Raw genomic sequence first — 72089 nt, forward strand, 5'->3', positions numbered from 1 at the left:
GCAAAGTCGTACAGCATCAACATATGAAAAGGTGGCATTGAACTCTTAATGCAGTATTTAATCCACTCGCACTGTTTCTGTTTGTTTTCGGAATTAGGCTTGTAGATTGCATATCCAATTGTACTAATTTCCCAGGTAGGTATTAGGTTTGATTGCTTTATTTTATGATTCTTCATTTTTGCTGGTTCTTAAGTTTGTTAAGTATGAAAAAAGTCGGTTATTAGTGATATGTACACTGCTGTTTCTGTTTTTTTTTCCTAATCACGGTACAAGGGCAGTCCTGTCAGATACGTGTGCCCAAGTAATGCCTTAATCACTCAGCAAGCTGCTGGAGTAATGCTGTCAAAGCAATGCCTTAATCACTGGGGGAGCTGTTGGATCAATCCTGTCAAGATACGTGTACTCAAGCAATGTATTAATCACGGGAAAAGCTGCTGGAGCAATTTTGCCAGTTACGTGTACCCAAGCTGTGCCTTAATAATGGAGAAAGCTGCTCAAGTAATCCTCTTAGATACGTGCACTTAAGCAATGCCTTAATCACGTCGAAGCTGCTGGAGCGATGCTGTCAGATACGTGTCCAAAAGCAATGCCTTAATCACGGGGGAAGCTGCTCAGGCAATCCTGTCATGCACGTGGGAAACTGGTGGTGAAACCCTATCAGATACGGTTGTTCTAGCAGTGCCCATAACCCGCCAACTCTGACGACAATCCCTCAGGCAATATATTTGGTCCACATTAATCTAATTTGCCATACGGTAGTCGGACGCCATTGCAGACACCGCTTCAATATTAAACATCGTATTTGATTGGCCACCGCAGAGAAGTACAAGTAGATGCCTTTGGAAAAGAGGCTCTTGACTTGGATACAACCAGGGTTATTGAAAGGCGAACCCTTTTTTGGACTTTCCAAGACGTCAGCATCACATCGGGCTATAGACCTACAGGGTGGTTACATGTATGTGTTTTTTTTTGTTCTAGGCACATCGATGGCTGATGATGACAAACACCTATGTGACTTCAACTGTACATCTATAGCTAATGCTTGGGCAACCAATCCAGATAGCCCACTCGAGCCGTTGACAGATGGAGCCGCTTTAAACTGCTCCCGGAAGTGCTGATACCAGAAGTGATAACGAGCCGTGTTACCTTCTTCCAGCACTTTTGTTGTTTAGCTTCAGCCAGGCTTTGGGTATTTAGGCAGGCTTGTCGAGCTAGAAAGAGAGAGTGACAGGATAAAGTTACTCGGTATTGTCTGGCATCAGTTTGGCGCTGCCACACAGCCAGCTGTTGCTCACCACAAGACCATGTTCCGCACAGAGCGAAGAAATCTTTCCAGTGAAGGTAAGTTAAATCGATGTACATTGACTTCATTGACATAGAACATTGGGCGTTAACAAAACCGATATTATAATTAGAGCTAACTGCATGCAGTGGAGTATCAGATAAGCATTCTACAAAGAATGCTCTTTGGTGGTTTTTTTTTTTCATATTTGCTTGAAGATATTTTGGCACATCTAAGGTAGAGCAATATGTACGACTTATTGAACAGCGCATTACAGAGCGATCTTTGGTAAGTGTACACATATTTTTTTTAGAATGTTGGTGATATATTGATCAGGATCACTGGGATAGGCTGGAGTTTCTTTAATCTGAGATCCTTTTATGAAAGGCACACCCTTATATTGACATTTTTCTCACTTCCAGAGTTGTAACTTGAAGCCAAATGAACGTTGTAAACATATCAAAGTGCCAATCCTGCATATTGATTTCGTCTCATTTTCATATGGATCTCAGGTGTTTGTATCCAGGAGATCGTGGCGGTATTATTAACTCAGTGAGAGCCTTGGCTGGCTCGTAGAGTTAAATCGATCGCTGGCTGCGATTATAAATCCCTTGACTAGTGAGGTCGCGTGTTCGAATCCTGCTTCACCTGACTGTGTTTTTACATCAAGATGTTTAACACTTAACTGTGCGAGGTCAGAGGTTTAATGTGGGTATTCCACTTCCCCCACTGATAAACTTGGCCTGGCAGTTTTACATGATGGGGGAAAAAACGTGAGGACGGCGTTGCATTTTTGTCTGTACATGTTACAATAAATCTGATCGCCATGCCATATCCGAAATTTTGATGACAACATTTTGATTTATAACGGCTGGAATTCTTCAATTGTTTGCCTCAACAAGCCTCAACAAGCTTATACGTAATTAATTATATAGGTTATTGATCAATCGGTTCGCCTGGGCTCTTTTTATATTCGCTGTAAATCATATATAACTGTGATATTTGTTTCACTTAGTCGGCAATCAGCTCAATAATTTGTTGCCAGTATCATCCTTTATTCACTTGAGTTGTTGTCTAGATAAGACCCCTTGACATTTAAAATGATTTAAATTGTTGCACATCATGATTCTCATCAGTTGTAAGTGGTTATTGGAGTCGATTTATTTTGTAACAGTCAATATGACAGAGAGACGTAATTTTCAGTTATTAACGGTCAATTTAATCTAACTGGCATTTTATTTATTCATTTTCACATTGGATTTTAGTCGTGTGAAATATGACTCACTGACGTACATTTCAAGAGGTGGAAAAAAAAGCCTACAGCCTTATTTTTAACGACAATTCTTGAATTTATTCTGTTGATAAGCATACATTCTTTGTCTCATCATCATCTAAGTTTAGTCTTACACATGTATATAGACATCAGAACAAACATTCGTATAACAACCGTCAATCAAAACGGACGTCCCAGGTCAATAATCGCAATTCCGAAAACAAAAAGCAGGGCTATCAAGGTAAACTGCAAATGTTTTTGATTTCCAACTTAAAGTTACCAGGGTAAATATGTGGGACTATGTATATATCTATGCTTGGCTTGGGGTTTAACGTCGTACTTAACAGCATTTCAGTCGTCTGACGACGAGGAGTAATTAAGTTTGTGTACATATACTGGGTCTTCTTGTGGCAGGGCGAGTCCATGGCGCCAAAGTGATGCCGCCACCGAAGTATCATGGCGAAGTCACCAGATAGGACACCCCACCCAGTCACATTATACAGGCACAAGGCCAATCACTTTTGCTGTAACTCGTCAATGCTGAGCGCCAAGACAGGCAGCAGCATATACCATTTTTTAAGCCTTTAGTCTGACCCGACCCGGGTTGATCCCGGTGTCTCCCGACATCGTATATACATGGGAATAATTGTTTCTGTTATTTTATATGCCTGTACGGAATGTGTAGCTTGCCATGTAAACCGCATATTCATCTGGAATTCTACAATTTTGTCATAACGCCATTATGCAGGTTCGTTCCTCGGACCGTCATCGACGTCATAAAAAGTACTATAACGGACAATGTTGAAGTGCTAATGACGAGCATCGCCATTGTCGTCACAACAAAGAAATAAACAATGTAATTTTCCCTACAACAATACATAGGCCAAGTATGAAAAAGAAATACATGTGTATTAAAAATTGAGTTAGCGGAACAAATACGTCATGACGTATTTTCAAAAAGAAAACTTTCGCAACCTTACACATTAACAGGAGAAGATTGTTGACACGAATTCTTGCGAAATTTAATAGCCTTGCAGCCTTACGCTTTCAATAAGTGAACAGTGATGTAATTTATAAATTTACATTTTTCAGTCATGCCAAGTTCGCCTCCAATCTGTTGATCACAGTTTAATTTCTTCACGGTGGACAAGCGTTCCCCTCCAGTCTGCTAATCACAGTTTAATATCTTCATGATAGACAAGCATTCCCCTCCAATCTGTTGATCACAGTTTAATTTCTTCACGGTGGACAAGCGTTCTTCTCCCGTCTGCTAATCACAGTTTAATACATTCATGATAGACAAGCATTCCCCTTCAATCTGCTTATCACAGTTCAAATTCTTCACGCTGGACAAGCAATCCCTTCTATATACGTACATCATATACGTATAGCAATATACGTGCGAAATACAGTTGGCGGGAATAAAGGTCATAAGAGCTTGATCTATCCCAAGGAAAGTAGAATAACAGAGTATAAGGGAATAATTGCAAGCGGTGATAATATTACACTGTTATTAAAACATACATGGTAACAAAATAAATTAACACAAACAGGAATTATAAAAGATGTAAGAGATTTTATGGACATTTATGTGTGAATTTTATTTTACTTCTTTTTTTATATTTATATTTGATCATCCAGAATTACCAGATCAAATCCCGGGACGGGATTGAACCCGTATTTCGCGGCTACAAGGCGGAAGCTCTAAGGCAATAGAAGGGATTGCTTGTCCAGCGTGAAGAATTTGAACTGTGATAAGCAGATTGAAGGGGAATGCTTGTCTATCATGAATGTATTAAACTGTGATTAGTAGACGGGAGAAGAACGCTTGTCCACCGTGAAGAAATTAAACTGTGATCAACAGATTGGAGGGGAATGCTTGTCTATCATGAAGATATTAAACTGTGATTAGCAGACTGGAGGGGAACGCTTGTCCACCGTGAAGAAATTAAACTGTGATCAACAGATTGGAGGCGAACTTGGCATGACTGAAAAATGTAAATTTATAAATTTTACTATTCTGTCAGATTTTGTCTGTGTAGGCGCACTTACTGGTGCATTGCCGCCGTGCTGAAGCTTCCAGTGTAACGTTTTAACGTGGTTGTTTACGATTGCATCTGTCTATTATACTCTTGATTAATGGCTAGGATTAAACATGTTATTGCCATAACAGGAAGTTACAGCAAACATTTGATGCCAGACGGAGATAGCTTGCATGAACCCGTAACACAGTGATAATGAAGTACATGTAGCTTCCCTCTAACGTCACTCGCACCGGATATGACTGTCACGAGAATACCACATTTCACCGACCTTCACGGAAGTTTCCCAAACAACAACAATAAATTAGTATGGGACTTACCAAAGTGTTTTCTATACATTTTCATATCCAACGTTAAATCAACCATTGCAAATTCTAAAGCTTTCCTTCTTCAATTACAGTGACCTACGACCGTTTAAACATCGCGCATCATTGTGGATCAGAGGGGAAAGAGAAAAGTAAAGCAGTCCTAAGAATGTTGGAATTTGTGTAAGAGAATAGGAATGATCCAAATATGGTGATAAATGTGTTGTACCTCAATATCTCATAGACCGTATTGGATTGTCCAGAAATAGAAATATAGGAACATATTATTAGTTTAGGCTGAAAAGTTCCTGATCTCCGCTTGACATAATTTTATTTATTAATAATTATATTTTTTATTTTTATTGTTGGTGTTAAATAATCTCTTTATATCATACTGTATAAGTTTGTATACAAGCTTATGTGTGCTATTTTCTAGGTGATCAAAACTACCAGTTTCATGACGGAACGCAAAGTCGAGAACTGGAGATTAGTCAAATTGCACGATTTGTTTAGTTATTCTAGCGCGATTTTTGATAAACTGCGTGAGATTATCAAAATTCTGGTGCGGTTTCACTAATCTGGCATTCTCAAGTTCTCGTATCACGCATCCTGTCATAAATCCCGCTTGTCGAGATTAGCAAAAACGGAAAAATCGCTCAGTTTTATTTTATTAATCTCGACATTCGTGTTTCCGGCGCGTGGGTATTGAAAGAGAGAGCTCGAGAATTCCAGTGGCAGCGTGCGTCTTTTATAAGTATTTGAGCTAAAGGCGTCAAGTCGTTTTGCTATTTGTTGCCATCCTCTCAGATTCCTAAAAAACCAATGTCACATCATGGCGATCAACTTCTTGTCGGTATTCTTAGTATGTTCGGAGACGAACGTGCCAATGGTATGTATGGACCATCCCTGAATGCAAGACCACGTCAGGCCGGAGGTCGAAACTATACCAACTATAATGACGGCGATTATACCAACTGACTACACGCTGATTAGAATGACTGGGTTATCAGATTCCGGCTTTACTTCTAGTAAATATTATTCACTCTTAGCTATTACTGTTATCTCAACAGCGTCGCTGTTTCACTGGGTTAGATCTCATCGTTTGAAATTGTACAACTATTCCTGTAAATACTTTTAGCGAATTTCCCAAACTGCCATCCGTGTTTTCATTGGTCTGTCTTGCTGCATCGGTAGCGGCTTTAAGTCAGGATGTTTATCGGGTAATAAGGCCTAGGGCCGTTATTTACTCTAGGAGTTCCAGCTATCTCCACTCATAAATCTAACCACCGTCGTCTCAGTGGAAAATTTTCCAGCACTACTTTAAACGACAATCAAATTTATTATCTTTCCAGGGGAAGTTCATCTGACAATGGATTCCGACCAGAACCTGACACTATCGTTCATGAAGACACCAAACAACTACTCAGCCCACGACTATATGCCGATTCTACAGGAATACAAGCATCAAGATCGTTGGTTCGATAAGCCGACGGAAGTGACCATCACGATAGCCTATTGCACTATTATTCTTCTTGGTCTTCTGGGAAATGGAATCGTCTGTGTCATTGTTAGCCGGAAGGAAAATCTTCGGTCGGCAAAAAATCTCTTTATTATGAATTTGTCGATATCCGACATCATGATGTGCGTTATAAGTATGCCGTTCACTTTGTTGAAGCTCACCATGAAAAACTGGCCGCTAGGTAAAATCATGTGTAAGATCGTGCCTTTTGTTCATATGACGGACGTTTTTGTCTCCACGGCTACCATTGTAGCCATTGCGGTTTATCGACATCGCTGCATCGTGTACGCCAAGAAAAAGTCCTCGTCCAAACGGACGATCGTATACACGTTAGTGATGTTGTGGGCCATCTCTCTGGCTCTCTCTCTCCCAGTGTTCATCTTCTCAGAGGTTAGACCCATACAGATGATGCACACCTTGGTCCGCTATGATATATGCATGGAAGTCTGGCCCTCCGGTAAGATTCGAGGTCTTTACACCATTTTGCTGGTTGTAGTTCAGTATCTTCTGCCGCTTGTAGTCATCAGCATTTTGCATAGCAGAATTTGTCACTTCCTGCGTCTGCGAATCACGGAAAATCCCATCACACGGCGAAATTTCGAGAGGTCTTTGAGAGCCATCCATCGGCATCGGAAAAACATGACCATTCTCACGTCCATTGCGATGACCTTTGGGATCACGTGGTTGCCGTTAACCGTTCTGAACATTATGGCCGATTACGACTACCGTATTTTTCTAGAAAGCAACTTTAATCTGGCCTACGCTATCTGTCACCTGACCGCCATGTTGTCGGCCTCGCTGAACCCAATCATATATGGAGGACTTAATCCTAACTTCAGAGAGGAGTTTTTGTCGGTGCTTCTTTGTACGAGACTGCGTTCAAGGAAAGGCGAGGATTCAATCGACGAAGGTGTCTTTAATCTGCGTGTAATAGGAATGGATGGATCGACTCCATCCAAATCGTCCAGTGGCACGAACTACAGGAGTATTGTATTCAACAGCGGTTGAGAATCAGCTGGTCAACGTGAGGAAACCTCACAATTGTCATGCTTTGCATGATATTCAGGAAAGACGGCAGACAAGTCATCATCAGTCATCGATCGTGTTGATGTGGCTGGAAGTCAGGGTAACATAACTGTACTGCTGTCAGTGTGTTCTAAGCTGGGGCAGGTGTGGGGCAGGATATTTCTCATGTACACATCAAATACTCCATGTTATTCAGACACGGCTTTAAATTGACCAGCTGTGTACAACACGATACGTTCTCTCTGACCTTTCTCTGTCTACAAAAATAAATTGTTAAGTACGACGTTAAACCTCAAGCACTCACGCACTCACTCTACGAAAATATTTGTATCTTTCAGGGAGCGAGCTATGACCAAATGGTGAAAGGGATACAGAATGGATTGTTGTTAGAGATAAGGATGTCTAGGCTTTGCCTACCCTAAGCTGATTTTTAGGTATGGCAGATTTATTCAAGCGTGACTAAGATTTTATTTTTTGTATGGTTTTACCCAGGAAACCCTATCTCCAGCGTTAGCCAATTAGCGGCGATTCTGTATCCCTTTAAAGTGATAAACCTTTCAATCGCTAACACAAGAAGAGTATGTTCAAACGCATGTTTGGTCAGGAAAATCTATAAATCCTCGTTTGCACAGATCTTGGGGCCCAGGTGATAATAAACCATCGACGACGCTCGTGTGGTTATTTGTGCAGTCTATAACGTTCGTTGAAGAACACTCGTCTTCCACCAGTATAGTGTGCATATTTGTATATTCGCCAGTAACTTGTCAAAGGCCCATAGTTTACTCTGAGCATTCCAGTTTCCTCTTCCTATAAAATTGGCCCGTCATCGTGTATGTGAAAAATTCTAATGTTGCCATAAGGCTGTAAACAACAATCAAGTAAATAACTTTCAATGCTGGAATTTTGACGGTAGTAAAATGATAGCTTTCAAAAATTAAATCCTGATATTGTACATATGCATAAATAATAAAAACGTGTGTTCTCAACACTGTAGCATTCTCACTAGTTACCTGAACACTGCCCTGATTGGCGTTTGAGGTTACCTCTGAATCCAGCCCCCACAGGGTCTGCGTTGGCTTTATGACATGGTCTGTTTGGTTAAAACCGCGACCTCCGCGGGAATCGCCAAGATCGTGGTCTAGATGGCTGGTATCAGTCACCATAGAGTAGAAAAAAATCTGATGAGCTGAACGTTTGTGAACTTAAGTTCCTGAAGATTTATGCCTCTGAAACACATTGAGACAGGTGATCGGCAATTTAATGTTAGCAAAGGTTGCCTACAACCTATGACATGTCTCATGATACAGCATGATTGTTTTACTTTTCGCGACAAAAGAGTACGAAACCCTATTGGCCTCTCACAGGAGTGATTAGCAGCTTGGACCTTAATAACACGGCTGAGAAGGTTTGTACGGCAATGGTGTAACCCAGTTGTAGTTATCTGCCCTACTTTCCTGGTTATTTATCAGTGCTCTTGGCGGATTAAAATTTAAAAATGTGTATGGTACTGGACCTTAAGGACCTTATGCTACAAGAAAGTATTTGACAATGTCGCCGGAAGCGTGACCATTCGTACTGAGAGAGGGGAGTTGAAACAAAACAAAGACAGCCGATCATCGGAGTCCTGTAACTTAACTTGGCGTAAATTTAAATTTCTAACTGGACTACTTTACTGCTGCTGATGAATCATGTGTTCACTGTTGTGATCCGAGCCATACACGTGCTGTATTTTGTGTTTGCTGTAAGTGTCATAACTTTTGTATGGGATAGCCTTAAGCTTATATAATATAAGTTTTCATTGCTAACCTTTTGTATGGGATAACCTCTCAAGTAAGATCCTCCATTTGTGATATACTGCATTCTTATGTTTGTCTTTGGCGAAATTACTGATGTATTACCATTTAGCCTAAATATAAGTTTTCAGTGCTCAAGCTTTTCGGAAAGGTACAGGATGGTAAGGACGCCATTTTGTATAATATATCAATGTTACTATTTATCTTGTACTGAATATTCCTTATATCTGAGAAACAAAATGACAATTGTATAAATGGTTGAACTGTAAGGCTGGCTGAAACCCTGAGACAAATCTGAGACATCTGTGAAATGTGACAAAGTGAAATGGAAAAAGAGTGTACCGGGTATCAGTTTGTATATATAATGAAATTATATTTTGTCTTGATGATTTATTAAGAGATATTTATATTCATGCATTGTTTCTCATTGTTTTCAAAGATGTTGAACGTGTACATCTGTGTAAATATGCAACACTATATTTTATCTTCACGAAAAGGTAATTTTGCAGTAATTATGTTCCATCAAAGAAGGCATTTATATGTCATTTAAAATCTCTTCCGTTCTAGTCATGGAGTGCCTCTTAATCAGAATAAACCATATTGTATAATGCTCACCCACCGACGAAACGGCTGTCGGTCGTTTAAATCCGTAAGCCCTGGACAACTGGAATTAAGTTACAGAGTTTTGTCAAGAGTTTTCCTCAACTATAAGAATGTTTTAGATGCGTCATACCACACTTACCAAATAAGTGAACGTCGTCACATTTAACAAATTGTAACATGAAAAAAGTCTCCAATAGCTTTGCGGAACCAGACATCAACTTAGCATCGCTTCGATCGCTTTGTGAAGTCACCTAAGGTTTTTGGTTTGTTGTTTGAACTGTAAATGGTGCATGTTCATCTCTAAGAATAATGATCTAGAAGGCAGAACATAGCACAGCGGGAATTGTCCTTCGTTGCTGAAGAGTGCCGGTACATAATGAAATCCCCGGATGAAAATATCCCGGGATAAAAATCACGCCTTATACAATCTTGTATTGATCCATCTGGTATACTCCCCAGCTTTTTCCACCGTTGGGCTGAGTGCATTGGAAATTCAGTGTATACATGTAGATAAATAATGGTTATATACGGGCTATTTAGAAACTGGACAATGTGTGTGCAATCAGATGTAAGGTAAAACAAGCTATAACGTGAAAGTGATGAATGCTGGAAGACTGTATCAGTCCAGAACTTATCCCGGAATTAGTACAACAACTCCCTGTTAGAATATACCTGAAAATATCGTAATCGCTAATATCTAAGATGTAAGCATCTCACGTTAATCGAAACCGTGCTAAATTGGTAAGTGCCTTTTTAATGATTTAGCATCTAGAGCATGATCTCTGATTCTAATAAGTAGTTTGACACTTTGTAACTTTTCTCTGTAGGCTGTAGACTAAACCTTTTAATTTTTAGTCAGCGTGTCTTGTCACAGAATAGTGTAGAAAATGTAAGTATTTCTTACAAACTATTTCATGGCCCAGTCTTCAGCTGTCAGGACAGGAATCCATAGTTTCCTCTGTAAGCTATATTTTATACCTTTTACAGGAATAATATTATATGATGTTCAAAGTTTTTCGTGACCAGATGACAAAACCTTCCTTTGTCGAACGGTGCAGCCTTCATACTGCAATACGAAGTAAGATCACAAAATCTCAGATAGTACTATTAACACTGACTGGACCGGTAATTGGCCCATGTCGTTATCTCGCAATATCTCCACTGCATCTTTGAGAAAGGGAGCCATTTAAGGTACATTTTTCATACAAAGATGTTACCACTGATTCCAGTGCTCATTGTTAACAACTACCATGCTGACATGGAAGATACAACTCCATACACGCACACATGAAGGAAAACTCAACTGCCACATATCAAAGATATTCTGGTCCCAAACTGCGGTTGACGGCTTTTTGCGAATAATGGGATTGGTACTTCACTATGTCAAATTTTATGATGGATTGTTGTCAAAGACAGGTTCGATTTTTTCAGTAGAGGAAAGAATATAGCAACTGTTTTGAGCCATTGGTTTGGATGGCGCTAGTATTGATGACAATATTTGTCAGTTATAAGGATACATGATTTTCGAACAGTTATCGTATATATACAGTCATTGTTTGGATAAAGGGTGTCTTGGAATTAGCTTGTGTGATCGGTTGAGTTGTGTTCATGGCTTTGCTACGTGAATGCGAACACGATTTAATTCCTTTTTTGTACTAACAGTGATTGGAAATGCATTTTCACAGTTAACAGTTGGTTAGCATCGTTGTCAGAGAGACTGTCAGACTGTGTACATGGTGGCTGCATGATGGGAGTTCGTGTAATATCTTGTTGATGGCAAATGTTCATTGACAGCGCATGTAGATGCCGTTTTTGTACATGAAACCTGCATTTTCCCGATTTGCATATACTTATTGTGACAATTTTTATGTGCTCATTTTATGTCATTATTGCCATGAAAGAAAATAGAATCCCTTGTAAACAGAACGAAAAAATGTACTGAATAGTTTATTAATAACCCAGGCAAATTCCATGTTTGCTATCATAATGCAATGAGTGCTATTTGCCGACTATCTTCCTCAAACAAACCGCCCACACTCGCCATCAGTCTCTCCTGCCAGAAATGTAGGTTTGTCCATAACACTCTGAACTGATAAAGCTTTGGGGGAGCGGCTTCGATGTAGTATCGACGAGAGTTTTCATGGCAAGCAGAAGATCAACAGCTTAACGAGGAGAATCACCTGGTTACACATTTACCGAGGATCATTTATCACCATTTTTGTGGCTGAGTATGTCATGTGTTACAAGCTCTACTACAACAGCCTATCACCATGCGAGGCACTTTGGGTACCTACCTTTGTGCGCTTTGGGTGAAGTGTTTATTTCAACTATAACAAACCAGGTGACAGAATGAAGGTCGGTGAATGGCTGCTAGTATTTAACGACGAAGACATCACCGTGGCATATTAAGGATCATCTTAACACACATGCGGAAAAACGCTTCATGGTTTGCTCCAACAAATGGATAACCATTAAAGCCTTTCCAGTGATAAAAACCACAAAAATTCACATTAGGGAAATTATTTCTTTCTCAGGATTGTCTAATATTTTCTCCCACGCCTTCAATCACGTGACAATAGGCCCATGAACATGGTTACATATAATAGTCACGTAACCCGCTCTTTGCTGACAAGAAATTGAGCGTCACATTTAAGGTAACCGGACATTTTTTAAATATTCGTTGATAACAAAACATGTGAGATAAAGGCCATTACCTAAATCTTCATCGGTAACAAACAGGACAGATATAGGCCATTTTCTTTATCTTCATAGGTAACAAATATGCCCGACACTGACCATTACCTAGACCTTGATTGGTGACAACCATGCCAGATACCGGTCATTATTTAGATCTACGCTGATAAGAAATTAAACGTGACATTTGAGGGAACCATTCATTATTAATATATTTGTTGATAATAAATTAAACAGTCCGGTTATCGGCGATTATCAGATAAATGAGTGAGTGGGTGCGTGCTTGGGGTTAAACGTCGTACTTATTTCAGTCATATGACGATGAAGGAGTCCTTAGAGAGCATGTAATGTACCTCCTTGTTGCAGGACGGATTTCCGCGGCTCTTTCATCTAGTGCTGCTTCACTGATACGACGTAGGTGAGTAAGCTGACCCGTCCGAGCCATTATACGGATACGGGTCAACCAGTGTTGCACTATCTCCATTATGCTGAACACCAAACGAGGAAGTCACAACTTCCTCTTTTAAGGTTGCCCCTGGATCTACCACATCCCGAAGCGGACGCTTTACCAACTGTGTTTTTGGGACAGGCATATCCGTAAAGAAGAACTGCTATTTAGAAGCACCAAGCCTTTTATAAAGATAGCAAGGCTTTTAAAACAACTCTGTAAGACATAGCAGTATGGTGCCCAGGACTGACCATCAGCACATAAATAACCAACAACCACCTGAGAACCAAGCTCCCACTTGCCTGACTGCCACTTTACACCCAGATATTCATCAAGTGCACAATTATTTGCACACCTCATAACCACATTGTCTTCAAACAAGGGTGAAACATACGTAAGTCGTGGGTAGGGTGTGAAGCACCGACCAAATGAATGTAGAGAATAAAACTCTTGTATATTTTCAATTTCAAATAGTATTTTACCATTTCATTGCAGAAAGATTGTTTTCAATAAAACACATCTTATTTTTTCCTTTACTGGGCTAAGGTTGCATTGTATTTCAACAAAAAAGGTGATTGTTTATTGCAAAATGAAAACTATCAATTTATTTTCCTTAGCTTGCTCTGGACACCATATAGGTGAAAAAAAGTTTTAGCACGTAGTTAAACGCAAATCAAATAAATGAAATTCTGAAAAATATGTTTTAACACACTAGGTGTCAAATATTAGGTCACTGGTAACTTACATATTCAAAATGAGCTCTACAATAAAACTTTTTGCGCCTTCAGTTACTTCATAAAAAGAAAAGAAACGCAGTATGCTTATTTATTGCTAAATTACTTCCTTTCGTAAATGAGGCCAAGATTTAGTGTTAGGATGGGGAGACTACTTTTTGTGTCGTATTACCTTCATGGTGTCCATTTCGAGACTCAAGGCCTCCGTTGTCGAATGGTTAGCGTGCTAGGGTAGCACAATGTCTGGGGCGCCGCTCACCAAAGCGGTCGTTGTGAGTGCAAGTCGAACCCCTGCTGGCTTCCTTCCCGGTCCTTCCCCGTGAACTCCCCTGTGGTTTCCCCCGATCATAATGCCCATCACCGTCATGTACGGCGTAAAACACCCATCAAACAAATAAATTCCAAGTCCAGAGGAGATTCCTTGAGCTCTATTAACATCTCGGAGCTCAACATTGAACTTGCCTTCCATGACTTCTTCACAATGAATAATACATTTAATACATCAAGTAATTTTCCTCTTTCTGAGATCTTTCGAATCAATTTCCATCAAGTTAGGATGAATTCATGAAAACAAGACGGAAGAATGCTTGCCAGGTCTCGCCTTAATTCAAAAGAAACTACAGAATAAATGAACACAGGGACACAAAAATTAAGCGCTTCCTATGTTCGTCTTATTCAACGAATTGTTCTTGATAATCGGCCTGTTGATTATGGTGGGCGTGCATTTGTAGAATGAATAGATACATCCTAAGTGCTGACGTAGAAAGATCAAGTACAACAGATGTGCTGGAGTAGCACAGCAGATGTGCTTGAGTAGAATGAAGAGTTACAACTAGTGTGCTCGTGTTGAATAATTAGGTACAACTAGAGTGCTCGTGTTGAATGATTAGATACAACGGGAGTGTTCGTGTTGAATGATTAGGTACAACGAGAGTGCTCGTGCAGAATTAACGTGCACAACTGTTATGCTCGTTTTAAATGAACAGGTACCTCTAATCTGCTGGTGTAGAATGAACAGGTACTACTAGTGTGCTTGTGTAGATTGAACAGGTACAGCTAGTCTGCTGGTGTAGAATGAACAGGTACAACTAGTCTGCTGGTGTAGAATGAACAGTCACAACTAGTCTGCCGGTGTAGAATGGACAGGTACAACTACTTTGCTGGGGTAGAATGAACAGTTACAACTAGTCTGCTGGTGTAGAATGGACAGGAACAACTAGTGCGCTGGTGTAGAATGAATGGGTACACTTAAGATACGCTTTTAGAATGAGTAGGTACAACTATTGTGCTGGTGTAGAATGAACAGTTTCAACTGGAATTCTCGTGCTGAACTAAAATGTAAAACTAATGTGTTCGCTCGGAATGAACAGGTACAGCTGTTGTACTTGTGTAAAATAAACAGGTTCAACCTGTGGGCTCGTGTTGCTTGAACAAGTACTAGAATGCGTTTATTCCCGTTCCACATACTCGCAGTAAATTATTACCATGCAGGCTGTAAACTATTTATCCAGTATCTTATCATCCAAAACAAAGAAATGTCTGAATGGCACGAGGAAAACATTCACACCTGCATAGCCAGGTTATTATCTCCTGACGATATCAACTCTCTCTGCATACTGCCGGGTTGGTTAATACCTAAGACTTTAAAAATGATGCTTGTTCCTGCCTGGTTTGGCACTCAGTACAGAGAAATTAGACCAAGGAAACACAAGCTGTTGGCTAGGTGTCAGTGTAATGACTGGATGGGGTGTTACGTCTGGTGTCTTCGGCATGATACTGCATATACACATATCCTGAGTATCGAGATTACAATGGCTACAAATGCTGCAATCAAAAACAAAATCTCTTAAACATTCTCTCATAAAATCTTATGACAACCATATCTGAGTGCTCAGTGACGATTGTGGCCTAAGCGGTGTGGCGCACTGCTATTTGTGAATTCGTGATGAAACGTTTTTGATTAAGTCGCTTGTAATTCAGCGGATTACTGGTTCTGAGAAATTCCTCTTTCACCTATTACGTCGACCCAGTCGAGAAAATGAAGACTCAGCGACAGGAATACATGGCTACGGAGGCCTTTCTTCCGTAACATTTCGGCGCCTCTTCTACCATCCACACGTGATCAAAACATTTCAAGATTGAACAATCAAGAAGACACAGACAGTGATTGTATAGGAAACTGAATATATCCAGGCATAAGCATTCTGGTAACTCTGTTACAGAACCAAATGTAATTTCAAGGGAGGCCACTCTTTAGAGCGGAGCTCCTTAGGTCCTATGTGCATGAATATTGCAACAGCCATATGCAAACGGCGAGAATGCACTTTGTTATATATTGTTTATCGCTGCGTGCATTTTTGCATACAAATAATTGCGGACTATTTCGAATATGAAGGCTGTGAAAATTAAAAAAAAAAACAAACAAAACAATTTCTCCCATTTTAGAAACATTAAACTCGTGTAACATCAAAAGATTTTTTCTTTAAAAAAATGGCGCATAAGCAGTGTGAATATAGACAAATCGGTTATGATGATCCAGGATGTGATGCTCAGATATTGGTTTTTGATTCAAATTTGTCCTTTTTGGTTGTTTGGATATGTTGATTGAATAGAGTGGGAACACACTCAGTTAACGCTCTCTTCATTCTGTTTGGTGATCCCTAAGAGTGAAAATGAATTTCTACCATGAACTGCTCACTATTAATCAATTTTTTGTGTGTGTCGTAAATAGATTTTGTATTAATCACAGGGACACATACAATTGTAATAAATGGTTTATGGGAAATTGTCGTCTATACCAAGTACATTGTAAGCACATCCAGAAAAGATGTGTCAATCAAGATTTAATGAAGATTCATTTATACTTGTAAAACACTACACAAGACCCGTCCAATTTATCGAGGTGGTTAACGTGCCAGCGCGGCGCAATGACCCAGGAGCCTCTCACCAATGCGGTCGCTGTAAGTTCAGCTCATGTTGGCTAGATCACCGGCCGTGCGTGCGAAGGTCGCCCAGTAACCTGCGACTGGCCGTGGGTTTTCCCCCTTGCTGTGCCGGCTTTACTCCCACCGTAATGCTGACCACCATCGTATAAGTGAAATATTCTTGGTAGATACATTCAGAAAAAATCGCTGGCTTTTGACACCATACCCGTAATCTAAGATTGTTTACATACTACTGTTGTCATGGGTAAAGGAAACCGGAATAAACCATCAAACTTTTGATTGCTTACTGATGAACTTTCCCACGTGTTACGTACATGTGACTATATGTTCACCATACTGAAAGAAAAAACGTCAACAGCTGAAAGAACAGCCACGGAATGACTGGAACTACCGGAAATAACACCGGGAACACCTGAGTTGTTTAGAGTAGTGAAAACAGACCTAAGCGCTCAGACATTTTTTCCACCGTGCTTGGCAACTCCATCAACTTCTAATAAAGAACTCTTACGAGGTTAGAGCAACCAGAAACATGGTGTCGCGTCACTCATAGCGCATGCGCATATGGTTACAAGGGAAAACACGGGTGTTGTGAGCTGAAACAGACGCGTTCTTGGATTATACAAAATATAAACTGGCGCCGCTTTCGCTTGTCTCCATTTTCTGAATGTGCTTACTTTGAGCTGCGATATCTCGGTTGTGCAACATCACAAAAATAAAAAGCTATGCTTTATAAACTTACTGTCAGATACTTTATCGGTATATACATTTGGTCCAGTGTTGCCATTTCTTTTAAAACATTATCATTCAGAATAAAGAATTTAAAATATATTTTCCCTAGCCACCGTGGAAAAAAGGTTTACATCACGGAGAAAACGTTTTTCATTGTTATAGATGAATTTATCATCCGCCGTGTCCAAACACTTTTGGATATTTTTTAAAGTAATAGCAAAACCTATGAATCATTGTAACTGAGTAGAATATGTCAACTTAGAAACAGGCCATCTACATCCTTCCTTTTCCCTTCATTGTATCCTGATAACTCTGCAAATAAACTCAATGTCATTATTATTATTATGTAACAATTTCTTTGTGCCGATGTTATTTGGTGCAAATGTGTATATTTGAAATGTTTGGGGGGGGGGGGGGGGCAAGGGTGGCGGAATGCTGTACATGTGAAAGTTACTCCCCTCCTAAATGTTACAAACTACACTAGTTATTCCCTTTTCGCCTAAATATTTGTCCATTTATGCAAACGGAATACTGCACCAGCTATATAAAATCAACTATATTTCCAAAGGTTGATTTTCATTTTCCAAATATATATTCAATATACCTGATACATTTGTTTAATATGATCGAAAATGCTTTACAACAAATGACAAAGTAAAATGACCCGATATGGGAAAACAATGACTATATAAGAAATACAGATGAAACCAAAAAAAAAATAATAAAGCTGAATAAAAGGTTGTTTCACATACACTGAGCATCGTCTAATATCAAGGCTCTAAATAAAACACATCATTGTAATTAAAATGTGATTGTTAGAACTGTCAAATAGTTCTTAAAACAACAACAACGTACATATGCTGTCAACACACTGTGCTCGTGTAATATATGCCTGTGCTCGTGCAACATACGCCTTTGCTCGTGCAATAAGTGCCTGCGCTCGTGTAATATGTGCCTGTGCTCGTGCAACATACGCCTTTGCTCGTGCAATATGTGCCTGTGCTCGTGCAATTAGTGCCTGCGCTCGTGTAATATGTGCCTGTGCTCGTGTAATATATGCGTGTTCTCGTGCAATATATGCCTGTTCTCGTGTAATATATGCCTGTGCATATAGGTCACCATACAATCCAAACATTTTAATGCATTTAATTCAGTGAAAACAAAATCTAAAAATAATAAGTAAACATATTTTCAGATACAGTTTTCAATAGTATTTCCTCTGATGCTCACTCTATTTTTTCAGTCACCATTTTTAGACTATTCTGACGAGACCCTTGCTTATCCAGTAGCTTTCTACTGCTGTTTCTATACACCGTTTCCAGTGCTCATGGGCAAGGCGGATGTCCAGCTTTGACACAAAGGCTTCCATAACGCGGGGGAGTATGTTGAGGGTGACTGCAGTAATGACCTGGGCTGGAATTGCCAAATTTTGCTTGATGTTGTAGCTGGCCAGAAGTGTAGTGATGGACACGACAACGAGACAGAATACGGCCAGGCGAAGCAGGAACCAGAACACGTGCTTGTGCAGTGGACAATAGCGGTTCATCACGTGTATGAACAGCTCGTACGGAATACCGGGTTGGTTGTCCCGCCATTTCACCAGCTTTCGGAGGCTTCCATGAAGGCCGCAATGCTTGAGATTCGACTTTTGATTGTCTGATAGAGAAATTTCCACTTCTCCCTGCACTTTGATCGTTTCAACAACAGTGGCGTCATGAGGAGAGATAACTATTGTATTCTCTGTGACCTTACATACACCTTTGTTCCGCTGACTTTCCAAATTCATACTGGCGTTAACGGTCAAGTCCAGGAGCTCTGAGAAAATGTCGTTGAATTTCCTGATGTTTCCGATTAGATAATATGCCAGTGTCCCTGCAGCAATGATATAGCCGGTCGTGTATTCCGGGTAGATGATGAGGCCTATGTAAGTAAAGTCTATGGCAGAGGTTATGTATATTCCACTGCAGATGAAGAGAATGGCAAAGGCAATGAGATTGTGGATGACTAAGACACTGATAATGAAATGAAGGATAGCTCTCAATCCGAGGTGAGGCACAACATCTTTCAACCATACATTGTAACCTCTCAGGATTGTGACGGCAAGATAAACCGACGGTAGACCATAGTACACGAATGCACAGAGTAACTCCAGCACACAGAATACCGCATACCACACGAACAACACAAACTGTGCGACGGGAAGGGAACATTTTACGGCACACTCATCGGAGAAAAGTCTCTTGAGTCGATCGTTCACGAGGATAAATCTTTTCACGAAGAGGTCCTTCGTAAACCGCCAAAATTTTCTGTTCATTAGCATGTAAAAGTTAGCGGTGACCTTGTCGTGGATAAAGTGGTAACCGGTGAGATGAGAAAAGGTAGTCGAGCTCCATTTTTCCATTGTAAGCACGTCAATGGACAGGAGGGTATACATCACTTCTGATTTACATTTTAGGTACTTTGTCATAATTTTAGAAAAGTCCCTAGGCAAAAGCAGCATGACAAGTCCCAAGGAGAAGTACAAGGAATACATCACGTAAGGTCCACCAAACAGGTAGCCCCAGTTCTTCAAGTTCCACTTAAACCCGAATGGAATGGCCATAAATCCAACAGGGATGTCGTAATCCAGTCTGTAACGGACCCAACGCTCCTGGGTGCCATCCTTGACTTTCATAAAGATCATGAAACAGATCACAGACGGCGTGAGAAGAATGGCGACTAACCTCTGAAGACGTGATGCCAGAACAGGACTTGTGCGAAATGGACGGAATAGTTTGCAAAACACTTTTAAAAGCGTGATTGGCTTGTCAACGCCGAGGAATATCCACTTTTGCTCCAGAACTTCATTTTGGTTGCTGTCCTCTTGGATATCCTCAGATGACAAAGGTTGATAGTTTTGGAGAGAAGGTAAGTTCGTGTCCCCGTCTGGAACAGCCAGTCGATGAGCTACCCATGACACCACGACAGGGCAGAAGAAAAACCCCAAGAAGACCAATGTATACAAAACACAATACCACTTTGTCATCGGCTGTATCTTGTCACTGCAATTAGATACTGTTTTATTTTTGTTAGAAGGATCTTGCCTCTGGTAGCAACATTTGTATCCTGTGTAACCTTTCTCGATACCGAGGAGGTGGGTTACGTAGTACAAGAAAGGCCCGTAACTTTTATATCTCACCGAGTAGCAGAACACGCTTCGCTTATTCTTGGGTGTTTTCCCATACGAGGTTTCCATCACTGCGTTAAAAGCATTAGCTATGATCTGCGTCGAGTTTCCACCTACCTGTACCATACAAGGTGTCGGGCTGTCGGTGGTGAGATTGAGCCTGAGGTAATGGTCCGTGTACTTGTCCAGAATACCAAACGACAACGAATAAAAGTCAAGTGAATACCAGAGATAAGGAAAAGCACCGCCTTCCCCGAGCAATGTCCACACCCATACCGTACGAAACAGGACATCGGGAGTTTTCGTGAAGGATAACTCAGATTTATTTTCAGGATAAACGTGGATGAATCCAAAGTTAACATGTCTGTAATGCAAACGATTCAGGAAAACCTCTGCAGACGACTTTGTGACAGTGACATTACGGCAGAGTTTTCTGGATATATGCCAAGGCTTGAGGGCAACGCCAGTGGTGCTCTGTTCCCAAACTGCAACATCACCAATGCCTTTTTCTTCACCCGCGTTGTGAATCCCATGGCCGTTTGACGTGTAAGCTAGAGAAAATAGTAGCAGAAACATGATAACCAGCCCATTTAGGGGAAATTTCTTCTTATCGCACATAGTCCTCGGTAAGTTCCATATTGTGGGCATTGTGTGACAGCAAACTTTCACCTGTCCTGTCTGTATATAGCCTCCAGGTTTTCGTGTTGATGATCTCTTTACCTCTTGAACTGAATGCGTTAGTCAAGTACAGTTATAGCCCCACTTCCTCCCCGTCCCTTGATGCGAGTCCTATTAACTGCACGTTTTCAGTGTTGTACTATCAATACTCCTAAAAATAGCGCCCAATCAGAGAGCCAGAGCGCACCATGGAATGGAGTTCACAACGGGAAGTACCGAAAACGGTTGAAATGTGATTACCTGATCAGTATGTTAAACTTGGATGAAAACAAAACCAGAGGGAAAAGGAAAAAAAACAGTACATACTCCGTCCTCATACTTTGACAGTGTACTTGTATATGATAGCTGTTTATTAGCTCTTCGCACTTGGGAAGGTCTACCAGCAACCTATGGCTGGTCGTGTGTTCCCTCCTGGGCTCTATTGGTTTCTCCCCACTATATGCTGGCCGACGTCATATGTAAGTGAAATGTTCTTGAGTACGGCGTAAAAAACTGAAATAAATAAATGTTAGCTCCTTGTGATGGGGCTTACAAAGCAAAGCCTCGTTTAGGAAGTTTGTGAGAGGTGTGTAATTATATACAGGTGTACAGGCATATGTCTGCAGCAGTCCCAAGTAGTCACGCGTGACGAAAGGCAGCAGACTTATTAGGTGAATGTAACAGAGAATGATCTTTCTGCGAAATAGGTGAAATAAGTGCATTGCAAAAGCCACATAACATAAATTATATGTCACATGAAAATCCATAAAACGAGTCGAATTCTGATAGATTTTTCTTTAACATACTGGATTCTACGGTGGCCATTTCTGAACATATAGTGAAAAATGACATCACATCGATCAAGCCACATGGCACACAGAGACCCCTAGACTTCTGCACACAAAATACACTTATACCGCTAGGAATATAGTCCCAGAATGGACTGTAAAACGAGCTATTACAGCAAAAATACGAATGTGACGTCTTTGACACCCAACAGACCACAAAGGAATACGCAGTTTTGCAAGCATTTTACTCGGTAGGAAGGTTTATAAAAAAAAAAATAAAAGAAAAACCCAGAAAAAAAATAAAATAAAAAACAAAAACAACAATAATAATAATCTAACCGTTTTTCCATAATAACAATAATAATAATAATCTAACAGTTTTTCCAGGACATCGTTTAATATAGTCTTTCGGGATTGATCTCACGTCTTAAGACAGTAAAGTTTTGCAGGTTAGAAAATAACGAACTGGACATTTGTGTAGCATCCCGACGAAACAACCCGCAGAAAAATCGGCTTGCCGCTTCTCAGCCATGCTCGCCAATAACTATATATTTGTTCCGAGATAGGTCCACCAAGGGTAAACTCAATTTGCAGTTCCTGATAAAAAGCAGGTCCTTTTGTCACTGGCCAAGTTTATTTTACACTATGAGATCATTGATTCGAGGTACCAGATAATTCTCGGGTTTATTTCTTTCTGACTGGCAAAGAAACAAAATAAACTCGAGATTTTATGTAGTAGCACATAACTATCTACCGGTACGAGATAAATCGTAACATTATTTCTTTTTGAATGGGTGCAAAGACTTTTTGGCATGTACGTTTTACTGCTCTGTATAAATTTATTTATTTATTTGATTGGTGTTTTACGCCGTACTCAAGAATATTTCACTTATACGACGGCGGCCAGCATTATGGTGGGTGGAAACCGGGCACAGCCCGGGGAAACCCACAACCATCCGCAGGTTGGTGAAAGACCTTCCCACTTACCGGCCCTCAGTCGGTTAGCGCGCTAGCGCAGCGTAGTGACCCAGAAGCCTCTCATGCGGTCACTGTGAGTTCAAGACCAGCTTATGTTGGCTTCCTCTCCGGCCGAACGTGGGAAGGTCTGCCAGCAACCTGCGGATGGTCGTGGGTTTCCCCCGGGCTCCGCCCGGTTTCCACCCACCATAATGCTGGCCGCCGTCGTATAAGTGAAATATTCTTGAGTACGGCGTAAAACACCAATCAAAAAAAAAAAAAAAAAAAATCACTTACGGGCCTCTGTATAAATAAATTGGACTGAATTTGGGCCATCTGTTTCCTCGTGTTACAAAGTTCAGTCACGAGCTAATACACTTCCTGTTTATTACAAACGCTTATAGTGAGTTTTAAATCCGGTGGGTTAATACCCCATCCAACCCCAGGGCTGTGCAGTACTACACCCCCCCCCCCCCCTTAGACACTTCAAATCACAGCGTATCCACCACAAGCAGTTAAGGATACTTGATTAGAAACATGACCTAAATATTTATCGTGTGGACAGGATGCTACACATGTTAATACACATAAACTGTATCCAACATACCCTCTGCTTGTCCCAAAATAACACAAGGAAATTCATCAGCTTATAGTATCGCATGTCAAACACTGGATGCCACTCGGTATAGCATTGTACATAAAATATTCATTTATTCATAGTGTGTCAAACTAAAGACCATTACATTTCACACACATCAGTTAATGAAACTACTATTTCATCTATGATGTTGAAGTGTTTATGAGTGTCTTATTCCCATTTAATGATGTGTGTGAGATATCAAAGTCATACGTTTAAAACATTTTGAAAAATTGCGAATTTAAAAGGGTTGTTGTTTTTTGGTCCTTGGCACATGCACATGTGTAGTGCAAAAAGCACCTTCAAAACAGCGCGATTCAGTGTGAGGAAAAAACATATAATACAGCGCGATTCAATGTCATGAAAAGAGAACCTATCAATACAGTGCGATTCAATACCACGAAAAGAGAACGTATAATACATAGCACTTCCATCGCGTGAAAAGAGTAGATATATTAAATCGTGATAAAAACATCTATATAATACAGCCCGATTCAAATCTGTAAAAAAGAACACGCAACACAGCGTTATTCCATCTCTCTAATTCGACGCTCAGTATGCAGCCTATGCTGACTCTTGACCAGTGAGGTTACAGGATCAACACCAGCTCTCGCTGATGTGTGTCGAATTTCCAGGTTGTGAGTTACCTTTGATGGGCGGTGGTTTTCTCCGATATATGCAAGGTTTTACTTTACGTAACCTTTGTCTACAGCACATTAGACATTCATGAGGATTTCTTGGTATACACATTAGACATTCATGTTGATTTGTATTTATACACGTTAGCCATTCATGATGATTTGCTGATATGAACAATGTTCCTGAACTTTATTTTGGACAAGGACCTGTGTCGTTCATGGTTGCTTGTTGCTGTCCTAAAAATATGATCATGATCATGTATTGGTATGCACAGTAGTCATTCATGGTGATCTGCCGGTATGCACAGTAGTCATCCATGGTGATCTCCCGGTATGCACAGTAGTCATCCATGGTGATCTGCCGGTATGCACAGTAGTCATTTATTGTGATCTGCCGGTATGCACAGTAATCATCCATGGTGATCTGTAGGTATGCACAGTAGTCATTTATGGTGATCTGCCGGTATGCATAGTAGTCATCCATGGTGATCTGCCGGTATGCACAGTAATCATCCATGGTGATCTGCCGGTATGCACAGTAGTCATTTATGGTGATCTGCCGGTATGCATAGTAGTCATTTATGGTGATCTGCCGGTATGCACAGTAGTCATTTATGGTGATCTGCCGGTATGCATAGTAGTCATCCATGGTGATCTGTCGGTATGCATAGTAGTCATCCATGGTGATCTGTAGGTATGCACAGTAGTCATTTATGGTGATCTGCCGGTATGCACAGTAGTCATTCATGGTGATCTGCCGGTATGCACAGTAGTCATCCATGGTGATTTGCCGGTATGCACAGTAGTCATCCATGGTGATCTGCCGGTATGCACAGTAGTCATTTATGGTGATCTGCCGGTATGCACAGTAGTCATCCATGGTGATCTGTAGGTATGCACAGTAGTCATTTATGGTGATCTGCCGGTATGCATAGTAGTCATCCATGGTGATCTGCCGGTATGCACAGTAATCATCCATGGTGATCTGTAGGTATGCATAGTTGTCATCCATGGTGATCTGTAGGTATGCACAGTAGTCATCCATGGTGATCTGCCGGTATGCACAGTAGTCATTCATGGTGATCTGCCGGTATGCACAGTAGTCATCCATGGTGATCTGCCGGTATGCGCTACAAGTGGTTGTGTTGATAAGTTGACATAAATACTGAATGTAGACTGAATAGTACTTGTCACATGTCACAAGGTCTGTCAGTTACCGGGCAAAGGCCTGTCGTTTACGGCACACATGTAAACCACTACGATCACAGGCCCTATAGAAATGAAATGTACCTGAGACGGGGATTAAACATTCAGCAAAATATCTTACTTATACCTAATTTATTTCAAATTGTAAGGCAGTGCGACCATAGCTTATCGGCGATTGCTTGATTGATCGATAGTTTTTTAACGATGAAGATGAAGAGTGAAGAAGTCTGTTTATTTGTTGCTTTTTTGCAGCCTGGAGTGAGAGACAGCAACAAATTAGCTGTCAGGGCAGTACATTTACGCGTGGGGTCAACATGACGAAGAAAACTTCCCTCAGAGTGAAATGAGGTGGGGAAAAGTCCAGGGAGATTATGTTAGCCACAGCGCGAATTCATCATCACCAACAAAGTGACGTGAAATGTAAAACTGCACATGCCTACATCAAGCATAACAAAGGACAAAGTTATTAGAGTGACATTCACAGATTATTGTAACATGTGATTCTAATTAGACCTATCAGCAGCAACATTAACATTCTATAATCCTTTTTGTGTTCAGCAGAGATTAGCAGCAATTTAGATGATAAGGATAGTGCGAATTCTTCCTTAGCCTAACTTCATGTTGTGTATAGGCCTATGTCACATACTTTATTTACTAACCTGCGGATGGTCGAGGATTTCCCCCGGGCTCTGTCCGGTTTCCTCCCACCACAATGCTAGCCGCTATAGTATAGGTCTTAGTGAAATATTGTTGAATACGACACAATACACCAATCAAATAAAAAAATAAATAAATATTTTGTCTATTTCAATATTTCTATATTCTAAAAAATTCCTTTTCCCGCAAGTCTCTAGATATAGGTTACTCCACTTTCAGGTTTCTGTAGATATATCTTTGAAGAGAGGATTTTCACCACATTAAGTACGTGTGTATGCACGTGCATATTGGACATATCAGACATAGTGCCCAGGTCTGTATGTATCTACGCATACATATCTACTACGCAAGATCTATCTATGTATATATGTCATATTGGCGAAAGGCAGTAATCTGCAGTCGACACCTTTCCACTTAAAAAAAAATTATAGAGAATATTTCATTAATGAGACGGTGGTCAGCTTTATGAGAGGTGGAAAAACAAATCCCCGTAGTAAAGGTACCGGAAGAACGTTCCCTCATGCGACATATAGGCTTTCATGCACATCAAGGCGAGTTCAGCATTCGTGATCTCCAACAGATTACCACCCTAAAACAGGGTTGACTGCCATAATTTAGTACGCGATCTCAACATTTTACACGGCCATTGTGGTTCTCCATACATACGCCATGAGTCCCGAGAATGTCAGAAACATACATACAAATATATACAAAATTTGCAGACTGTCGCTCCCAACCCTTTATGGCCGAAGGCCCAGGGAACATGGATGTAGAGGAATATACGAGCGTGAAGGCTAGTCTCGCCCTTAATGATAGTTTTGCATTTTAATTTCCTCGTAGTGTACGTGAGTGTAAAGGCAATTCAGCTTAGTATGATGACGACTGCCTAGGCGTTCAGTTGTAATTCCGCGAAGGCATGAAAAATGCACTTCTTCTTGCCTCGCTTGGCGCTCAGCATTAAGAGGTTAGAACAAGGAAACATGATGACTGGTTGGCCCGGTGTCAGCGGTGTCTTCGGCATGATACTTCAGTGGCGACAGCACGTTGGCGGCACGGACTCGCTCTGCTACAAGAAGACACAGTATATGTACACACACCTAATAACTTCTTGTTGTCAAATAACTGAATATATCTATCTATCTACCTATCTATCTGGCTGGTTGGCTGGCTGGCTATGACGGGCGGAGGTTGCGCTCTCAGAAGCCTCCATAGTTTTGGTATTAGGTGGGACAATGAATTTTGTCTCCTGCATGGAAACACAGTGGACTACAACTCATGTGTCATGGTTCAGTATAAATTGCAATCTGTGTGAAGAATTCTCCGCCCATCCTACATTGTTCGTCTTAATAAACAAAAATTCACTTCCTGTGCTACAGACCGAGAAAATATTGTTATTTATTTATTTATTTGATTGGTGTTTTACGCCGTACTCAAGAATATTTCACTTATACGACTGCGGCCAGCATTATGGTGGGTGGAAACCGGGCACAGCCCGGGGAAACCCACGATCATCCGCAGGTTGCTGAAAGACCTTCCCACTTACGGCCGGAGAGGAAGCCAGCATAAGCTGGACTTGAACTCACAGCGACCGCATTGGTGAGAGGCTCCTGGGTCATTACGCTGCGCTAGCGCGCTAACCGACTGAGCCACGGAGGCCCCCAGAAAATATTGTTGTATGATGTTCAAGAAAATGAAGACACTGCGTATGCAGATTGTAGATACGTGATATACGTATATATATATATATATATATATATATATATATATATATATATATATATATATATATATATATATGGGGGGGGGGGGCATATGTGGAAATACCAAGAGACAAATCACTGACTTAATAAATCTCCAGAGTGACCTTAACAATACACCTTTAAGTGAGTGCAAATAAAATTATCCATGGAAAATCACGCACGCTTTTCCTTGGAAAATAAGCAGTGCCAAGTATGTCAACAAACTGTAAGACAGGAAAGGTAATTACAGTGCACAGGTAATTCCACAATATAGCGTTTGTGAATGGCCCCGCCAGAAGTAGATCTATACATTGCTGTAGAGATACAACCAGGCAGTTTGCACGGCTGCGCACAACAGTTATGACTTGCTTCCAACCCACGAGAAACGCGATGTATATAGGCTAAAGTACATGAGCAAGACGTTAACAATCAGTCAAAGAATTAAATAGGCTAGAACTATATATACCTACTAAAATAGACAAGCGGGAAAGTTTGTGTATAATGCATCCGATATGTCAGGACTGTGAATTTATAATAAATGTAAAATATAAATTAATTCTTATTAAATTAAACCCTATGAGCTCACGAGTTCTCATTTTAGTAAAAGTGTTGCAGGTGCATGGTGGTTGGACATGCACGCATATTTGAGGGAGAGTATAGGCCTATAGATCGTGAAAATCCTATACATAACACAAGAAACTAATTGACAACTCCATGACACGTCTTTGTGTGTATATTCACCTTCCTTTTCCCTATATATTTAGTCCAGGTGTTTTGTGACGTCAAGAGGGGGAGGCTATGCACAGTCCGCTCCTGGTCAGTTTTCTCGGTCTAAGGTATATGTATCAAGGGTGGGCGAGGCGACGATGTAAATCGTAGTTTGTCAGAAGACAAACCTCAAGTCCTAGCAATATTACGGGCCAAACAATGATCTTGATAACAAGGAGAACAATTGGGGTGTTGAAAACAAACACTGTCCTACAGTAACCCGTATCTGTGTAAAGTACACTGAAAAATGAATCAGGAGTTCACCTTTCATAATAATTATTAGTAAATATTATATCTGAATGTTAGTGGAAATTATTCCTTCAACTTTAGTGGCGGTAAAAATCGCGGTTCCATATAAAAATTCTGACACAATGTATTGAAAAGCTGCCTAGAAAGTGAGAAACCAAAAAAAAAGAACAAAAAATCCAAAAAATTCACAGACCAAATTACTACACACAATTATGAATTTACATAAAGTACTCTCCCATGATATGTATGCAATGTTGCTAAAGCCGCGTTAAAACATAATCATTCAAGGTACAAAAGTAAGTCACATTTCTATGCTAGATTCCTATATAAAGACAAAAATTGAGATGTAGCTTATCTAAAGTCCAGGTGTATTTAGAAAATACATTCTGCGGTGTTTTCTCATTACCATATACATAATCATGTTATCGAGGTGGAGGATTTTTTCTCCGAATAACCCAATATACATACAGTGAGTAAGTGCTTTGGTTTTAATGTCTCGTTAATTTTTCAGTCGTATGACGACGAAGGAATCCTTAGAGTGCATGCAATATGCCTCCTTGTTGAAGGGCGGATTTCCACCACTCTTTTATCTAGTGCTGCTTCACTGAGACGCCTTATCGAAGGCAAGTAAGCCACACTGCCCGAGCCATTATACTGATATGGGTCAACCAGTTGTTGCACTATCCCCTTCATGCTGAACGCCAAGCGAGGAAGTAACAACTTCCTCTTTTAAGATCAGGTGTGACTCGACCCAGGATTGACCCTGATCGACTCACTTTTCTTCGCTTAACAAAACAAGAAAAGGTCAGCTTATTCTGTCCCGGTTTTTGACAAATTTACCGCACGAAATCAGCAACAAGATCACGAGAGTCCAGATTAGCTTTTAGCGAGAAGTTTTTGTTACATGCTCTCGTGTTTTCTTTTTTTTTGTTGACACATTTGAACGACTCCGCCCAAGTTTAAATTGGAAGTACCTCATCACCATATATGCACCAGCATATAAACTATACATTTGGAATCCCGGAATCCATGGCGAAGACACCAGATCTGACACCCCACCCATGCATGCAGTCACATTATACTGACACCAACCAGTCCTGGCATAGAAAAGGAGCAGCACTAAATTTTTTATCAATAAGCTAGAAAGTTTTCTGTAAATGCGCATCACTGTTGTTGTTGTAAACCAGTTGAGATTTACAAATACTGTAAACAATTACGTATAAGCATATACCTGCAGCTATACCTCAGGTGCACCTCAGGTATCTTATTCTTTACCTTATTCTTCCCGGGTAGGCTTCCACTGAGTTGTGCTTTCGGTGTACGAGGAATATTAATTTGTATAATTGGCAGCACCTCAGATATAACTCCAGTACACCTCAGATATAACTCCAGTACACCTCATATACACCTGAAGTATGTCTCAGGCACACATCAGATCAGATATGTACCTCAAGTATACCACTATTACACCTTATAGGGTAACGGTGGGGGGGGGGGGGACCTGAGATTCGGTCTTTTCGAGTGTTCTGTCATGTCAAAACTATACACTACACAAACAGATTTCATTTAATCCTATTTTAAATTATATGACATTGCTATTTGTGAATAATAAAGACTTTAACGTCATGGTTAACTCGAGTGTGACTTCTTGGAGAACCGAAAGCCAGCCGAACTTGGCTAAGCGCCATTTTTGAATCGCAGCGTGTATCACCGGAAAAAAATAAATTCATGGAACTTGTTCATGGATTACAACCAATATGGAGTTTACCACTGAACGGGCGATGTACAAGGTGTTTTGGGGGTCTTAACATTAAATATTGTTTTAATCATGAACAACAACCACTACAAACAATTGTGGCGAAAAAAGAAGGTATTGATGATTGTAAGTTTTGGGAAGAGCAGCCAAGTTCACCCTATAGTTACGTAGCCATGTGTTTCTAAAATGTCGTTTTAAGACGTTTAGACTGGATGAATGGGTTGTATTTGTAGTATTTTCGACAGTGGGGTATTTATTATTCAAATATATTGAGATGATATGAACTCAGAATAACTTGACGATCACTGGAAACCTGTCGATTAGAGCACTGATATTTTGGGACAGCGCAGACGACAAGGCCTAGTTCGAGGACAGGGAAAGTAACGATTTAGAGCGGTTAATGTGAACGCTAAGCTGGAAACATGGCCAACCGATCTCAGAGCTAGCTAAACAGGAAAATGTACATGCATCGTTTACACGAATAGCTGCGTGTACGCCATTAAAGTTACTCAATCCCTATAGCTGAACATGCGAAGTGTGTTGTTTCTACGCCTTTTTCTAGCTATTTTCTTTCACCTATAAACTTGCATGGATACTGTTGTACAAGTGAACAGATCTTCAATTCTACGTGACACACCAATCAAATATGTAAAATATGCTAATTTAGTTCTAAAATGGTGTTAACATTACCATATGAACTACGCAGTTAAAATATGAAACCCTAAATCTTATGGAAACAAATATATTCTGCGACACTGTCAATCTCCGCACGACAACTTGTTCTTGATAGCTTCACTCAGTAAATCTTTCGCTGAAAAGTCAACTTAGTGGGCGAAGCGTGGGGCTGATTAGAGCATTGTATAGTTTCGTCCAACCAGTTTCGACATCATATATTTCCTGATTTACTCACTGCAAGCAGTTGTAGCCCATAAAGTTTAATCTACCAGATTTTTATGGTGCTAAAAGACCATGGTCCCTCTAGCTTCACCGTCCCGCCAGCCCCATGCTCCAAGCAACTCACTTCGCCATAGAACATGGCGCAGTCTCCCCTGACAATCGCATATCTTATTTGACTAGATTTATTGACCAATCTAAGACAGCTGTTAATAAAACTAACTAATGAAACATTTCCTTTATGGGAGAAACATGAAATTAACTATTTGTAAAATGATTTATTTGGGGGTAAATTAGTAAACACTATACGTACTCCGTCAATTTAAAATTACAGGTACATTGCAATAATACTCCGACTGTCTTTAGACCCGTACAAATGGAAATAAATGTGACTGGTTAAACATGAAGATAAAATTTAATAATGTAATTTGTTGAAACAAATGAAAACTCACAATAATAAACTACATTCAAATGTCAAGATCTTGGTTATCCTATTCAAACACATTGTATTATGTTGTTATCCGGTGCCTCCTAAAATTGGAAAATTATAGGTTTTCGTTGTAAGTTTGAAGAGAATTTCCACAGGATATGAAATACCCGTAATACAAACCACTCTGAATGGTCAAAGAAAACAATTTGTGAAACTTAGCATGATATGTCATCTGAGTTAAATCCAGTCTGTTAGCTGCTCTGGCCTTCGCTCGAACTACCCAGAACTCGAATAATGGCTTCTGTTTATTTATTTATTTGTTGGTGTTTTACGCCGTACTCAAGATTGTTTCACTTTTATAACGGCGACCAGCAGTACGGTAGGAAGAAACCGGGCAGAACTCTGGGGAACCCAGCACGATCACGACAAAGCCGGACTCACAGCCACCGTATTCATGCTTCTGTATATTTTGCCAACTATTTGACGACGATGCCTCATGGTATAGACATCCCGGAATTATGCCGCCGACAGACAAGTGTGACAAACAAATTATGCTACAATCAGCCCAGCATTCACCTTAGTTGTTCAGGTGTATTTTTCTAAGGTTTCCAACTAAATCTATGATCGAGTTCGTGTAAAGTTTCGGGTGTGACAAAGATTTACATAAAACGCACGAAATCTGCCAAATTGTGTGTGAATATACCAATGGTTACAACACTTTCCAGATTAACATGAACCTGGCTTTGTGTGTTTCGCAAAAGCCCATGCAGTTATGTCCATTAGATACAGTCTCGCTTCGCCATCGATAGAAAGGTTTGTCAGTGATGCGTTGACAAAGCTGTAACACGGTACACTTATTTTGCTAATTACCATACTCGGTAAACTGGTGAGCATAAAGTAAATGTGAACTTAACTTTCGCCACTTTCTACACAAAGTAAGCAAACAAGCTGGGATTGAGTAAAAAAAACCCTCTTTTGTTATGCTGCAACTCATATTGTCACCAAATACCAAACCAGTTTACATGAATTTGTTCTTAGAGTTTTGGATCGTTAATTTCCCAAGTGGCGCCTTGAGCAAATCCTATTTCGCATTACGTAGGTCTGCAATGTGGGATATTCCCCATTGAACCAATCAGCAATCAGCAATTTTCAAGAGACCTTCGTGAAATCTCAGAACAAGAACTGGAGTAAAATATCTGGTAATATCCCTGGGCTATTTCTTCGCCTTTTTCAACAACGCGGAAAACAAATGAAGAAGACTGATAATAAAATACAATGTGGGTTCGTTCTCGTGTGCGGGAGTCGCTTGAATGTCCCGCAGGAGATTTTAGATGTAGAGGACTGTTTGCTGATGTCTGGGTACACCCTTGCATTATGCCTAATGGAATATCTTATATAATGTAACACAGACTTTAAAAGTACATATGTGAATGAGTGGGGAATGGTTGGTTTTGTTAATTTATGTCATTGTAAACGGCAATTATCGACTGTTCTTCCATTGTTTTCTTATTTTCTTTCTGTTTCTGGTCAGGTTTCACGAATTTCGGCTTCACATCAATGCAACTGATTGATTTCTACAACTTTCAAAGAACACCATTTACCTGTGCTTTAATACAACTGCTCAGTCAATCGGATTCATTTCAAAACAACTGCCTACTGAAGCTTCCACTCAACAACATTCGGATTCATTTCGTTAAGCGGCGTACACACGATACGATTTGTCGTATCGACTTGTCGAATGGGACAAGTGGCATGGAAATAAAACGAGTCTAGTTTATCGGCAACGTTCAGAAGATGCAATTTTTCGAATGTTACAATCGCGTGATAATGCATGTCTTCTATTAATGCGACTAGTCGAATTAGATGGATCGACAAGACAATCGGACAATTAGTACAGAAATATGAAAATACAATTAGTATGGTGTACAAAGAAACTGGTCTAATGATGTTGAATACGAAAACCACTTTATTTAGGTCGAATATGGTTGGCATTGACTGTATTAAGGATGTGGAAATGTCTCAGTTGCTTTACACTGTATTACAACAGCTCTGTTAATGATTGCAGTGTTCATTCTGGGCTCATGAGGCTGAATTTTTATTTCTACAGATTATGCAATCTGGTTGTGAGGTCTGGATGCCGTGCGAAGTTGATATCTTAATGTGGACAAATTATGGGGTGAGGGGTCATGAGACTTTGAAGCATTATTTTTGCTGGTTATGCCATCTAAATGTGAGATCTTATAACCTTGACGAGGTTGATGTCTTAATGCGCTTAAATTATGAGGTGTTGTGTGATCAGACTTGGAATCATTATTTCTGCTCGTGAAATCATGGGTGTGAGGTCTTTAAGCCGTGCGAGATTGATGTCTTACTTTGCACAGGTTATGAGGTGAGGTTCACGAATGAATATTTCTGCAGATCATAAAGCCATGCGAGGCTGCTGTAACTATGTGTGTGCGATATGAGGCATGGAGGCGTCTCTCTTTGTAATGGGTTTTGAAACTGATGAGAAGATATTACTTTGTGATCTAAAATGGGGTCCGTGGGTCATCTTGATCAGGTTTTCCTGAACCTTCCGGTGCAAATAGAGTGTTACTGTAATATTTGAACAACAAATGAAGATATTCGAACACCTCTGCACAGAAGCCCTGTCACGTTCCATGGAGACCACTGACCTTCCACCAGTATGGGATGGAAGTCTACGCTGAGGAGGACGCCAGCAAACGCAGGGTACATTCATCGTGTTGAGTACGTCTGGTTGGATATATGTACAGCTGCAATCAAATCATTATGAAATACATATTCTGATTAACGGTAACTTATACATTGGCATGGTACACGGTTCGGATGATCATTTAATTTATCCAGCAGGAACTTTCCTTGCATCTTTCCCTCATCAGTGAAAACTGTTGACTTCCTTACTTTATATGCTTTCTTAGTTTATTGGTGGTATGTGTTGAACGTTGTTGTGAACATCCGATTGTTGATCCGGACGGTCCAATGGCAATAAGGCTGACGGCTGGTAGATTCTAGCCTCAAAGGCCAAGGGGAACCCATAGTCGATTTTAATCGCTAGCGATGATCCTCCAGTTAAATGTATCTGGTATACACAGCATAAAATAATAGCCTTGCTTGAAACTGGCACTCCTCTCAGAGATTCCGTTGAATAACAGGGTGTTACCTGTAATTAACTGTGGCTTGTACCGGGTGTTCAAGTCACGTATACTAAGTTAGCAGATTCTGTTTAAAAACTGGCTGCTTCATTCACCAAAATTTGAAATCAGATGTGTTGTCCGAAGTCCAGCTCACTACTTGAGCTATCGGGAAGTTCTCTCTAGTAATCGTTAGGATGAGGACTAGAGGGTTGCTCCAGTTACACCTCTGCTCTCTCCAAGACACTGTCACGTTTACAGTCTCAGCCCCACGCTCCATTCTTGGAACCTGTTCTGTTACGGCACCAGTGTAATGGATGACATATTAAGAGCTTCATATAAAACCATATCAATATTGCAAATGGACATTGTTCATTTCGACAGCTCCAACGCAAAACACACAATAATTAATGGCATTCTTTCCTAGAACTTCTTAGCTTTATTAAAGGTGGGGAAATATATAGTTTTACAAGACTATACGCGTGAACTTTTATATATGTATTATTTAAGGTATATTTTAATATTCAGAAAACACCTTCCAACTTCAAACGCTAAAGCGATGGTTCCAATCAACAAATGATTCTTGCGAAGAATGAAACGTTTCTTTATGTCACTATCGCCTTCGTTTTCCGTGTCAAAGCTGGCGACGTCTGTGACAAAACACGCCCTCTACCAGGTGATCATCTAGCTTGAATACCGAAACCGGTAATTTACATGACTTGGATTTGGAATCTAAATGATCGGGGGTAATGAATGAATAAGTCATAATCATTATCATGGTGTGTTGACCCTTTTGCCACAGTAAGATACCTTATATGAGTTATGGAATCTATGCAGTTTGTGCATCGTTCCAAATAGGCTTTCATCAAACTTTTCACATGCTATATGTGTCCATGGATACAACAGGATCGTTTAGAATTATAGCCTACCCAAATCGGTTCTAAACAACACGTTACCATTTGCCTTAGGATAAGCCTAAGTTGACATTCTCGTCGTCAGCAAAACATTATAAACTATTAGCGACCGCTGTCAGTGAACGCTACAGGTGGGTTGGAATGCACTAAGGGTTACTGATTGTCAGTGTCAGTTTAAGTGACTTGAACAGAGCTATACAGCAAGAATAGACGGACAGTAATAGGCACTGTCGAGCATCTTTCATGGAAATCTTCCCTTTACTGTCACCCCGCCAGTATGAACCCAGGTATGGTGAAATACAAGTTTGAATGAAGCAATTCAGCCAGAGCCCACACTGAACCGTCTGTTTGCAGAGCTATTACCTATCCAATGATTCCGTTTTCGTCCATGACAGGCGTGAATTCTAACCATTTATTTCGACGAGATATAAACCCACGATGCCGTCGGATACATTGAGTGAAAACGAGTTACATCCGTGAACTTGATATGTCTCTTGTGCTGAAATGCTTTAATGCAATATTATAGCCAGCAGAGACACATATCGGTAGACACTGGACTGATGATAGCTTTGTGGAATCTTAGAGCCTAGTAAGTCATTGTACTAAATGATAGATCTAGTTTAGATACTATAATTATTCAGTTCTGAATTACCTATACGCTGCTTGTTGATTTATATCCACCATTCTCTTTTTCATCACTGAAAATAAAAGGTTGGATCAATTGACAACCACATTTTCTACTATATAATATAGAAAATAAGTCCGTACCCGAAAGCTTTTTGTTTCTATATTTATCATACCAAAGTATTTTTATATATCACCGTAACTTTTACATATCATGTGTATAAATATATCTGGCATATGTTCTTTCATACTCCCATACAGCGTATGTGCCGCTCTCTAAGACTCGCTTCACTGCCACCATTGTTTTTTGTACAGAAATCTTGAACAACGCCAAGGTCACTGGGGTCACGGTGATGAGGCAAACAGTTATGTCAGAAAAAACAAGATGCTTCCTAACTCTGTCTTAGCTTTTGTTTCCATTAATTATTGTAGGCATGCGTTCCAACATAATTCCAACGTACATCTGAAACAAATTTATTGCTGAAAAATAGGTCCTGAATAGGTTTTTAATAGTCAGTTGTCTGTAGCTTACAGGTAAAGTTTTGATAACTATTTGTTTCATGTAGCGGAATGATTCTAAGGGGGTACACTTAGCACGGTATAGTTACTACATGTCTTCCTCACATTGGCGCCCAATGTCCAAAGCCACAGTTAATTACCTCATTAGATTTTGTACTTGCCAAAGATGGTAAATAATTACCGTGCATACCGTTGTTTTTCTAGAAGACGTTCTTTAATACTGAGTTATATGTGATATGAAGCTTTTTGAAGACAGGTCGTGATCCCTTTGTATTTTTTTAATGTGATTGTGTGTTAAATGTGATGGCAACACCGCAAGTTGAGTAATTCTAGGCCAGCGACGTCTAATAAATTGCACTGCATTCTTTTTACCTTATTCTGCTATAGCACTATGGCTTAACAGAATTAGAGAGCGTGTAAATTGCTACTATTTGAGGATTAACATGAACAGTTAGAATAACCATAGCTGAGGTAAACTGACAAGAGGCCGTATTTCACCGGTTACGTGTGACCATTAGCCAGCAATCACACTCGTCGCTGCTCTGGTTTTACCCTCTATGCTGTAGGTCTTTACTTGTATGCAAAGTCGTACAGCATCAACATATGAAAAGGTGGCATTGAACTCTTAATGCAGTATTTAATCCACTCGCACTGTTTCTGTTTGTTTTCGGAATTAGGCTTGTAGATTGCATATCCAATTGTACTAATTTCCCAGGTAGGTATTAGGTTTGATTGCTTTATTTTATGATTCTTCATTTTCGCTGGTTCTTAAGTTTGTTAAGTATGAAAAAAGTCGGTTATTAGTGATATGTACACTGGTGTTTCTGTTTTTATTCCTAATCACGGTACAAGGACAGTCCTGTCAGATACGTGTACCCAAGTAATGCCTTAATCACGCAGCAAGCTGCTGGAGTAATGCTGTCAAAGCAATGCCTTAATCACTGGGGGAGCTGTTGGATCAATCCTGTCAAGATACATGTACTCAAGCAATGTATTAATCACGGGAAAAGCTGCTGGAGCAATTTTGCCAGTTACGTGTACCCAAGCTGTGCCTTAATAATGGAGAAAGCTGCTGGAGCAATCCTCTCAGATACGTGTCCAAAAGCAATGCCTTAATCACGGGGGAAGCTGCTCAGGCAATCCTGTCATGCACGTGGGAAACTGGCGGTGAAACCCTATCAGATACGGTTGTTCTAGCAGTGCCCATAGCCCGCCAACTCTGACGACAATCCCTCAGGCAATATATTTGGTCCACATTAATCTAATTTGCCATACGGTAGTCGGACGCCATTGCAGGCACCGCTTCAATATTAAACATCATATTTGATTGGCCACCGCAGAGAAGTACAAGTAGATGCCTTTGGAAAAGAGGCTCTTGGCTTGGATACAACCAGGGTTATTGAAAGGCGAACCCTTTTTTTGACTTTCCAAGACGTCAGCATCACACCGGGCTATAGACCTACAGGGTGGTTACATGTATGTGTTTTTTTTGTTCTAGGTACACCGATGGCTGATGATGACAAACACCTATGTGGACTTCAACTGTACATCTATAGCTAATGCTTGGGCAACCAATCCAGATAGCCCACTCGAGCCGTTGACAGATGGAGCCGCTTTAAACTGCTCCCGGAAGTGCTGATACCAGAAGTGATAACGAGCCGTGTTACCTGCTTGCAGTACTTTTGTTGTTTAGCTTCAGCCAGGCTTTGACGACGTCATTTGTTCTGGCGTGGTCCTCGGGGGGTATTTAGGCAGGCTTGTCGAGCTGGAAAGAGAGAGTGACAGGATAAAGTTACTCGGTATTGTCTAGCATCAGTTTGGCGCTGCCACACAGCCAGCTGTTGCTCACCACAAGACCATGTTCCGCATAGAGCGAAGAAATCTTTCCAGTGAAGGTAAGTTAAATCGATGTACATTGACTTCATTGACATAGAACATTGGGCGTTAACAAAACCGATATTATAATTAGAGCTAACTGCATGCAGTGGAGTATCAGATAAGCATTCTTCAAAGAATGCTCTTTGGTGGGTTTTTTTTTTTTCATATTTGCTTGAAGATATTTTGGCACATCTAAGGTAGAGCAATATGTACGACTAATTGAACAGCGTATTACAGAGCGATCTTTGGTAAATGTACACATATTTTTTTTAGAATGTTGGTGATATATTGATCAGGGTCACTGGGATAGGCTGGAGTTTCTTTAATCTGAGATCCTTTTATGAAAGGCACACCCTTATATTGGCATTTTTCTCACTTCCAGAGTTGTAACTTGAAGCCAAATGAACGTTGTAAACATATCAAAGTGCCAATCCTGCATGTTGATTTCGTCTCATTTTCATATGGATCTCAGGTGTTTGTATCCAGGAGATCGTGGCGGTATTATTAACTCAGTGAGAGCCTTGGCTGGCTCGTAGAGTTAAATCGATCGCTGGCTGCGATTATAAATCCCTTGACTAGTGAGGTCGCGTGTTCGAATCCTGCTTCACCTGACTGTGTTTTTACATCAAGATGTTTAACACTTAACTGTGCGAGGTCAGAGGTTTAATGTGGGTATTCCACTTCCCCCACTGATAAATTTGGCCTGGCAGTTTTACATGATGGGGGAAAAAACGTGAGGACGGCGTTGCATTTTTGTCTGTACCATGTTACAATAAATCTGATCGCCATGCCATATCCGAAATTTTGATGACAACATTTTGATTTATAACGGCTGGAATTCTTCAATTATTTGCCTCAACAAGCCTCAACAAGCTTATACGTAATTAATTATATAGGTTATTGATCAATCGGTTCGCCTGGGCTCTTTTTATAATCGCTGTAAATCATATATAACTGTGATATTTGTTTCACTTAGTCAGCAATCAGCTCAATAATTTGTTGCCAGTATCATTCTTTTTTAACTTGAGTTGTTGTCTAGATAAGACCCCTTGACATTTAAAATGATTTAAATTGTTGCACATCATGATTCTCATCTGTTGTAAGTGGTTGTTGGAGTCGATTTATTTTGTAACAGTCAATATGACAGAGAGACGTAATTTTCAGTTATTAACGGTCAATTTAATCTAACTGGCATTTTATTTATTCATTTTCACATTGGATTTTAGTCGTGTGAAATATGACTCACTGACGTACATTTCAAGAGGTGGAAAAAAAAGCCAACAGTCTTATTTTTAACGACAATTCTTGAATTTATTCTGTTGATAAGCATACATTCTTTGTCTCATCATCATCTAAGTTTAGTCTTACACATGTATATAGACATCAGAACAAATATTCGTATAACAACCGTCAGTCAAAACGGACGTCCCAGGTCAATAATCGCAATTCCGAAAACAAAAGCAGGGCTATCAAGGTAAACTGCAAATGTTTTTGATTTCCAACTTAAAGTTACCAGGGTAAATATGTGGGACTATGTATATATCTATGCTTGGCTTGGGGTTTAACGTAGTACTTAACAACATTTCAGTCGTCTGACGACGAGGAGTAATTAAATTTGTGTACATATACTGGGTCTTCTTGTGGCAGGGCGAGTCCATGGCGCCAAAGTGATACCACCACCGAAGTATCGTGGCGAAGTCACCAGATAGGACACCCCACCCAGTCACATTATACAGGCACAAGGCCAATCACTTTTGCTGTAACTTGTCAATGCTGAGCGCCAAGACAGGCAGCAGCATATACCATTTTTTAAGCCTTTAGTCTGACCCGACCCGGGTTGATCCCGGTGTCTCCCGACATCGTATATACATGGGAATAATTGTTTCTGTTATTTTATATGCCTGTACGGAATGTGTAGCTTGCCATGTAAACCGCATATTCATCTGGAATTCTACAATTTTGTCATAACGCCATTATGCAGACGAGCATCGCCATTGTCGTCACAACAAAGAAATAAACAATGTAATTTTCCCTACAACAATACATAGGCCAATTATGAAAAAGAAATACATGTGTATTAAAAATTGAGTTAGCGGAACAAATACGTCATGACGTATTTTCAAAAAGAAAACTTTCGCAACCTTACACATTAACAGGAGAAGATTGTTGACACGAATTCTTGCGAAATTTAATAGCCTTGCAGCCTTACGCTTTCAATAAGTGAACAGTGATGTAATTAATAAATTTACATTTTTCAGTCATGCCAAGTTCGCCTCCAATCTGTTGATCACAGTTTAATTTCTTCACGGTGGACAAGCGTTCCCCTCCAGTCTGCTAATCACAGTTTAATATCTTCATGATAGACAAGCATTCCCCTTCAATCTGTTGATCACAGTTTAATTTCTTCACGGTGGACAAGCGTTCCCCTCCAGTCTGCTAATCACAGTTTAATATCTTCATGATAGACAAGCATTCCCCTCCAATCTGTTGATCACAGTTTAATTTCTTCACGGTGGACAAGCGTTCCCCTCCAGTCTGCTAATCACAGTTTAATATCTTCATGATAGACAAGCATTCCCCTTCAATCTGCTAATCACAGTTTAATTTCTTCACGGTGGACAAGCGTTCTTCTCCCGTCTGCTAATCACAGTTTAATACATTCATGATAGACAAGCATTCCCCTTCAATCTGCTTATCACAGTTCAAATTCTTCACGCTGGACAAGCAATCCCTTCTATATACGTACAGCATATACGTATAGCAATATACGTGTGAAATACAGTTGGCGGGAATAAATGTCATAAGAGCTTGATCTATCCCAAGGAAAGTAGAATAACAGAGTATAAGGGAATAATTGCAAGCGGTGATAATATTACACTGTTATTAAAACATACATGGTAACAAAATAAATTAACACAAACAGGAATTATAAAAGATGTAAGAGATTTTATGGACATTTATGTGTGAATTTTATTTTACTTCTTTTTTTATATTTATATTTGATCATCCAGAATTACCAGATCAAATCCCGGGACGGGATTGAACCCGTATTTCGCGGCTACAAGGCGGAAGCTCTAAGGCCGGTATCGACCAGTAATTTTACTATTCTGTCAGATTTTGTCTGTGTAGGCGCACTTACTGGTGCATTGCCGCCGTGCTGAAGCTTCCAGTGTAACGTTTTAACGTGGTTGTTTACGATTGCATCTGTCTATTATACTCTTGATTAATGGCTAGGATTAAACATGTTATTGCCATAACAGGAAGTTACAGCAAACATTTGATGCCAGACGGAGATAGCTTGCATGAACCCGTAACACAGTGATAATGAAGTACATGTAGCTTCCCTCTAACGTCACTCGCACCAGATATGACTGTCACGAGAATACCACATTTCACCGACCTTCACGGAAGTTTCCCAAACAACAACAATAAATTAGTATGGGACTTACCAAAGTGTTTTCTATACATTTTCATATCCAACGTTAAATCAACCATTGCAAATTCTAAAGCTTTCCTTCTTCAATTACAGTGACCTACGACCGTTTAAACATCGCGCATCATTGTGGATCAGAGGGGAAAGAGAAAAGTAAAGCAGTCCTGAGAATGTTGGAATTGGTGTAAGAGAATAGGAATGATCCAAATATGGTGATAAATGTGTTGTACCTCAATATCTCATAGACCGTATTGGATTGTCCAGAAATAGAAATATAGGAACATATTATTAGTTTAGGCTGAAAAGTTCCTGATCTCCGCTTGACATACACTGTTACATAATTTTATTTATTAATAATTATATTTTTTATTTTTATTGTTGGTGTTAAATAATCTCTTTATATCATACTGTATAAGTTTGTATACAAGCTTAGGTGTACGTCGTAATTCTGCTATTTTCTAGGTGATCAAAACTACCAGTTTCATGACGGAACGCAAAATCGAGAACTGCAGATTAGTCAAATTGCACGATTTGTTTAGTTATTCTAGCGCGATTTTTGATAAACTGCGTGAGATTATCAAAATTGTGGTGCGGTTTCACTAATCTGGCATTCTCAAGTTCTCGTATCACGCATCCTGTCATAAATCCCGCTTGTCGAGATTAGCAAAAACGGAAAAATCGCTCAGTTTTATTTTATTAATCTCGACATTCGTGTTTTTGGCGCGTGGGTATTGAAAGAGACAGCTCGAGAATTCCAGTGGCAGCGTGTGTCTTTTATAAGTATTTGAGCTAAAGGCGTCAAGTCGTTTTGCTATTTGTTGCCATCCTCTCAGATTCCTAAAAAAAACAATGTCACATCATGGCGATCAACTTCTTGCCGGTATTCTTAGTATGTTCGGAGACGAACGTGCCAATGGTATGTATGGACCATCCCTGAATGCAAGACCACGTCAGGCCGGAGGTCGAAACTACGATTATACCAACTATAATGACGGCGATTATACCAACTGACTACACGCTGATTAGAATGACTGGGTTATCAGATTCCGGCTTTACTTCTAGTAAATATTATTCACTCTTAGCTATTACTGTTATCTCAACAGCGTCGCTGTTTCACTGGGTTAGATCTCATCGTTTGAAATTGTACAACTATTCCTGTAAATACTTTTAGCGAATTTCCCAAACTGCCATCCGTGTTTTCATTGGTCTGTCTTGCTGCATCGGTAGCGGCTTTACGTCAGGATGTTTATCGGGTAATAAGGCCTAGGGCCGTTATTTACTCTAGCTATCCAGCTATCTCCACTCATAAATCTAACCACCGTCGTCTCAGTGGAAAATTTTCCAGCACTACTTTAAACGACAATCAAATTTATTATCTTTCCAGGGGAAGTTCATCTGACAATGGATTCCGACCAGAACCTGACACTATCGTTCATGAAGACACCAAACAACTACTCAGCCCACGACTATATGCCGATTCTACAGGAATACAAGCATCAAGATCGTTGGTTCGATAAGCCGACGGAAGTGACCATCACGATAGCCTATTGCACTATTATTCTTCTTGGTCTTCTGGGAAATGGAATCGTCTGTGTCATTGTTAGCCGGAAGGAAAATCTTCGGTCGGCAAAAAATCTCTTTATTATGAATTTGTCGATATCCGACATCATGATGTGCGTTATAAGTATGCCGTTCACTTTGTTGAAGCTCACCATGAAAAACTGGCCGCTAGGTAAAATCATGTGTAAGATCGTGCCTTTTGTTCATATGACGGACGTTTTTGTCTCCACGGCTACCATTGTAGCCATTGCGGTTTATCGACATCGCTGCATCGTGTACGCCAAGAAAAAGTCCTCGTCCAAACGGACGATCGTATACACGTTAGTGATGTTGTGGGCCATCTCTCTGGCTCTCTCTCTCCGAGTGTTCATCTTCTCAGAGGTTAGACCCATACAGATGATGCACACCTTGGTCCGCTATGATATATGCATGGAAGTCTGGCCCTCCGGTAAGATTCGAGGTCTTTACACCATTTTGCTGGTTGTAGTTCAGTATCTTCTGCCGCTTGTAGTCATCAGCATTTTGCATAGCAGAATTTGCCACTTCCTGCGTCTGCGAATCACGGAAAATCCCATCACACGGCGAAATTTCGAGAGGTCTTTGAGAGCCATCCATCGGCATCGGAAAAACATGACCATTCTCACGTCCATTGCGATGACCTTTGGGATCACGTGGTTGCCGTTAACCGTTCTGAACATTATGGCCGATTACGACTACCGTATTTTTCTAGAAAGCAACTTTAATCTGGCCTACGCTATCTGTCACCTGACCGCCATGTTGTCGGCCTCGCTGAACCCAATCATATATGGAGGACTTAATCCTAACTTCAGAGAGGAGTTTTTGTCGGTGCTTCTTTGTACGAGACTGCGTTCAAGGAAAGGCGAGGATTCAATCGACGAAGGTGTCTTTAATCTGCGTGTAATAGGAATGGATGGATCGACTCCATCCAAATCGTCCAGTGGCACGAACTACAGGAGTATTGTATTCAACAGCGGTTGAGAATCAGCTGGTCAACGTGAGGAAACCTCACAATTGTCATGCTTTGCATGATATTCAGGAAAGACGGCAGACAAGTCATCATCAGTCATCGATCGTGTTGATGTGGCTAGAAGTCAGGGTAACATAACTGTACTGCTGTCAGTGTGTTCTAAGCTGGGGCAGGTGTGGGGCAGGATATTTCTCATGTACACATCAAATACTCCATGTTATTCAGACACGGCTTTAAATTAACCAGCTGTGTACAACACGATACGTTCTCTCTGACCTTTCTCTGTCTACAAAAATAAATTGTTAAGTACGACGTTAAACCTCAAGCACTCACGCACTCACTCTACGAAAATATTTGTATCTTTCAGGGAGCGAGCTATGACCAAATGGTGAAAGGGATACAGAATGGATTGTTGTTAGAGATAAGGATGCCTAGGCTTTGCCTACCCTAAGCTGATTTTTAGGTATGGCAGATTTATTCAAGCGTGACTAAGATTTTATTTTTTGTATGGTTTTACCCAGGAAACCCTATCTCCAGCGTTAGCCAATTAGCGGCGATTCTGTATCCCTTTAAAGTGATAAACCTTTCAATCGCTAACACAAGAAGAGTATGTTCAAACGCATGTTTGGTCAGGAAAATCTATAAATCCTCGTTTGCACAGATCTTGGGGCCCAGGTGATAATAAACCATCGACGACGCTCGTGTGGTTATTTGTGCAGTCTATAACGTTCGTTGAAGAACACTCGTCTTCCACCAGTATAGTGTGCATATTTGTATATTCGCCAGTAACTTGTCAAAGGCTCATAGTTTACTCTGAGCACTCCAGTTTCCTCTTCCTATAAAATTGGCCGTCATCGTGTATGTGAAAAATTCTAATGTTGCCATAAGGCTGTAAACAACAATCAAGTAAATAACTTTCAATGCTGGAATTTTGACGGTAGTAAAATGATAGCTTTCAAAAATTAAATCCTGATATTGTACATATGCATAAATAATAAAAACGTGTGTTCTCAACACTGTAGCATTCTCACTAGTTATCTGAACACTGCCCTGATTGGCGTTTGAGGTTACCTCTGAATCCAGCCCCCACAGGGTCTGCGTTGGCTTTATGACATGGTCTGTTTGGTTAAAACCGCGACCTCCGCGGGAATCGCCGAGATCGTGGTCTAGATGGCCGGTATCAGTCACCATAGAGTAGAAAAAAATCTGATGAGCTGAACGTTTGTGAACTTAAGTTCCTGAAGATTTATGCCTCTGAAACACATTGAGACAGGTGATCGGCAATTTAATGTTAGCAAAGGTTGCCTACAACCTATGACATGTCTCATGATACAGCATGATTGTTTTACTTTTCGCGACAAAAGAGTACGAAACCCTATTGGCCTCTCACAGGAGTGATTAGCAGCTTGGACCTTAATAACACGGCTGAGAAGGTTTGTACGGCAATGGTGTAACCCAGTTGTAGTTATCTGCCCTGCTTTCCTGGTTATTTATCAGTGCTCTTGGCGGATTAAAATTTAAAAATGTGTATGGTACTGGACCTTAAGGACCTTATGCTACAAGAAAGTGTTTGATAATGTCGCCGGAAGCGTGACCATTCGTACTGAGAGAGGGGAGTTGAAACAAAACAAAGACAGCCGATCATCGGAGTCCAGTAACTTAACTTGGCGTAAATTTAAATTTCTAACTGGACTACTTTACTGCTGCTGATGAATCATGTGTTCACTGTTGTGATCCGAGCCATACACGTGCTGTATTTTGTGTTTGCTGTAAGTGTCAGAACTTTTGTATGGGATAGCCTTAAGCTTATATAATATAAGTTTTCATTGCTAACCTTTTGTATGGGATAACCTCTCAAGTAAGATCCTCCATTTGTGATATACTGCATTCTTATGTTTGTCTTTGGCGAAATTACGGATGTATTACCATTTAGCCTAAATATAAGTTTTCAGTGCTCAAGCTTTTCGGAAAGGTACAGGATGGTAAGGACGCCATTTTGTATAATATATCAATGTTACTATTTATCTTGTACTGAATATTCCTTATATCTGAGAAACAAAATGACAATTGTATAAATGGTTGAACTGTAAGGCTGGGTGAAACCCTGAGACAAAATCTGTGGAATGTGACAAAGTGAAATGGAAAAAGAGTGTACCGGGTATCAGTTTGTATATATAATGAAATTATATTTTGTCTTGATGATTTATTAAGAGATATTTATATTCATGCATTGTTTCTCATTGTTTTCAAAGATGTTGAACGTGTACATCTGTGTAAATATGCAACACTATATTTTATCTTCACGAAAAGGTAATTTTGCAGTAATTATGTTCCATCAAAGAAGACATTTATATGTCATTTAAAATCTCTTCCGTTCTAGTCATGGAGTGCCTCTTAATCAGAATAAACCATATTGTATAATGCTCACCCACCGACGAAACAGCTGTCGGTCGTTTAAATCCGTAAGCCCTGGACAACTGGAATTAAATTACAGAGTTTTGTCAAGAGTTTTCCTCAACTATAAGAATGTTTTAGATGCGTCGTACCACACTTACCAAATAAGTGAACGTCGTCACATTTAACAAACTGTAACATGAAAAAAGTCTCCAATAGCTTTGCGGAACCAGACATCAACTTAGCATCGCTTCGATCGCTTTGTGAAGTCACCTAAGGTTTTTGGTTTGTTATTTGAACTGTATATGGTGCATGTTCATCTCTAAGAATAATGATCTAGAAGGCAGAACATAGCACAGCGGGAATTGTCCTTCGTTGCTGAAGAGTGCCGGTACATAATGAAATCCCCGGATGAAAATATCCCGGGATAAAAATCACGCCTTATGCAATCTTGTATTGATCCATCTGGTATACTCCCCAGCTTTTTCCACCGTTGGGCTGAGTGCATTGGAAATGCAGTGTATACATGTAGATAAATAATGGTTATATACGGGCTATTTAGAAACTGGACAATGTGTGTGCAATCAGATGTAAGGTAAAACAAGCTATAACGTGAAAGTGATGAATGCTGGAAGACTGTATCAGTCCAGAACTTATCCCGGAATTAGTACAACAACTCCCTGTTAGAATATACCTGAAAATATCGTAATCGCTAATATCTAAGATGTAAGCATCTCACGTTAATCGAAACCGTGCTAAATTGGTAAGTGCCTTTTTAATGATTTAGCATCTAGAGCATGATCTCTGATTCTAATAAGTAGTTAGACACTTTGTAACTTTTCTCTGTAGGCTGTAGACTAAACCTTTTAATTTTTAGTCAGCGTGTCTTGTCACAGAATAGTGTAGAAAATGTAAGTATTTCTTACAAACTATTTCATGGCCCAGTCTTCAGCTGTCAGGACAGGAATCCATAGTTTCCTCTGTAAGCTATATTTTATACCTTTTACAGGAATAATATTATATGATGTTCAAAGTTTTTCGTGACCAGATGACAAAACCTTCCTTTGTCGAACGGTGCAGCCTTCATACTGCAATACGAAGTAAGATCACAAAATCTCAGATAGTACTATTAACACTGACTGGACCGGTAATTGGCCCATGTCGTTATCTCGCAATATCTCCACTGCATCTTTGAGAAAGGGAGCCATTTAAGGTACAATTTTCATACAAAGATGTTACCACTGATTCCAGTGCTCATTGTTAACAACTACCATATTAGTTGTTAAAAGTTGTTTAGTTGGAAGATACAACTCCATACACGCACACATGAAGGAAAACTCAACTGCCACATATCAAAGATATTCTGGTCCCAAACTGCGGTTGACGGCTTTTTGCGAATAATGGGATTGGTACTTCACTATGTCAAATTTTATGATGGATTGTTGTCAAAGACAGGTTCGATTTTTTCAGTAGAGGAAAGAATATAGCAACTGTTTTGAGCCATTGGTTTGGATGGCGCTAGTATTGATGACAATATTTGTCAGTTATAAGGATACATGATTTTCGAACAGTTATCGTATATATACAGTCATTGTTTGGATAAAGGGTGTCTTGGAATTAGCTTGTGTGATCGGTTGAGTTGTGTTCATGGCTTTGCTACGTGAATGCGAACACGATTTAATTCCTTTTTTGTACTAACAGTGATTGGAAATGCATTTTCACAGTTAACAGTTGGTTAACATCGTTGTCAGAGAGACTGTCAGACTGTGTACATGGTGGCTGCATGATGGGAGTTCGTGTAATATCTTGTTGATGGCAAATGTTCATTGACAGCGCATGTAGATGCCGTTTTTGTACATGAAACCTGCATTTTCCCGATTTGCATATACTTATTGTGACAATTTTTATGTGCTCATTTTATGTCATTATTGCCATGAAAGAAAATAGAATCCCTTGTAAACAGAACGAAAAAATGTACTGAATAGTTTATTAATAACCCAGGCAAATTCCATGTTTGCTATCATGATGCAATGAGTGCTGTTTGCCGACTATCTTCCTCAAACAAACCGCCCACACTCACCATCAGTCTCTCCTGCCAGAAATGTAGGTTTGTCCATAACACTCTGAACTGATAAAGCTTTGGGGGAGCGGCTTCGATGTAGTATCGACGAGAGTTTTCATGGCAAGCAGAAGATCAACAGCTTAACGAGGAGAATCACCTGGTTACACATTTACCGAGGATCATTTATCACCATTTTTGTGGCTGAGTATGTCATGTGTTACAAGCTCTACTACAACAGCCTATCACCATGCGAGGCACTTTGGGTACCTACCTTTGTGCGCTTTGGGTGAAGTGTTTATTTCAACTATAACAAACCAGGTGACAGAATGAAGGTCGGTGAATGGCTGCTAGTATTTAACGACGAAGACATCACCGTGGCATATTAAGGATCATCTTAACACACATGCGGAAAAACGCTTCATGGTTTGCTCCAACAAATGGATAACCATTAAAGCCTTTCCAGTGATAAAAACCACAAAAATTCACATTAGGGAAATTATTTCTTTCTCAGGACTGTCTAATATTTTCTCCCACGCCTTCAATCACGTGACAATAGGCCCATGAACATGGTTACATATAATAGTCACGTAACCCGCTCTTTGCTGACAAGAAATTGAGCGTCACATTTAAGGTAACCGGACATTTTTTAAATATTCGTTGATTCGGACAGATATAGGCCATTTTCTTTATCTTCATCGGTAACAAATATGCCCGACACTGACCATTACCTAGACCTTGATTGGTGATAACCATGCCAGATACCGGTCATTATTTAGATCTACGCTGATAAGAAATTAAACGTGACATTTGAGGGAACCATTCATTATTAATATATTTGTTGATAATAAATTAAACAGTCCGGTTATCGGCGATTATCAGATAAATGAGTGAGTGGGTGCGTGCTTGGGGTTAAACGTCGTACTTATTTCAGTCATATGACGATGAAGGAGTCCTTAGAGAGCATGTAATGTACCTCCTTGTTGCAGGACGGATTTCCGCGGCTCTTTCATCTAGTGCTGCTTCACTGATACGACGTAGGTGAGTAAGCTGACCCGTCCGAGCCATTATACGGATACGGGTCAACCAGTGTTGCACTATTTCCATTATGCTGAACACCAAACGAGGAAGTCACAACTTCCTCTTTTAAGGTTGCCCCTGGATCTACCACATCCCGAAGCGGACGCTTTACCAACTGTGTTTTTGGGACAGGCATATCCGTAAAGAAGAACTGCTATTTAGAAGCACCAAGCCTTTTATAAAGATAGCAAGGCTTTTAAAACAACTCTGTAAGACATAGCAGTATGGTGCCCAGGACTGACCATCAGCACATAAATAACCAACAACCACCTGAGAACCAAGCTCCCACTTGCCTGACTGCCACTTTACACCCAGATGTTCATCAAGTCCACAATTATTTGCACACCTCATAACCACATTGTCTTCAAACAAGGGTGAAACATACGTAAGTCGTGGGTAGGGTGTGAAGCACCGACCAAATGAATGTAGACAATAAAACTCTTGTATATTTTCAATTTCGAATAGTATTTTACCATTTCATTGCATAAAGATTGTTTTCAATAAAACACATCTTATTTTTTCCCTTTACTGGCCTAAGGTTGCATTGTATTTCAACAAAAAAGGTGATTGTTTATTGCAAAATGAAAACTATCAATTTATTTTCCTTAGCTTGCTCTGGACATCATATAGGTGAAAAAAAGTTTTAGCACGTAGTTAAACGCAAATCAAATAAATGAAATTCTGAAAAATATGTTTTAACACACTAGGTGTCAAATATTAGGTCACTGGTAACTTACATATTCAAAATGAGCTCTACAATAAAACTTTTTGAGCCTTCAGTTACTTCATAAAAAGAAAAAGAAACGCAGTATGCTTATTTACTGCTAAATTACTTCCTTTCGTAAATGAGGCCAAGATTTAGTGTTAGGATGGGGAGACTACTTTTTGTGTCGTATTACCTTCATGGTGTCCATTTCGAGACTCAAGGCCTCCGTTGTCGAATGGTTAGCGTGCTAGGGTAGCACAATGTCTGGGGCGCCGCTCACCAAAGCGGTCGTTGTGAGTGCAAGTCGAACCCCTGCTGGCTTCCTTCCCGGTCCTTCCCCGTGAACTCCCCTGTGGTTTCCCCCGATCATAATGCCTATCACCGTCATGTACGGCGTAAAACACCCATCAAACAAATAAATTCCAAGTCCGGAGGAGATTCCTTGAGCTCTATTAACATCTCGGAGCTCAACATTGAACTTGCCATCCATGACTTCTTCACAATGAATAATACATTTAATACATCAAGTAATTTTCCTCTTTCTGAGATCTTTCGAATCAATTTCCATCAAGTTAGGATGAATTCATGAAAACAAGACGGAAGAATGCTTGCCAGGTCTCGCCTTAATTCAAAAGAAACTACAGAATAAATGAACACAGGGACACAAAAATTAAGCGCTTCCTATGTTCGTCTTTTTCAACGAATTGTTCTTGATAATCGGCCTGTTGATTATGGTGGGCGTGCATTTGTAGAATGAATAGATACATCCTAAGTGCTCACGTAGAAAGATCAAGTACAACAGATGTGCTGGAGTAGCACAGCAGATGTGCTTGAGTAGAATGAAGAGTTACAACTAGTGTGCTCGTGTTGAATAATTAGGTACAACTAGAGTGCTCGTGTTGAATGATTAGATACAACGAGAGTGTTCGTGTTGAATGATTAGGTACAACGAGAGTGCTCGTGCAGAATTAACGTGCACAACTGTTATGCTCGTTTTAAATGAACAGGTACCACTAATCTGCTGGTGTAGAATGAACAGTTACTAGTGTGCTTGTGTAGATTGAACAGTTACAACTAGTCTGCTGGTGTAGAATGAACAGGTACAACTAGTCTGCTGGTGTAGAATGAACAGTTACAACTAGTCTGCTGGTGTAGGATGAACAGGTACAACTAGTGTGCTGGTGTAGAATGAACAGTTACAACTAGTCTGCTGGTGTAGAATGGACAGGTACAACTAGTGTGCTGGTGTAGAATGGACAGGTACAACTAGTCTGCTGGTGTAGATTGAACAGGTACAACTGGTCTGCTGGTTTAGAATGCACAGTTACAACTAGTCTGCCGGTGTAGAATGAACAGGTACAACTAGTCTGCTGGTGTAGGATGAACAGGTACAACTAGTGTGCTGTGTAGAATGAACATTTACAACTAGTGTGCTGGTGTAGAATGAACAGTTACAACTGGTATTCTCGTCCTGAACGAAAATGTAAAACTAATGTGTTCGCTTGGAATGAACAGTTTGCTCGTTTAGAATAAATATACCAGCTAATGCACTCATTTAGGCTGAACGGGTACAATTAAGGTTCTCTTGTAGAACGAATGGGAAAACTTAGTATGCTCGTGTAGAATGAACAGCTTATGTGCTCATGCAAATTGAACAAGCACTATTAGTGCGCTGGTGTAGAATGAATGGGTACAATCAAGATACGCTTTTAGAATGAGTAGGTACAACTAGTGTGCTGGTGTAGAATGAACAGTTTCAACTGGAATTCTCGTGCTGAACTAAAATGTAAAACTAATGTGTTCGCTCGGAATGAACAGGTACAGCTGTTGTACTTGTGTAAAATAAACAGGTTCAACCTGTGGGCTCGTGTTGCTTGAACAAGTACTAGAATGCGTTTATTCCCGTTCCACATACTCGTAGTAAATTATTACCATGCAGGATGTAAACTATTTATCCAGTATCTTATCATCCAAAACAAAGAAATGTCTGAATGGCACGAGGAAAACATTCACACCTGCATAGCCAGGTTATTATCTCCTGACGATATCAACTCTCTCTACATACTGCCGGGTTGGTTAATACCTAAGACTTTAAAAATGATGCTTGTTCCTGCCTGGTTTGGCACTCAGTACAGATAAATTAGAGCAAGGAAACACAAGTTGTTGGCTAGGTGTCAGTGTAATGACTGGATGGGGTGTTACGTCTGGTGTCTTCGGCATGATACTGCATATACACATATCCCGAGTATCGAGATTACAATGGTTACAAATGCTGCAATCAAAATCAAAATCTCTTAAACATTCTCTCATAAAATCTTATGACAACCATATCTGAGTGCTCAGTGACGGTTGTGGCCTAAGCGGTGTGGCGCACTGCTATTTGCGAATTCGTGATGAAACGTTTTTGATTAAGTCGCTTGTAATTCAGCGGATTACTGGTTCTGAGAAATTCCTCTTTCACCTATTACGTCGACCCAGTCGAGAAAATGAAGACTCAGCGACAGGAATACATGGCTACGGAGGCCTTTCTTCCGTAACATTTCGGCGCCTCTTCTACCATCCACATGTGATCAAAACATTTCAAGATTGAACAATCAAGACACAGACACAGACAGTGATTGTATAGGAAACTGAATATATCCAGGCATAAGCATTCTGGTAACTCTGTTACAGAACCAAATGTAATTTCAAGGGAGGCCACTCTTTAGAGCGGAGCTCCTTAGGTCCTATGTGCATGAATATTGCAACAGCCATATGCAAACGGCGAGAATGCACTTTGTTATATATTGTTTATCGCTACGTGTATTTTTGCACACAAATAATTGCGGACTATTTCGAATATGAAGGCTGTGAAAAAAAAACAAAACAAACAAAACAATTTCTCCCATTTTAGAAACATTAAACTCGTGTAACATCAAAAGATTTGTTCTTTAAAAAAATGGCGCATAAGCAGTGTGAATATAGACAAATCGGTTATGATGATCCAGGATGCGATGCTCAGATATTGGTTTTTGATTCAAATTTGTCCTTTTTGGTTGTTTGGATATGTTGATTGAATAGAGTGGGAACACACTCAGTTAACGCTCTCTTCATTCTGTTTGGTGATCCCTAAGAGTGAAAATGAATTTCTACCATGAACTGCTCACTATTAATCAATTTTTTGTGTGTGTCGTAAATAGATTTTGTATTAATCACAGGGACACATACAATTGTAATAAATGGTTTATGGGAAATTGTCGTCTATACCAAGTACATTGTAAGCACATCCAGAAAAAATGTGTCAATCAAGATTTAATGAAGATTCATTTATACTTGTAAAACACTACACAAGACCCGTCCAATTTATCGAGGTGGTTAACGTGCCAGCGCGGTGCAATGACCCAGGAGCCTCTCACCAATGCGGTCGCTGTAAGTTCAGCTCATGTTGGCTAGATCACCGGCCATGCGTGCGAAGGTCGCCCAGTAACCTGCGACTGGCCGTGGGTTTTCCCCCTTGCTTTGCCGGCTTTACTCCCACCGTAATGCTGACCACCATCGTATAAGTGAAATATTCTTGAGTAGATACATTCAGAAAAAATCGCTGGCTTTTGACACCATACACGTAATCTAAGATTGTGTACATACTACTGTTGTCATGGGTAAAGGAAACCGGAATAAACCATCAAACTTTAAATTGCTTACTGATGAACTTTCCCACGTGTTACGTACATGTGACTATATGTTCACCATACTGAAAAAACGTCAACAGCCATATATATATATATATATATATATATATATATATATATATATATATATATATATATATATATATATTCATTCACAAACAAATACAGTCGAATAAATGCTTTTTATTGTGATAAGACAAAAACAGGTTTTAAAATTGCAGCTGGGTTATAAAGGAAGCCTTTGCTGAAAGAACAGCAAATGGAATGACTGGAACTACCGGAAATAACACCGGGAACACCTGAGTTGTTTAGAGTAGTGAAAACAGACCTAAGCGCTCAGACATTTTTTCCACCGTGCTTGGCAACTCCATCAACTTCTAATAAAGAACTCTTACGAGGTTAGAGCAACCAGAAACATGGTGTCGCGTCACTCATAGCGCATGCGCATATGGTTACAAGGGAAAACACGGGTGTTGTGAGCTGAAACAGACGCGTTCTTGGATTATACAAAATATAAACTGGCACCGCTTTCGATTGTCTCCATTTTCTGAATGTGCTTACTTTGAGCTGCGATATCTCGGTTGTGCAACATCACAAAAATAAAAAGCTATGCTTTATAAACTTACTGTCAGATACTTTATCGTTATATACATTTGGTCCAGTGTTGCCATTTCTTTTAAAACATTATCATTCAGAATAAAGAATTCAAAATATATCTTCCCTAGTCACCGTGGAAAAAAGGTTTACATCACGGAGAAAACGTTTTTCATTGTTATAGATGAATTTATCATCCGCCGTGTCCAAACACTTTTGGATATTTTTTAAAGTAATAGCAAAACCTATGAATCATTGTAACTGAGTAGAATATGTCAACTTAGAAACAGGCCATCTACATCCTTCCTTTTCCCTTCATTGTATCCTGATAACTCTGCAAATAAACTCAATGTCATTATTATTATTATTTAACAATTTCTTTGTGCCGATGTTATTTGGTGCAAATATATATATTTGAAATGTTTAGGGGGGGGGGGGGGGCAAGGGTGGCGGAATGCTGTACATGTGAAAGTTACTCCCCTCCTGAATGTTACAAACTACACTAGTTATTCCCTTTTCGCCTAAATATTTGTCCATTTATGCAAACGGAATACTGCACCAGCTATATAAAATCAACTATATTTCCAAAGGTTGATTTTCATTTTCCAAATATATATTCAATATACCTGATACATTTGTTTAATATGATCGAAAATGCTTTACAACAAATGACAAAGTAAAATGACCCGATATGGGAAAACAATGACTATATAAGAAATACAGATGAAACCAAAAAAAAAAAATAATAAAGCTGAATAAAAGGTTGTTTCGCATACACTGAGCATCGTCTAATATCAAGGCTCTAAATAAAACACATCATTGTAATTAAAATGTGATTGTTAGAACTGTCAAATAGTTCTTAAAACAACAACAACGTACATATGCTGTCAACACACTGTGCTCGTGTAATATATGCCTGTGCTCGTGCAACATACGACTTTGCTTGTGCAATATGTGCCTGTGCTCGTGCAATTAGTGCCTGCGCTCGTGTAATATGTGCCTGTGCTCGTGTAATATATGCGTGTTCTCGTGCAATATATGCCTGTTCTCGTGTAATATATGCCTGTGCATATAGGTCACCATACAATCCAAACATTTCAATGCATTTAATTCAGTGGAAACAAAATCTAAAAATAATAAGTAAACATATTTTCAGATACAATTTTCAATAGTATTTCCTCTGATGCTCACTCTATTTTTTCAGTCACCATTTTTAGACTATTCTGACGAGACCCTTGCTTATCCAGTAGCTTTCTACTGCTGTTTCTATACACCGTTTCCAGTGCTCATGGGCAAGACGGATGTCCAGCTTTGACACAAAGGCTTCCATAACGCGGGGGAGTATGTTGAGGGTGACTGCAGTAATGACCTGGGCTGGAATTGCCAAATTTTGCTTGATGTTGTAGCTGGCCAGAAGTGTAGTGATGGACACGACAACGAGACAGAATACGGCCAGGCGAAGCAGGAACCAGAACACGTGCTTGTGCAGTGGACAATAGCGGTTCATCACGTGTATGAACAGCTCGTACGGAATACCGGGTTGGTTGTCCCGCCATTTCACCAGCTTTCGGAGGCTTCCATGAAGGCCGCAATGCTTGAGATTCGACTTTTGATTGTCTGATAGAGAAATTTCCACTTCTCCCTGCACTTTGATCGTTTCAACAACAGTGGCGTCATGAGGAGAGATAACTATTGTATTCCCTGTGACCTTACATACACCTTTGTTCCGCTGACTTTCCAAATTCATACTGGCGTTAACGGTCAAGTCCAGGAGCTCTGAGAAAATGTCGTTGAATTTCCTGATGTTTCCGATTAGATAATATGCCAGTGTCCCTGCAGCAATGATATAGCCGGTCGTGTATTCCGGGTAGATGATGAGGCCTATGTAAGTAAAGTCTATGGCAGACGTTATGTATATTCCACTGCAGATGAAGAGAATGGCAAAGGCAATGAGATTGTGGATGACTAAGACACTGATAATGAAATGAAGGATAGCTCTCAATCCGAGGTGAGGCACAACATCTTTCAACCATACATTGTAACCTCTCAGGATTGTGACGGCAAGATAAACCGACGGTAGACCATAGTACACGAATGCACAGAGTAACTCCAGCACACAGAATACCGCATACCACACGAACAACACAAACTGTGCGACGGGAAGGGAACATTTTACGGCACACTCATCGGAGAAAAGTCTCTTGAGGCGATCGTTCACGAGGATAAATCTTTTCACGAAGAGGTCCTTCGTAAACCGCCAAAATTTTCTGTTCATTAGCATGTAAAAGTTAGCGGTGACCTTGTCGTGGATAAAGTGGTAACCGGTGAGATGAGAAAAGGTAGTCGAGCTCCATTTTTCCATTGTAAGCACGTCAATGGACAGGAGGGTATACATCACTTCTGATTTACATTTTAGGTACTTTGTCATAATTTTAGAAAAGTCCCTAGGCAAAAGCAGCATGACAAGTCCCAAGGAGAAGTACAAGGAATACATCACGTAAGGTCCACCAAACAGGTAGCCCCAGTTCTTCAAGTTCCACTTAAACCCGAATGGAATGGCCATAAATCCAACAGGGATGTCGTATTCCAGTCTGTAACGGACCCAACGCTCCTGGGCGCCATCCTTGACTTTCATAAAGATCATGAAACAGATCACAGACGGCGTGAGAAGAATGGCGACTAACCTCTGAAGACGTGATGCCAGAACAGGACTTGTGCGAAATGGACGGAATAGTTTGCAAAACACTTTTAAAAGCGTGATTGGCTTGTCAACGCCGAGGAATATCCACTTTTCCTCCAGAACTTCATTTTGGTTGCCGTCCTCTTGGATATCCTCAGATGACAAAGGTTGATAGTTTTGGAGAGAAGGTAAGTTCGTGTCCCCGTCTGGAACAGACAGTCGATGAGCTACCCATGACACCACGACAGGGCAGAAGAAAAACCCCAAGAAGACCAATGTATACAAAACACAATACCACTTTGTCATCGACTGTATCTTGTCACTGCAATTAGATACTGTTTTATTTTTGTTAGAAGGATCTTGCCTCTGGTAGCAACATTTGTATCCTGTGTAACCTTTCTCGATACCGAGGAGGTGGGTTACGTAGTACAAGAAAGGCCCGTAACTTTTATATCTCACCGAGTAGCAGAACACGCTTCGCTTATTCTTGGGTGTTTTCCCATACGAGGTTTCCATCATTGCGTTAAAAGCATTAGCTATGATCTGCGTCGAGTTTCCACCTACCTGTACCATACAAGGTGTCGGGCTGTCGGTGGTGAGATTGAGTCTGAGGTAATGGTCCGTGTACTTGTCCAGAATACCAAACGACAACGAATAAAAGTCAAGTGAATACCAGAGATAAGGAAAAGCACCGCCTTCCCCGAGCAATGTCCACACCCATACCGTACGAAACAGGGCATCGGGAGTTTTCGTGAAGGATAACTCAGATTTATTTTCAGGATAAACGTGGATGAATCCAAAGTTAACATGTCTGTAATGCAAACGATTCAGGAAAACCTCTGCAGACGACTTTGTGACAGTGACATTACGGCAGAGTTTTCTGGATATATGCCAAGGCTTGAGGGCAACGCCAGTGGTGCTCTGTTTCCAAACTGCAACATCACCAATGCCTTTTTCTTCACCCGCCTTGTGAATCCCATGGCCGTTTGACGTGTAAGCTAGAGAAAATAGTAGCAGAAACATGATAACCAGCCCATTTAGGGGAAATTTCTTCTTATCGCACATAGTTCTCGGTAAGTTCCATATTGTGGGCATTGTGTGACAGCAAACTTTCACCTGTCCTGTCTGTATATAGCCTCCAGGTTTTCGTGTTGATGATCTCTTTACCTCTGGAACTGAATGCGTTAGTCAAGTACAGTTATAGCCCCACTTCCTCCCCGTCCCCTGATGCGAGTCCTATTAACTGCACGTTTTCAGTGTTGTACTATCAATACTCCTAAAAATAGCGCCCAATCAGAGAGCCAGAGCGCACCATGGAATGGAGTTCACAACGGGAAGTACCGAAAACGGTTGAAATGTGATTACCTGATCAGTATGTTAAACTTGGATGAAAACAAAACCAGAGGGAAAAGGAAAAAAAACAGTACATACTCCGTCCTCATACTTTGACAGTGTACTTGTATATGATAGCTGTTTATTAGCTCTTCGCACTTGGGAAGGTCTACCAGCAACCTATGGCTGGTCGTGTGTTCCCTCCTGGGCTCTATTGGTTTCTCCCCACTATATGCTGGCCGACGTCATATGTAAGTGAAATGTTCTTGAGTAAGGCGTAAAAAACTGAAATAAATAAATGTTAGCTCCTTGTGATGGGGCTTACAAAGCAAAGCCTCGTTTAGGAAGTTTGTGAGAGGTGTGTAATTATATACAGGTGTACAGGCATATGTCTGCAGCAGTCCCAAGTAGTCACGCGTGACGAAAGGCAGCAGACTTATTAGGTGAATGTAACAGAGAATGATCTTTCTGCGAAATAGGTGAAATAAGTGCATTGCAAAAGCCACATAACATAAATTATATGTCACATGAAAATCCATAAAACGAGTCGAATTCTGATAGATTTTTCTTTAACATACTGGATTCTACGGTGGCCATTTCTGAACATATAGTGAAAAATGACATCACATCGATCAAGCCACATGGCACACAGAGACCCCTAGACTTCTGCACACAAAATACACTTATACCGCTAGGAATATAGTCCCAGAATGGACTGTAAAACGGGCTATTACAGCAAAAATACGAATGTGACGTCTTTGACACCCAACAGACCACAAAGGAATACGCAGTTTTGCAAGCATTTTACTCGGTAGGAAGGTTTATAAAAAAAAAATAAAAGAAAAACCCAGAAAAAAATAAAATAAAAAACAAAAACAACAATAATAATAATCTAACCGTTTTTCCATAATAACAATAATAATAATAATAATAATCTAACCGTTTTTCCAGGACATCGTTTAATATAGTCTTTCGGGATTGATCTCACGTCTTAAGACAGTAAAGTTTTGCAGGTTAGAAAATAACGAACTGGACATTTGTGTAGCATCCCGACGAAACAACCCGCAGAAAAATCGGCTTGCCGCTTCTCAGCCATGCTCGCCAATAACTATATATTTGTTCCGAGATAGGTCCACCAAGGGTAAACTCAATTTGCAGTTCCTGATAAAAAGCAGGTCCTTTTGTCACTGGCCAAGTTTATTTTACACTATGAGATCATTGATTCGAGGTACCAGATAATTCTCGGGTTTATTTCTTTCTGACTGGCAAAGAAACAAAATAAACTCGAGATTTTATGTAGTAGCACATAACTATCTACCGGTACGAGATAAATCGTAACATTATTTCTTTTTGAATGGGTGCAAAGACTTTTTGGCATGTACGTTTTACTGCTCTGTATAAATTTATTTATTTATTTGATTGGTGTTTTACGCCGTACTCAAGAATATTTCACTTATACGACGGCGGCCAGCATTATGGTGGGTGGAAACCGGGCACAGCCCGGGGAAACCCACAACCATCCGCAGGTTGCTGTCAGACCTTCCCACTTACCGGCCCTCAGTCGGTTAGCGCGCTAGCGCAGCGTAGTGACCCAGAAGCCTCTCATGCGGTCACTGTGAGTTCAAGACCAGCTTATGTTGGCTTCCTCTCCGGCCGAACGTGGGAAGGTCTGCCAGCAACCTGCGGATGGTCGTGGGTTTCCCCCGGGCTCCGCCCGGTTTCCACCCACCATAATGCTGGCCGCCGTCGTATAAGTGAAATATTCTTGAGTACGGCGTAAAACACCAATCCAAAAAAAAAAAAAAAAAAATCACTTACGGGCCTCTGTATAAATAAATTGGACTGAATTTGGGCCATCTGTTTCCTCGTGTTACAAAGTTCAGTCACGAGCTAATACACTTCCTGTTTATTACAAACGCTTATAGCGAGTTTTAAATCCGGTGGGTTAATACCCCATCCAACCCCAGGGCTGTGCAGTACTACACCCCCCCCCCCACCTTAGACACTTCAAATCACAGCGTATCCACCACAAGCAGTTAAGGATACTTGATTAGAAACATGACCTAAATATTTATCGTGTGGACAGGATGCTACACATGTTAATACACATAAACTGTATCCAACATACCCTCTGCTTGTCCCAAAATAACACAAGGAAATTCATCAGCTTATAGTATCGTATGTCAAACACTGGATGCCACTCGGTATAGCATTGTACATAAAATATTCATTTATTCATAGTGTGTCAAACTAAAGACCATTACATTTCACACACATCAGTTAATGAAACTACTATTTCATCTATGATGTTTAAGTGTTTATGAGTGTCTTATTCCTATTTAATGATGTGTGTGAGATATCAAAGTCATACGTTTAAAACATTTTGAAAAATTGCGAATTTAAAAGTGTTGTTGTTTTTTGGTCCTTGGCACATGCACATGTGTAGTGCAAAAAGCACCCTCAAAACAGCGCGATTCAGTGTGAGGAAAAAACATATAATACAGCGCGATTCAATGTCATGAAAAGAGAACCTATCAATACAGTGCGATTCAATACCACGAAAAGAGAACGTATAATACATAGCACTTCCATCGTGTGAAAAGAGTAGATATATTAAATCGTGATAAAAACATCTATATAATACAGCCCGATTCAAATCTGTAAAAAAGAACACGCAACACAGCGTTATTCCATCCCTCTAATTCGACGCTCAGTATGCAGCCTATGCTGACTCTTGACCAGTGAGGTTACAGGATCAACACCAGCTCTCGCTGATGTGTGTCGAATTTCCAGGTTGTGAGTTACCTTTGATGGGCGGTGGTTTTCTCCGATATATGCAAGGTTTTACTTTACGTAACCTTTGTCTACAGCACATTAGACATTCATGAGGATTTCTTGGTATACACATTAGACATTCATGTTGATTTGTATTTATACACGTTAGCCATTCATGATGATTTGCTGATATGAACAATGTTCCTGAACTTTATTTTGGACAAGGACCTGTGTCGTTCATGGTTGCTTGTTGCTGTCCTAAAATATGATCATGATCATTTATTGGTATGCACAGTAGTCATTCATGGTGATCTGCCGGTATGCACAGTAGTCATCCATGGTGATCTCCCGGTATGCACAGTAGTCATCCATGGTGATCTGCCGGTATGCACAGTAGTCCATTTATTGTGATCTGCCGGTATGCACAGTAGTCATCCATGGTGATCTGTAGGTATGCACAGTAGTCATTTATGGTGATCTGCCGGTATGCACAGTAGTCATCCATAATGATCTGCCGGTATGCACAGTAATCATCCATGGTGATCTGCCGGTATGCACAGTAGTCATTTATGGTGATCTGCCGGTATGCATAGTAGTCATTTATGGTGATCTGCCGGTATGCACAGTAGTCATTTATGGTGATCTGCCCGGTATGCATAGTAGTCATCCATGGTGATCTGTCGGTATGCATAGTAGTCATCCATGGTGATCTGTAGGTATGCACAGTAGTCATTTATGGTGATCTGCCGGTATGCACAGTAGTCATCCATGGTGATCTGCCGGTATGCACAGTAGTCATCCATGGTGATTTGCCGGTATGCACAGTAGTCATCCATGGTGATCTGCCGGTATGCACAGTAGTCATTATGGTGATCTGCCGGTATGCACAGTAATCATCCATGGTGATCTGTAGGTATGCACAGTAGTCATTTATGGTGATCTGCCGGTATGCATAGTAGTCATCCATGGTGATCTGTAGGTTGCACAGTAGTCATCCATGGTGATCTGCCGGTATGCACAGTAGTCATTCATGGTGATCTGCCGGTATGCACAGTAGTCATCCATGGTGATCTGCCGGTATGCGCTACAAGTGGTTGTGTTGATAAGTTGACATAAATACTGAATGAAGACTGAATAGTACTTGTCACATGTCACAAGGTCTGTCAGTTACCGGGCAAAGGCCTGTCGTTACTGCACACATGTAAACCACTACGATCATAGGCCCTATAGAAATGAAATGTACCTGAGACGGGGATTAAACATTCAGCAAAATATCTTACTTATACCTAATTTATTTCAAAAATTTGTAAGGCAGTGCGACCATAGCTTATCGGCGATTGCTTGATTGATCGATAGTTTTTTAACGATGAAGATGAAGAGTGAAGAAGTCTGTTTATTTGTTGCTTTTTTGCAGCCTGGAGTGAGAGACAGCAACAAATTAGCTGTCAGGGCAGTACATTTACGCGTGGGGTCAACATGACGAAGAAAACTTCCCTCAGAGTGAAATGAGGTGGGGAAAAGTCCAGGGAGATTATGTTAGCCACAGCGCGAATTCATCATCACCAACAAAGTGACGTGAAATGTAAAACTGCACATGCCTACATCAAGCATAACAAAGGACAAAGTTATTAGAGTGACATTCACAGATTATTGTAACATGTGATTCTAATTAGACCTATCAGCAGCAACATTAACATTCTATAATCCTTTTTGTGTTCAGCAGAGATTAGCAGCAATTTAGATGATAAGGATAGTGCGAATTCTTCCTTAGCCTAACTTCATGTTGTGTGATAGGCCTATGTCACATACTTTATTTACTAACTGCGGATGGTCGAGGATTTCCCCCGGGCTCTGTCCGGTTTCCTCCCACCACAATGCTAGCCGCTATAGTATAGGTCTTAGTGAAATATTGTTGAATACGACACAATACACCAATCAAATAAATAAATAAGTAAATATTTTTGTCTATTTCAATATTTCTATATTCTAAAAAATTCCTTTTCCGCAAGTCTCTAGATATAGGTTACTCCACTTTCAGGTTTCTGTAGATATATCTTTGAAGAGAGGATTTTCACCAACATTAAGTACGTGTGTATGCACGTGCATATTGGACATATCAGACATAGTGCCCAGGTCTGTATGTATCTACGCATACATATCTATAAATATCTACTACGCAAGATCTATCTATGTATATATGTCATATTGGCGAAAGGCAGTAATCTGCAGTCGACACCTTTCCACTTAAAAAAAAAATTATAGAGAATATTTCATTAATGAGACGGTGGTCAGCTTATGAGAGGTGGAAAAACAAATCCCCGTAGTAAAGTAACGGAAGAACGTTCCCTCATGCGACAATATAGGTTTTCATGCACATCAAGGCGAGTTCAGCATTCGTGATCTCCAACAGATTACCACCCTAAAACAGGGTTGACTGCCATAATTTAGTACGCGATCTCAACATTTTACACGGCCATTGTGGTTCTCCATACATACGCCATGAGTCCCGGGAATGTCAGAAACATACATACAAATATATACAAAATTTGCAGACTGTCGCTCCCAACCCTTTATGGCCGAAGGCCCAGGGAACATGGATGTAGAGGAATATACGAGCGTGAAGGCTAGTCTCGCCCTTAATGATAGTTTTGCATTTTAATTTCCTCGTAGTGTACGTGAGTGTAAAGGCAATTCAGCTTAGTATGATGACGACTGCCTAGGCGTTCAGTTGTAATTCCGCGAAGGCATGAAAAATGCACTTCTTCTTGCCTCGCTTGGCGCTCAGCATTAAGAGGTTAGAACAAGGAAACATGATGACTGGTTGGCCCGGTGTCAGCGGTGTCTTCGGCATGATACTTCAGTGGCGACAGCACGTTGGCGGCACGGACTCGCTCTGCTACAAGAAGACACAGTATATGTACACACACCTAATAACTTCTTGTTGTCAAATAACTGAATATATCTATCTATCTACCTATCTATCTGGCTGGTTGGCTGGCTGGCTATGACGGGCGGAGGTTGCGCTCTCAGAAGCCTCCATAGTTTTTGGTATTAGGTGGGACAATGAATTTTGTCTCCTGCATGGAAACACAGTGGACTACAACTCATGTGTCATGGTTCAGTATAAATTGCAATCTGTGTGAAGAATTCTCCGCCCATCCTACATTGTTCGTCTTAATAAACAAAAATTCACTTCCTGTGCTACAGACCGAGAAAATATTGTTATTTATTTATTTATTTGATTGGTGTTTTACGCCGTACTCAAGAATATTTCACTTATACGACTGCGGCCAGCATTATGGTGGGTGGAAACCGGGCACAGCCCGGGGAAACCCACGATCATCCGCAGGTTGCTGACAGACCTTCCCACTTACGGCCGGAGAGGAACTTGCTGGACTTGAACTCACAGCGACCGCATTGGTGAGAGGCTCCTGGGTCATTACGCTGCGCTAGCGCGCTAACCGACTGAGCCACGGAGGCCCCCAGAAAATATTGTTGTATGATGTTCAAGAAAATGAAGACACTGCGTATGCAGATTGTAGATACGTGATATACGTATATATATATATATATATATATATATATATATATATATATATATATATATATATATATATATATATATGGGAGGGTAGGCGACGATGTACATATATACATATACAAATGTACATACATATGGGAGAGTGTTGTCAAACGTTTGCCTGGAAATACCAAGAGACAAATCACTGACTTAATAAATCTCCAGAGTGACCTTAACAATACACCTTTAAGTGAGTGCAAATAAAATTATCCATGGAAAATCACGCACGCTTTTCCTTGGAAAATAAGCAGTGCCAAGTATGTCAACAAACTGTAAGACAGGAAAGGTAATTACAGTGCACAGGTAATTCCACAATATAGCGTTTGTGAATGGCCCCGCCAGAAGTAGATCTATACATTGCTGTAGAGATACAACCAGGCAGTTTGCACGGCTGCGCACAACAGTTATGACTTGCTTCCAACCCTCGAGAAACGCGATGTATATAGGCTAAAGTACATGAGCAAGACGTTAACAATCAGTCAAAGAATTAAATAGGCTAGAACTATATATACCTACTAAAATAGACAAGCGGGAAAGTTTGTGTATAATGCATCCGATATGTCAGGACTGTGAATTTATAATAAATGTAAAATATAAATTAATTCTTATTAAATTAAACCCTATGAGCTCACGAGTTCTCATTTTAGTGAAAGTGTTGCAGGTGCATGGTGGTTGGACATGCACGCATATTTGAGGGAGAGTATAGGCCTATAGATCGTGAAAATCCTATACATAACACAAGAAACTGATTGACAACTCCATGACACGTCTTTGTGTGTATATTCACCTTCCTTTTCCCTATATATTTAGTCCAGGTGTTTTGTGACGTCAAGAGGGGGAGGCTATGCACAGTCCGCTCCTGGTCAGTTTTCTCGGTCTAAGGTATATGTATCAAGGGTGGGCGAGGCGACGATGTAAATCGTAGTTTGTCAGAAGACAAACCTCAAGTCCTAGCAATATTACGGGCCAAACAATGATCTTGATAACAAGGAGAACAATTGGGGTGTTGAAAACAAACACTGTCCTACAGTAACCCGTATCTGTGTAAAGTACACTGAAAAATGAGTCAGGAGTTCACCTTTCGTAATAATTATTAGTAAATATTATATCTGAATGTTAGTGGAAATTATTCCTTCAACTTTAGTGGCGGTAAAAATCGCGGTTCCATATAAAAATTCTGACACAATGTATTGAAAAGCTGCCTAGAAAGTGAGAAACCAAAAAAAAAAAAAGAACAAAAAATCCAAAAAATTCACAGACCAAATTACTACACACAATTATGAATTTACATAAAGTACTCTCCCATGATATGTATGCAATGTTGCTAAAGCCGCGTTAAAACATAATCATTCAAGGTACAAAAGTAAGTCACATTTCTATGCTAGATTCCTATATAAAGACAAAAAATGAGATGTAGCTTATCTAAAGTCCAGGTGTATTTAGAAAATACATTCTGCGGTGTTTTCTCATTACCATATACATAATCATGTTATCGAGGTGGAGGATTTTTTCTCCGAATAACCCAATATACATACAGTGAGTAAGTGATTTGGTTTTAATGTCTCGTTAATTTTTCAGTCGTATGACGACGAAGGAATCCTTAGAGTGCATGCAATATGCCTCCTTGTTGAAGGACGGATTTCCACCACTCTTTTATCTAGTGCTGCTTCACTGAGACGCCTTATCGAAGGCAAGTAAGCCACACTGCCCGAGCCATTATACTGATATGGGTCAACCAGTTGTTGCACTATCCCCTTCATGCTGAACGCCAAGCGAGGAAGTTACAACTTCCTCTTTTAAGATCAGGTGTGACTCGACCCAGGATTGACCCTGATCGACTCACTTTTCTTCGCTTAACAAAACAAGAAAAGGTCAGCTTATTCTGTCCCGGTTTTTGACAAATTTACCGCACGAAATCAGCAACAAGATCACGAGATTAGCTTTTAGCGAGAAGTTTTCGTTACATGCTCTCGTGTTTTTTTTTTTGACACATTTGCTCGACTCCGCCCAAGTTTAAATTGGAAGTACCTCATCACCATATATGCACCAGCATATAAACTATACATTTGGAATCCCGGAATCCATGGCGAAGACACCAGATCTGACACCCCACCCATGCATGCAGTCACATTATACTGACACCAACCAGTCCTGGCATAGAAAAGGAGCAGCACTAAATTTTTTATCAATAAGCTAGAAAGTTTTCTGTAAATGCGCATCACTGTTGTTGTTGTAAACCAGTTGAGATTTACAAATACTGTAAACAATTACGTATAAGCATATACCTGCAGCTATACCTCAGGTGCACCTCAGGTATCTTATTCTTTACCTTAGTCTTCCCGGGTAGGCTTCCACTGAGTTGTGCTTTCGGTGTACGAGGAATATTAATTTGTATAATTGGGAGCACCTCAGATATAACTCCAGTACACCTCAGATATAACTCAAGTACACCTCAGATATAACTCCAGTACACCTCATATACACCTGAAGTATGTCTCAGGCACACATCAGATCAGATATGTACCTCAAGTATACCACCATTACACCTTATAGGGTAACGGTGGGGTTGGGGGGACCTGAGATTCGGTCTTTTCGAGTCTTCTGTCATGTCAAAACTGTACACTACACAAACAGATTTCATTTAATCCTATTTTAAATTATATGACTTATTGCTATTTGTGAATAATAAAGACTTTAACGTCATGGTTAACTCGAGTGTGACTTCTCGGAGAATCGAAAGCCAGCCGAACTTGGCTAAGCGCCATTTTTGAATCGCAGCGTGCATCACCGGAAAAAAATAAATTCATGGAACTTGTTCATGGATTACAACCAATATGGAGTTTACCACTGAATGGGCGATGTACAAGGTGTTTTGGGGGTCTTAACATTAAATATGGTTTTAAACATGAACAACAACCACTACAAACAATTGTGGCGAAAACAGAAGTATTGATGATAGTAAGTTTTGGGAAGAGCAGCCAAGTTCACCCTATAGTTACGTAGCCATGTGTTTCTAAAATGTCGTTTTAAGACGTTTAGACTGGATGAATGGGTTGTATTTGTAGTATTTTCGACAGTGGAGTATTTATTATTCAAATATATTGAGATGATATGAACTCAGAATAACTTGACGATCACTGGAAACCTGTCGATTAGAGCACTGATATTTTGGGACAGCGCAGACGACAAGGCCTAGTTCGAGGACAGGGAAAGTAACGATTTAGAGCGGTTAATGTGAACGCTAAGCTGGAAACATGGCCAACCGATCTCAGAGCTAGCTAAACAGGAAAATGTACATGCATCGTTTACACGAATAGCTGCGTGTACGCCATTAAAGTTACTCAATCCCTATAGCTGAACATGCGAAGTGTGTTGTTTCTACGCCTTTTTCTAGCTATTTTCTTTCACCTATAAACTTGCATGGATACTGTTGTACAAGTAAACAGATCTTCAATTCTACGTGACACACCAATCAAATATGTAAAATATGCTAATTTAGTTCTAAAATGGTGTTAACATTACCATATGAACTACGCAGTTAAAATATGAAACCCTAAATCTTATGGAAACAAATATATTCTGCGACACTGTCAATCTCCGCACGACAACTTGATCTTGATAGCTTCACTCAGTAAATCTTTCGCTGAAAAGTCAACTTAGTGGGCGAAGCGTGGGGCTGATTAGAGCATTGTATAGTTTCGTCCAACCAGTTTCGACATCATATATTTCCTGATTTACTCACTGCAAGCAGTTGTAGCCCATAAAGTTTAATCTACCAGATTTTTATGGTGCTAAAAGACCATGGTCCCTCTAGCTTCACCGTCCCGCCAGCCCCATGCTCCAAGCAACTCACTTCGCCATAGAACATGGCGCAGTCTCCCCTGACAATCGCATATCTTATTTGACTAGATTTATTGACCAATCTAAGACAGCTGTTAATAAAACTAACTAATGAAACATTTCCTTTATGGGAGAAACATGAAATTAACTATTTGTAAAATGATTTATTTGGGGGTAAATTAGTAAACACTATACGTACTCCGTTAATTTAAAATTACAGGTACATTGCAATAATACTCCGACTGTCTTTAGACCCGTACAAATGGAAATAAATGTGACTGGTTAAACATGAAGATAAAATTTAATAATGTAATTTGTTGAAACAAATGAAAACTCACAATAATAAACTACATTCAAATGTCAAGATCTTGGTTATCCTATTCAAACACATTGTATTATGTTGTTATCCGGTGCCTCCTAAAATTGGAAAATTATAGGTTTTCGTTGTAAGTTTGAAGAGAATTTCCACAGGATATGAAATACCCGTAATACAAACCACTCTGAATGGTCAAAGAAAACAATTTGTGAAACTTAGCATGATATGTCATCTGAGTTAAATCCAGTCTGTTAGCTGCTCTGGCCTTCGCTCGAACTACCCAGAACTCGAATAATGGCTTCTGTTTATTTATTTATTTGTTGGTGTTTTACGCCGTACTCAAGATTGTTTCACTTTTATAACGGCGACCAGCAGTACGGTAGGAAGAAACCGGGCAGAACTCTGGGGGAACCCAGCACGATCACGACAAAGCCGGACTCACAGCCACCGTATTCATGCTTCTATATATTTTGCCAACTATTTGACGACGATGCCTCATGGTATAGACATCCCGGAATTATGCCGCCGACAGACAAGTGTGACAAACAAATTATGCTACAATCAGCCCAGCATTCACCTTAGTTGTTCAGGTGTATTTTTCTAAGGTTTCCAACTAAATCTATGATCGAGTTCGTGTAAAGTTTCGGGTGTGACAAAGATTTACATAAAACGCACGAAATCTGCCAAATTGTGTGTGAATATACCAATGGTTACAACACTTTCCAGATTAACATGAACCTGGCTTTGTGTGTTTCGCAAAAGCCCATGCAGTTATGTCCATTAGATACAGTCTCGCTTCGCCATCGATAGAAAGGTTTGTCAATGATGCGTTGACAAAGCTGTAACACGGTACACTTATTTTGCTAATTACCATACTCGGTAAACTGGTGAGTATAAAGTAAATGTGAACTTAACTTTCGCCACTTTCTACACAAAGTAAGCAAACAAGCTGGGATTGAGTAAAAAAAACCCTCTTTTGTTATGCTGCAACTCATATTGTCACCAAATACCAAACCAGTTTACATGAATTTGTTCTCAGAGTTTTGGATCGTTAATTTCCCAAGTGGCGCCTTGAGCAAATCCTATTTCGCATTACGTAGGTCTGCAATGTGGGATATTCCCCATTGAACCAAACAGCAATCAGCAATTTTCAAGAGACCTTCGTGAAATCTCAGAACAAGAACTGGAGTAAAATATCTGGTAATATCCCTGGGCTATTTCTTCGCCTTTTTCAACAACGCGGAAAACAAATGAAGAAAGACTGATAATAAAATACAATGTGGGTTCGTTCTCGTGTGCGGGAGTCGCTTGAATGTCCCGCAGGAGATTTTAGATGTAGAGGACTGTTTGCTGATGTCTGTTTACACCCTTGCATTATGCCTAATGGAATATCTTATATAATGTAACACAGACTTTAAAAGTACATATGTGAATGAGTGGGGAATGGTTGGTTTTGTTAATTTATGTCATTGTAAACGGCAATTATCGACTGTTCTTCCATTGTTTTCTTATTTTCTTTCTGTTTCTGGTCAGGTTTCACGAATTTCGGCTTCACATCAATGCAACTGATTGATTACTACAACTTTCAAAGAACACCATTTACCTGTGCTTTAATACAACTGCTCAGTCAATCGGATTCATTTCAAAACAACTGCCTACTGAAGCTTCCACTCAATAACATTCGGATTCATTTCGTTAAGCGGCGTACACACGATACGATTTGTCGTATCGACTTGTCGAATGGGGCAAGTGGCATGGAAATAAAACGAGTCTAGTTTATCGGCAACGTTCAGAAGATGCAATTTTTCGAATGCTACAATCGCGTGATAATGCATGTCTTCTATTAATGCGACTAGTCGAATTAGATGGATCGACAAGACAATCGGACAATTAGTACAGAAATATGAAAATACAATTAGTATGGTGTACAAAGAAACTGGTCTAATGATGTTGAATACGAAAACCACTTTATTTAGGTCGAATATGGTTGGCATTGACTGTATTAAGGATGTGGAAATGTCTCAGTTGCTTTACACTGTATTACAACAGCTCTGTTAATGAT

The 72089-nt window shown here is 40.1% G+C and overlaps 3 protein-coding genes across 3 annotated transcripts; 2 read left to right on the forward strand and 1 right to left on the reverse strand.

Annotated features, from left to right (window-relative positions):
- Positions 1-6556: 6556 nt before the first annotated feature.
- On the forward strand, positions 6557-7429 carry LOC135467286 (neuropeptide Y receptor type 5-like). Its single transcript, XM_064745054.1, has one exon. The coding sequence runs from the start codon at positions 6557-6559 to the stop codon at positions 7427-7429; it is 873 nt and encodes a 290-aa protein (XP_064601124.1).
- A 10629-nt stretch (positions 7430-18058) lies between these two features.
- LOC135467287 (uncharacterized) lies at positions 18059-21207 on the reverse strand. Its single transcript, XM_064745055.1, has one exon. The coding sequence runs from the start codon at positions 21205-21207 to the stop codon at positions 18646-18648; it is 2562 nt and encodes an 853-aa protein (XP_064601125.1). The 3' UTR covers positions 18059-18645.
- A 22934-nt stretch (positions 21208-44141) lies between these two features.
- Positions 44142-45014, forward strand: LOC135467288 (neuropeptide Y receptor type 5-like). Its single transcript, XM_064745056.1, has one exon. It carries the CDS (start codon positions 44142-44144, stop codon positions 45012-45014), a length of 873 nt encoding a protein of 290 aa, XP_064601126.1.
- Positions 45015-72089: the final 27075 nt, after the last annotated feature.

This window comes from Liolophura sinensis, chromosome 6, assembly GCF_032854445.1.
Source record: "Liolophura sinensis isolate JHLJ2023 chromosome 6, CUHK_Ljap_v2, whole genome shotgun sequence".
NCBI lineage: Eukaryota > Metazoa > Mollusca > Polyplacophora > Chitonida > Chitonidae > Liolophura > Liolophura sinensis.

What these genes read in the sequence shown, in the direction of transcription:
- LOC135467286 (XM_064745054.1), top strand. Translation starts at nt 6,557, where the DNA reads ATGCCGTTCACTTTGTTGAAGCTCACCATGAAAAACTGGCCGCTAGGT.
- LOC135467287 (XM_064745055.1), bottom strand. Translation starts at nt 21,207, where the DNA reads ATGCCCACAATATGGAACTTACCGAGGACTATGTGCGATAAGAAGAAA.
- LOC135467288 (XM_064745056.1), top strand. Translation starts at nt 44,142, where the DNA reads ATGCCGTTCACTTTGTTGAAGCTCACCATGAAAAACTGGCCGCTAGGT.